This window comes from Macrotis lagotis, chromosome 5 (genome assembly GCF_037893015.1).
Source record: "Macrotis lagotis isolate mMagLag1 chromosome 5, bilby.v1.9.chrom.fasta, whole genome shotgun sequence".
In the NCBI taxonomy this organism is placed as follows: domain Eukaryota; kingdom Metazoa; phylum Chordata; class Mammalia; order Peramelemorphia; family Peramelidae; genus Macrotis; species Macrotis lagotis.
In genome coordinates this window covers 33,215,964-33,288,052 of record NC_133662.1, presented here as the reverse complement: position 1 = coordinate 33,288,052, position 72,089 = coordinate 33,215,964, and positions in this window count along the sequence as shown.

The following is a 72,089-nucleotide window of genomic DNA, read 5'->3' as shown; positions in this document are numbered from 1 at the left end:
AACAACTGCTTATTTTCCCAACAATCTCTCTTGTTCTTTACTTGTATCTTGTGCAAAAGGTTCCTGACTTGGAAATGGACATCAGTTTTTAAATCCTGTCCATGGAATCAATTAGCTCCATGCTCTTAGGCAGAGCCATCTCAATCTCCCATCTTTAAAATGAAGATTATCATATTTATACTACCTGCCTTATAGGGTTATGACAAGGAGAGTGTTAATGTAACTCTTCAAGAGCTATAGAAATGTGAGTTATTATTACTACTTCCTGAAATGTCTAGTTAAACCAAGATTTAATTTGGGTATATGGCATGATATTTGAATAATTTATTAAATTAACAAGTATTTATTTAGTGTCTAATATGGGCAAGGTATTAGATGAAAATAAAAACATAAGTGATAACTCAGTTGAAGAGGTTAACTATGAAGCACTATGTTCATTAATTTTTCATTTTTGTCTGACTCATTGCTACCCCATTTTTTGCTTTTCTTGACAAAGATAATGGATAATGCCATTTCTTCATCTAATGGATCCATTTTCTTAGTCAATTAAAGATTCAGAGATTGGTCAAAAAGGATCAAAAAGTTAGGAACTGAATTCAGATCCTAATTCCAGATTCAGTGCTGCATCCCAAGCCATTAGTTGCTTCCACAAAACACTATACAAAGCCATCAATTATATTAAAATGAGTGCAGACAAAATAGGAGTTCTGGGAAGGAGAAATTATTTCAATCTAAGTTGTCTCCAAGGAAACTTTGAAGATAAAGCTAATATCAGAAAGCAATAACACCAATAAAGACAACAATAATAAATTAATAGGTACCTAGAACCAGAGGATTTGCAAAGACTTTGTATGCCTCATCTTGTTTTATCTTTACACATCTTATAAGTAGGCATCATTATTATACCCATTTTATAGATTCAGATATAAAAATCCTTTACAGGCAGGAAGAATATAAGCAAAATCAGATAGGAGAAAGCACAAGACATCAAAAGGCATCTTATAGATAATCTAGTCCATTCTTCTCCACTCCCATTTTATAGAGGAAGAAACATAATCAGAAAAGAAACAGGCACAGCAAAAAGTCAAACAGTTAGTGGGTAGAAAGATCCAGTTTCCTCACTCTAATTTTAGTATTCTTTCTACATTAGAGAAAAATTATCTATAGTAAAAGATTCTCAAGAGGAAAATAAGAAGATAATGCAACATGTGCATATCATATACATAGGTATGGTTACATATACAATATATATGTGCATGCCTAAAAGTATATCCTCATATATATACATACTTGTGTACACACACACACACACACACACACACACATATATTTACAGGTTGCATTTGTGTTTGTGATGAAGTGGGTAAACATATTGGAGTTGCCATTATTTGGTCAAAAATAAATAAGTACAACTTTATTTCTTGCTATGGAAGAACATGGATTTGTTACCAGGATTGGTTCTTTATGACATTTTGGTCCACTGGACAAAGTCTATCTACCCTTGACCAGAACAAAGTACTTCCCTTGAGAGAAGGGTTTCCTCTTTAACAAAATAAGAAGGATCCCAACCTATTTGCACTGGTTGCTGTAGACTGTAGACTATCTACTTCACAACTTTGCCAAAAAAGATAATTAGACATTATATATCATTTCTGAAATGCTAAGGAAGGACTGTTACTTTCCTTGGTTGTTGAGAAATCCCCATATAGAAAGGCCAAATCCTAAACACAAGCACCTTTTAAGTACAGCTGTTTAAATGAAAGAACTCTTTAATCCAGACTTTTAAATTGATTCAGCCGTTTAAAGAAAAAAAAAGAGAGAACCAAGTACATTTCTATTGCTTATGTGCCAAGCATACTACTTTAAGCCATCATCACTTTGAGAATGCTTAACCAATTTTCTTTAAATTTGGCTTGATTTTCTTCTTTCAGTGGGCAATGTAACCTTGCCAAATGTAAAGTTTATAGGTTCAGTGCAAACAGCATCTAGACGATTCCTGGGAAAGGGGTATTTTTTCAATCTCACCTAACACAAAGCCAGCTGAATCTATTTTATTCCAACTATTTAATCACCAAAAAATAAAATAAAAAGAGTCTTTGAACTTGGGCCAAGGGAGGAAAGTTTCAACCCCCAAACCATTATTTGGGGGAAAGTTATAAGTAACTGAAGGTGGAAGTTAAAATAAAAAAGGAGAAAAAAAAACAACAAAGGTGATTGTATATTAGGCATACTTAAACATACATCCAAGATATTTAATTCCAATGTTTTTCTAGAAGTGTAAAAATTATGAAGAAAAATATATCACCTTTAGTTTTCTCTCCATATGCATGTACATACATTTACATGTATAATATAAATGTGTCTATATATTTATCATGTGATACACAAAATATTCTTCTATGACTGACTAGCAAGTATGCTCCAGTATGTAATCATGCATATATACATAATGTATAAGTAATATATACTCTTTCACATTTATAAATGTCTTTTTTAAAAAAACTCCCTCCTTTCCAGTCTTTATTTGCAACTGAAATCATTCCTTCACTTGGGATTCCTTTCCTTCCATTTTAGAAAGTGAATGAGATGATTTAATTCCCACAATTAAATCAGGGCAAGAATTACAGGTGAGAAGTTAAAAGCACAAAGGTCAGGATGGTCCAAGAAGTGAAGTTTGCAATAAGAAATATTACTCATGAGCAATAAGGGGGTAAAGAGGTATCTGAAAGGGCAGTTTTCAAATGTTAAGCTTTGAAATGTTTGCTCATAATATTATTTTAACATAGATTGTTGCACTGAATAGAAACAGGTCTCTGTCCCAAGTGATATTTGTATGAGCATAAAGTGTCTGCAGGTGTTAGCCTCCAGGTAGGTCACTGAAAGACAATGCAAATGAGGACAATTTCCCCAGTAGCAGCAACCATAGAAATTAACCAGCAGGAACCTTGTAGACACAGCTCTAGTTTAATATAGGAAGATAAGTTGCAGGGCATTTTAAAATTTGCCCTCCATTAACTCCTTGATTCTCTAACTCTCCCTTCCTTCTCTCCCCTCCCCCATCCACTCACAATAGCTACCAGTCATAAGCATGTAGCATATGTAGTCAATTCTCAATTATCTGCATGCAGAAGGTCTGACCTTGTGTTTTAGACACAGAAAATTTCAAATTCCAGACTGGCTTTCCCCAACATCTACCTGAAGAACTTGTAGCTCTACACAATCAGATGACTGATGCTAAGGGAATTAAAATTAATTTTAATTTTAGCCTAAACTGAAAGCAATTATGTTAATCTTGGCCCTTAATAAGATATAATATATACTAAAGAAAAATAAAACTTCAATTGGTTCCTGAATTATCGGTGCCATCTCAGTGACTTTTCCTCTTTTGATGTAGATAATTGAGTATTTATTGGCTTTTTTCTTCTGTGCCATAGGATTCACAAGAGTTTTGCTTAACTGAAAAGTAAGCATTGGTGTTTGTATTTTATCCTACTTCTAGACTTTAAACTCTTAGAGGGTAGGTACCACATCTGATAAAAATGCTGCTTTGACCCTAGAATCTATCCCATTATTCTGTACACAATGTACATTTAAAAAAAATGTTGAGCAAAATAGAATTGAAAGGTCACTTCTGAAGGTAAGTTGCACATGGAATGTCAAAATCACTTTAATAAGACAGTACACTGTGGCACAGTTTCAGACACATTGGCACCCCTCAGATGAAATGAATGCTACAGAAAAAAGACTTTTCCGAATACAATCTGCCTATAAAATGAGGACTGGATCTGCCTAGGGAACATCAAAGTTGTAAAGAGGTTACACTTCTGTTTATGGTCCTAGTCTTCTGGTCATGCTTCCCTAATCATTTCCTCACAAACAAAATCCACTCATGATAATAACATGTGGATTCAAATTTGAAAGACCCTTCAAATATAAAACTCATGCAATGAAATGTCCTATTCTAGGTCTGCATCATAGCCAGATGTCCCGCCATGGAAGGTCTGTGACAGGACAATTAAATACAGTACTTTCCCTGCAGGGCAGTATTGATCAAAGGAACAACACATATACATGTTTCATCATTCAAATGCTAATGAATCTATAAACCTCATTGCTTCTTATCTATCTTTGATTTTCCATAATAGTGTTCAATGATAAACCATGTTTACTCAAGCATGCTCATTATACTGTACTGAAAAGAGGCATGCCACCAGTAGTGAAGGATGACTATGACAGAAATAAAATGTTAGGAGAAACACTAATATTTTCAGATTAGACATAGAGGCTAACTATACTCAAGGGAACTATTGCTTTAAGCTACTGCTCTTTTCCCTTTGCCTCAAGTTCCTCATCTGTCAAACAATGATGATTGTGGTCCAAGGCACCGAAGCATATTGAAAATGTGGACTTTGAGATTCTCAGATGATCAGCACTGTATGAATTTTCAGTGTTGTTATACTGTTTTAGAAACCAGTAAGAGCTGACAGTAAGAAGTAACAACACACACACACACACAGTCATATAGTCACACTCACACACATACATATATACACTAGCAAAACTGCAGTTCAAGTCTCAATATAATATCCAACCATGTGTTAATCATTGCACATTTTCCAAAACTTTCTCTGCAGTAAGATGAAGGATGGCAGTGAAAAACCATAAGCATACCTTGAATAATATGACTCTAATCAATGCCATTTTGAAATAAAGCACAGAATACATTTTAACCAAATTCCATTTATAATAGAACAAAGCCTTTTCCATAGATCCCATGGAACTAACCACCCCTTCACAGAACCAATTAACAATGTTAAGTGTAGCATGTAAAATTTCTTTACTAAGTTGCTAGAATTCAACAAATATATATTCAGAAGTGACTAAGAAGAAATCTTTTAATGTCTCACGAGATATCACATTTATTAAAAAGATCTAATTTTTTCTTAAGGTGCTATGTTAAGAACTTTGCAAATATTATTTCATTTTATCTCACTAAAATTCTTAGAGATAGGCAATATTATTATTTCAATTTCCTTAATGAGGAATTTGAGGCAGATGAAGTTAAATGACTTATTCAAGGTCATGTAGTTATTAGAGGCCTGGGATCAAATTTGAACTCAGTTCTTCCTCTGAATCCAGGATTACATACACTGCACAACATAATGCCCTACAATAATGTATATAATTAGGAAATATATTAGGCAATTATATTTTTAGGAAATTTGGAATATATATATATCAGTTCATTCTATATATATATATATATATATATATATATATATAATTACTCCTTCCACATTGTTGGTTGGAATAAAAAAATTAAAGAATAATTTGGGGGGACTTTTGCGAAGCTAAAGATGATATGTAAAGGCCAGCAGATGAAACAGAAATTTTTATTAAAAAAATACAATATTTTTATTTAACATTGACCCACATATAGCCTGTGACCAAATACTTAACCGAAATTTTACACAAAGGTCCTATAAACACTCCATAAAAGGAAAAAAAATCAGACTTCTTTTCTATTAAGAAGGGAGAGCCAAACAATTCTATACAGATGTCCCAGTTGTGGGGGGGGGATATACCCCTAATATCTCTTCCACAATGTGGAAGGGATACACCCTCTGACACTTCTCCCTACAATGCACTAATGCAGCACAAAATAGGGAAGAAAATGTGACCCTTCTGTTTCACAATCTATGCATCAATAGTACATGATTTCATAGGTATGAAAGCTCCCTCTACTGCAGATCACTATCTAGCTATACATTAGTAGGGAAGTTTTAAGAAAGATTAAATAATTTGTCTGTAGGTAACCACCTAATAAGTGTCAGCAAAATGAAACTAGTAATTAGTAAAGGAAGTTTTTATACTGATAGGATTTAACTATACTGATTAAAATGCTGAGATCATAACTTACAATATGCACTCTTAAAAATATAAAAATTCTGTATCAAATATCCCACATTGACCCTCTACTTCATTTCTTCTTACATTAATTTTCTTATTTTAACCTAATACATCTATCAAATTTCTTGAGCAGGATTAGTAGCTTAACAGCTCAAAAGGTCTTCTTTCCCCCTCACCTCATTAATCATGTAAATTAGCTAAGTTCTCCTGCATAGCAAGAACAATTTATAAAAAATACAAAATAAAGAATTGAAGGTGATTTAGTTGGAGAATATGAGAGAATCCATTCAACTTATTTCTGCCTTCCCATTCATAAAACTGATCTTTTTATTTCTCAAACAAAAAATTAAACTAAACAGGTTAAGAAACATAGTAAGATGCTAAGCTTTGTTTATATCCCAAGATTTATTTATATATTTGTTTCTTTAATTACTTTAAATTATTTTTAACTAAGATATATTTCCAATGATTCAGGATTTGATAACTGGATGGATATGGCAGAATTTTTGGTTCAGACAGTAGTTGAATCCTTTTGTTAATGTGGGGTGTAAAGGAATTTTGCTAAAACCCCAAAACTCTTGCTCATCATTTTTCTCTTTAATTTTTAAGTCTGTGAGTAATTTGAAATTTAATCATCTGTTTCTGATTTCTTTCCACTTAGCTCTCAAAATACTACTTAGGAAGAGCTACTATCCTACATTAGTGTTTGTTTCCTTCCTTTAGAAGAAACTAAGAAAATATACAATGTTCTCCCTTTCTTTTTTGTACTTCTAGTACTATTTTATCCCCTAATACACATTCATAGACAACCCAGCTTTTTTTCTTCTGCCCTGGAGATTTTTCCAGAAGAAAATAACCATGGAATCTAGGTGGAACCTCATTTCTTAACCTGACCTATTTTATTGTCTATCTAGTGATTGTTGTCATAGTGGCAAATTGCATTTGTTAATCCTTTCCATTCCCTTCCCATCTATATGATATTGGAAATTTGGGAAAAGAATCAACTATAAATCTTGCACAGTTTAGGTGCTTCAGCAAAATGTTTGCTGAACTAACTCTTATGTTGTCAATAATCTTGGACTGAAAATCTATTAAGATTTTTTGCATAGAACCTTGCCAAATAATGAGAATTTATGAAATGTTCTTTTCATCAATTGATTGTCACATTGGATAAATCTCTCACTTCCTCTTTCTAGTCCTCAATTTTCTCATGTATAAAGTGAGGACATGGAATTACATAATTTCTAAGGGACCACACAACTTTAAACCTGGAATTTAAAATCATCTTCTATATACTGTATTTTGAAAATCTAGGTACTGAATTTTTTCCTGACCTTTCAGATGAGGGCGTTTTCACAAATTGAATAATTAACATGCAATTTTTAAAATATCATCACTTTCTATACAGGGATAGTAAAGACTAGGACTTCTATAATCTTTAATTATTATAGAAGAAACATGGGGGTTGAGTAAAGTTTTTGAATTTCACACCAGGAAATTGGGACATTTTTGGAGCCATGGAGAAGATGGGGGAAGAAGAAGGTTTATTTGTAAATTGTTCTGTTCTGTTTTTCATATTACATATGAATTTATTTCCATTCCCAAAATTCTGCAATTTTGATATTCTAGAATAATGAGCTTAAAATGGACACAAAAGCCTTCAATACTAAGTGCTGTTCAAAGTCCTTGATTCTGTTTCTAGGTTGTAATGCCTACTAATAAAAATAAAGGTCTTATAAGTGGCACAGTAGATCGGGGAGGGGGGGGTGCTAAAGTCAGGAAGAATTGAGTTTAAATCTAGTTTCAGACACTTACCAAGCAAGTCAAGCAAACCTGTTCACCTCAATTCTTTGTCTGTGGCCCTAGGCAAGTCACTTAACTTTTTTGCACTCTGTTTCCTTAACTATGGAGAAAATAATACCTACCTCCAAGGGTTATGGTGAGGATCAAATAAATGTTTGTTCCCTTCCCTTCTTTAGACTTGGTGAAAATAGTTTATGTGTATAAATTTTAGTATTAACATATTCACAATTGAATTGTACACAATTTGATGATGATGATGATAATGATCATTGTCCTTTGTTATCAAAGAACACCATGACATCAGGGAGGTGATGCCATGAAATGCACATGAACTGGATTTGAGTGAAGGATTGCTATGTTAAGTCACCAATCTTACTTTCTCTTAAAGAGCTATCTGGGGTCCAGTGATGACTGGAGATGGCCCCAGATGTGAGGCAATTAGGGTTAAGTGACTTGCCCAAGGTCACACAGCTAAGTGTTAAGTGTCTGAGGCTAGATTAGAACTCCTGCTTTCTGGGCTCCAAGGCCAGTGTTCTATCCACTGCACCAATCTGTGAGCAAAAGAATCGAGCCTAGGATCTATCTGTACCCCATAACATGCCAAAGAGATTCTCCAGACAGATTAAAATATTATTGGGAAATACAATAAAAGAAAAGAAAAATACAGGGGTGGCTAGGTGGCACAGTGGATAAAGCACTGGCCCTGGAGTCAGTAGTACCTGGGTTCAAATCTGGTCTCAGGCACTTAATAATTACGTAGCTGTGTGGCCTTGGGAAAGCCACTTAACCCCATTTGCCATGCAAAAACCTCAAAAAATACAATATAATGTAGGTAATGTGAATATGTTATTTTCAAAGTCAAAATGTAGTCAGTCCACAGGAATTTGTTGTGGCTTTGGGGCCTCTTTTTCTACTTGAGAGAACATAATAAAGAAAAGTGTGTACATTGCAAAGAAGATTTAGGTTCAAAATAAGGAAAATTTTGCAATCATCTGAAAGCAGAATAGTCTCTGAGTACTTAGAGGGAAGTATATACAATTATTTCTTGGGATATTATAAAGGTAACCCTTAAAGAGGTATAGGATATATTAGATGACCTAAGTAATCTTCTTCCCGTGGGAGTCAGTTGGGTTTTTCCCAGTCTGCTCTTATACAGAAGGAAACTGTAGGTTATTCTAGTTTATATAAATGATAGGGTTCTAATATAGTTAATTGGCCTGTCTGTAAATATCAAAATCAGATTGCTATATTTTCAGTCTGATTAACTGGCATCAAGACAGCCTCGAACACTAGACTGCTTGGATCTAAATGTCCGAGCAATCATGTTCAGAAATAGTCTACAATTTTAGGGAAAACCTCTTGCTAAAAGCTGGCATTTATACTAAAGTTCCTTGCAAATATAAACTCATTTCATCCTCATAACCCTGGGAGGTAGGTGCTATTATTATCATCATCATCATATTAAAGATGAGGAAACTGAGAAGGACAAGCATCAACAGCTAGTAAATGTCTGAGGCTGGATTTGAACTCAGGTCTTCCTGACCCCAGGGTAACTAGGCAGTTCAGTGGAGAGCATGCTAGCAAATATTATTGATATTATTATTAATTGCTTCTTTCTCAATCACTTAGATTATTCTTTTTTTAGTATAATAAGGATGACTCATAGCTATGTAAATCTTAAAGTTTGTAAAGTACTTTCTGTAATTTTTCTGAATTTTTGCACTTGAGAGCTATGAGATTGGTACTAATATTAGCTCTGTTTTATAGGTGATTAAACTGAAGTTCAGAGAGGTTATGCGACTGACCTACTATCTCATGGCTAGTAACTGAAACAATATTTAAGCCCAACTCTTTCTAACCCCCAACTCTACTTTATTCACTCTGCCATGCTGCCCCTTTTATGTGCATGCTTCAGCTCCTTCCCTAAATGATGAATCCCTTAAGGGCAAGACTTATTTCATTTTTTTTCTTTTGGTCTTTAGCATAGTGCCATGCACATTGTAGGAACTCAATAAATGCCTATTAAATGGAACCAAATAATTTTGGCTTCACTCTCCTGATCTAATCTTCCTTTAGGGAGATGAAGTAATAACCATGCAGTAGAACATGAAATTTTATCCTGTCAGTAAACCATACCATGAATATTAGATTTTTAGTCATTTTTAAGCCATGTCTGATTCTTTGTGATCCCGTTTGGAAATTTCTTGATTGAAGTGGTTTGTCATTTCCTTCTCCAGGTCATTTTAGAAATGAGGAAACTGAGGCAAAATAGGCTTAAGTGACTTGCCCAGCATCCCACAGTTAAAAAAGTGTCTGAGGTCAGAGTTGAACTTAGGAAGAGGAGTCTTCCTAATTCTTAGTCTGTCTGTTTATCCACTGCATTACTTAGCTATCCTCTTCACCATAAGTACCCAAGCTATTATTACATCCATTTTACAGTTGTGGAAACTGAGACAGAAAAGTTAAATGATTTCACTAGGGTCGCAGCTGGTAAGTATGTGAGGTCAAATTTGAATTCAAAACTTCTGACTCCAGGCCCAGCATTCTATCCATTCCTACCACATTAATATAGAAAAGCATGATTTACCCATAAACACACTTAATAGTCTGAGCTTCAAGTTTCCCCCCAAAAAGATCATTTGTTGCTTCTTTTTGACAGTTTGCCTCTCTCCTGCCCAAACATATTTCTCTTAACATTTCATCTTAAATTTTTTTCTCACCATCATCCCCAGCCATGACATCTTGTTCTATCCTTATGAGAATTTCAGTGAATTATTTTTCATCATAAATGACCTTCTAAAACTAAAATACAACCACTTATTCCATTGTTAAGTCAAAACTTCAAGTTCAGAAGGTCTGAGGTGTACTAGCAAGTCTTTATTTACTATCATCTTCGGACTAGTCATTGATTTTTATTAGTATTGAAATAACATTTGTTAAAGATTATATTGAATATCTCTCATTTTTAATATGACTGTTTAAAGCTATAATTAAATAACTTTCATTAATTATATTTCTGCCACTGGACATGATTATCACTGTTCTACCAATTAGGGAAGAGTTGGGTTTCAGCAACTTCCTTTTTACTTTTAAAGAATTTAAGGGAAAAGAAGAGAATAAGCATTTACATAGAACATACTATGTACCAGTTACTATAATAAAAGTTTTTATGAATATTATTTCATTGAGAGATGGTTTTCAGCTGAATTCTAGAATAAGGATAACAAGGAAACAAGAGCCAGGGAATGGGCTTTATGTGTGTCTATATGTCTATATATCTATGTAGAAATAGATCTAAATCTTTCTATGATGTATTGCTCTCAAACACAGTCCCACAGTCTTTAATTTTTATGACCAATAAGGATTAAATAAATTAAAAACAAAAAAGCACACTTATTTGATTGATAATAATTTTTTATGTTATTCCACAATTTTACAAGAGTTCTCTACATATTACTTGGTAAGCTACATGTCTTCATTTTGCATTTTATTACCCGTCTCAGCTAAGTCAATAAAATATGTGGTACCCTACTGCAAGTCAGTTTGTTACTGTGCCTCTATTTTCTCAGTTACAGAGTCACAATGAATATTTTTTGGTAAAACTAAATTTAATCACTGAAAATATTAAGACATATATAATATGATTACTTTTTCCTCAAGAATTTGAGACTGATTTAAAAAAGAGTATCACAAGTAATAACACATCACATAGATACACTGTAGCATTACAAAGTATTTCCATCCACATTATCTCATTTGATCTTCTCAACAAACAGCCTGATGAGTCAGCTTGCACAAATATTACTGTTTCCATTTTATAGATAAGGAAACTAATGTTTAGAAAGGTTTAGGCAACTTGCTCACTATCACAGAACAAGGAATCAATCTCATACCTTATTGCCTCCTTTTCTCTCCTTTTTTTTTGCAAAAATCTAATGAGTTTTAAGTACGAAAAAATTGCATTGAAAAATGTTCATACATATTTTTATTGCCTCTTACTAGGAGGTCTCTATAATGATAAAATCACCAGTCTAGTAAAAAAATGCAATAAATTTTAAAAAGCTGAAAAGAACATGATAAATAAAAGACAAAATGAACATGAAAGCTCCAGAGGGGTAAGAAATATTCTGAGATTTTTGTCTTTATTTACTGAGTCCAACATAGTGTCTTGTATGTTAATAGATCCTTTATAAGTGCTTCTTGAATTTGTCCATGCATTCATGAATGAATGAATGAGTTCATTTATTCACTAGTGGCCAGTAAAATAAACTGACAGAAAAATGTTATTTTTCTATTAAACACTGCCACAAAATAAAACATTTTATACCCAGTTTAATACTTTATCTTCCTTTACTCCATTCTAATTACATTTAAAATCTTAAATGACAACTCAAATCAAGAGTCCAACATTTATGTCATTTTCTGCATTGCTTCATTTGATCCTCATGTACCATAGAGATAGAGAGCTAGAGCTAGAGCTAGAGCTAGAGCTAGAGCTAGAGCTAGAGCTAGGGAGAGAGCTAGGGATAGGGATAGGGATATGATATGGATATGGATATGGATATGGATATGGATATGGATATGGATATGGATATAGATATAGATATAGATATAGATTAGATATAGCTTAGATATATAATTATTCCCATTTTGCAGATTAGAGAACCAAGGCTCTGAACTGAATTGACATCCACAGTCACACAGCAAAGTAAAAAAAAAATCAACTCTTCTGACCTGCAATAATTAGCTGAACCAAAACATAAATTTAGGTTCAATACTTCAAGGAATCTAAGGAAAATTGTCATATAAATACCATTACCTGAAAGTTTGACACTGAAAGATTCCAAGTGAGTTAATTAATTACATTATTTGTAGCATTATCCTAGCTATATTCTGCCTGCAGGGCATAGCGATCCACTCAGTCTCTGAATTTGAAAGTGCTTTGTCTTTTTTCATGCTAAAGAAAAACCATCTAATATTACCCAGTCCACCCTTCCCCCAAACCCATCCTCTAACTTCCATCAAAATTTTTGGAGGACCATATCATTCCCTCTTTACATGAATGTGGATGTTTCCAGTGAAAGCAGAAAATAAAAACTACAACACATTAAAAAAGTAACAGAAAGCCTACTAACTAAAAGATGGAAGAACTCAAGAAAACACACTATTTGCAAATGAAATTCATCTATATCCAAAGGGCATCCTAGAGTTAGGAAAAGAATTCAGTAGTGTTATATGGGTATATTGAAGGAAAATCTACTTTGACCACTTAAATAATTCGACTGGCCATTGTAACAGTAAAAACTCAAAAGAGTGGATTTTTCAACTATGTGTATATCTAGTAGTAGTGGAGAAGAATCATTTACTTAAAGCAAGCCTCTTCAACTTTGATAGTAAAATAGTACTATTACTTATTAACATTTATATTGCACTAAATATATACCAGGAACTGTTTTAAGAGCTTTATAATTATTATTTCATCAGATTCTCACACCTCTGGGAGGTAGGCACTATTATTATCTCCATTATACAGTTGAGACAAACAGGAGTTAAGTGAAGACTTAGTGTCTGAGACTAGATTTGAACTCAAGTCTTCCTAACTCCAGGTCTAGTGCTTCAATCACTACAAGCAACAAATAATTTCATACCTTAAGACTTTTTATTTTTTAGGTTTTTGCAAGGCAAATGGGGTTAAGTGGCTTGCCCAAGGCCACACAGCTAGGTAATTATTAAGTGTCTGAGACCGGATTTGAACCCAGGTACTCCTGACTCCAAGGCCGGTGCTTTATCCACTACACCACCTAGCCGCCCTTCCTTAAGACTTTTAAAAACATTAACTTTGTAAACAAGTATGTCTGATTAGAAAAGTGTTGATGACAGACTATATTACATAATTGAAAATTATAGTCACATGGATATGTGTTGATAAATGCTTAATAAGACCAAAAAATAAAAATATTTTTTTAAAGTTTAAGGTATATTATTAATATTTTCATTATCACTTTCTAAAATCTAGATAATCATACACACATACACACACACACACACACACACACACACACACACACACACAAACTAAGCCCTGATTTATAATATTTGTGGTTCGGAGAAGCAATGTTGTTCCATAGTGGCACTATCCTTCACTAATTGAGTATACCCATTAGAGGTTTAATTGTGTAAGCTAGTATGCTCAGCTCACCCACAAATAGGATGGGGCATTCATTATACAAAACCTTATTGGTTACCTAGCTTGTTCTATGATGAGTGAATATTATCATTAGATTTATGTATATGCAAGATAAATGGATGCAAAAAATGTTTCGAGGTAGAAATTTTGTAGGGTAGCATGGGATTCAGCTTGCAAAACTCAATTTTATTCTTAATTCTACCATTGACTCTGTGTGACCCTAAGTAAGTCACCAAAATTCTGTTTTTTTATTCTTTTCTTGTAAATGGATCAACTGAAATATTTATCTGGTTTACAGGGATGCTATACAGAATAAGAGATTCATGATTATATTCAGTGATTGAGAAATGTAAATGTCAGTTTTTTTGACTTTCTGGAAAATCAAATATCCTTTGAAACTCCCAGATGATTCACTCTTATACTGGTAACTTAATAGGATAGCATCATTCTTCATTTGGATAAATTAGTTTCTTTTTAATTTCCTTTTTTACTTAATAAGCAATTATTTTTTCTCCCATACCCCACCTTTCTTATTAAAAAAAAGAAAAATAAATAGCAAAAACAATAGGTATAGTCAAACAAAACAAATTTTCATGTCCAAAAATGCATATTTTGTTCAACATATTTAGTTAATCACCTCTGGATATAGAGTTAAAATTGCATGATATCTTAAATAGAAATGTTAGTTTCAAACAAATAAAGGGAAGATAGGATAAATTTGAATCTTTTGCTTATTTTGGTGAAAATACCAGTTTGAGTGAATTTTTCTTGAATTTATGGGATGTAGTTATGTACTTCCAAAATGTCTTTTCACTGACAGGCTCACTGTCATAAAAACAATGGTTCTCTCTCCACACAGTTCCTAATCATCACTCAGTTCAATGAATTTAATGCATTGAAACTTGAGTCAACTTACTGAAACTGATTTAGTTCTATGTAGACTAAACAGTTGGATGAGGGGCTAACTTTTTTCTCTCAAGAAATAATTGATATCATGTTTTTACATTAGTAATATTTCCCAACATAGTCCTTCTACCAAGTCCTCTCAGAGGACCATACTTTATAGCAAAGTATAAAAAGGAAAAAAAATTCAGTAAAACTAATATATCACTTAAGAACATCATCTCTAGTGTTGCATACTTAAAAGTTTCTTGATAAGAGAGGTAAATGCATTCTCATTTTTCTTCTTTGGGAGGAAACTTGGTCATTATAATTTCAGTTCTATTGTTTTGACATTATTCTTTCTATTTAAATTGTTTTAGACATTGTATACTTATTTTTCTGATTCTACTTATTTTATTTTGTAATAAGTTCATGTCTTCTAAGTTTCTCTACATTAATATTATTCATTATCAATTAATGGAGAGAATAAATCAAAGCATACATTCATCATTCTTTCTCTACCAACAGCTATGCTCTGGTACCAATACAGTAACCAATCCTTGCAATTTTGAGATCCATAAAAGGATTTCCCTCTTTCTGAATAGACTATGCTGACACACTTCACTGCTGCCCATCCCCACCCTGGCATAACAAGAAGCTATTATGTATCTGCCCAGAAATGTGAGGGAGAGGGCTAAGGAGGAATCTGGATGTCTCACCTAACAGAAGAGCTTAGATTAGGGAACATCAAGGCTGTAGAGACTATCTAAACACTCTTTCCATTGAAAAGATAAGAGCTAGAAAAGGTAAAGGGACCAGAATTTAGTGTCTCCAACTGCAACAGACCCAAAAGAACAGAGACTGAGAGCTAGCTTAAATCATTCCTGTTCCCCCAAAAGCATTTTGGTCATGGTCTGAAGATGCTTAAAATCAATCTTCTAATATGGGACAGCTTGACAGTTAGCCCAGAGTTGTATCCACTAACAAAAAAGGAGGAAAGAAGTGTTCAGAAAGATACTGACATAAAAAAAATAAGAATAAAACCTAAAAACTATTCCAAGATTTCAAAAGGAAATTCATTTTTTAAAATCTAGAGAATAAACAAATAAATCAAAAGAGAGGATATTAAAATTAAGAAGGAAAGATAAGAACTAAATTCTCAAAAACATCCACAAAAAATATAAGAAAAAAAATTGAATGTACTAGGGTGAAAATCAAAATCCTGTGTACCCCAAGAAAGAATGGATAACAAAATATTCTAGAATAGTTCAAAAGAAAAATAGAAGTTAGTTTTAGTATTTTCACAGAAGAAATAATCAGACTGAAAAAAACAAGAGAGAAAATACCAAAAAAATAGTCAAAATTGAGAAAAAATGAGAAAAACAAAAAGTGCTAATTTGAAATGAATACATGACACAATGAAAATCCATTAAAAATAGACTGCTGAAAAAACATGACAATCATGTCTCCCAGAATAATATGGCAAAGCAAAACATCAAATAACATAATGAAGAAAAATTCAAGAAAATTTTCCAGAATTTCTGAATTAAAAAAAACAAACAAATTACCAAACAAAAGAATTCTCAGGGGGAAAAATTATGTTTCAAACTCTAAGAAACATAGTAGCTAAATTTAACAATTCCAGTTACATATAAGTTGTTTGAGAAGCCAAGATAACAATCTTTAAATGAAAAAGAAAGTAAACTTTAAAAATGCAAGACTAATCTGCAATCACCAGAAAACGCAGAAGGAAATGAAATGGTATAACATACTAAAAATCAACAAAATTCAAGATGAAACCCAAAATGACATTTTTTACAATGCTACTCAAATCAACAATTTTTTCAAAATTGAGAAAGACACATAAAACATTTCATAAAAAGATATGAAATTCCAAACACTCCACACAACACACACACACACACACACACACACACACATACACACACACACACACACAAACAAACACACATATAATAGAGCAATGGAATCAACAACATCCAAAAAATATCTTTTAGAATCTTCAAGTGATTTTTTCAACATATGACATGGGATAAAGATGAAATAGATTTAAAGACAGACCTAAAGGCAGAGGAACAGAATTGAAGCACCCTGACTTTAACGATCTTCTCTCAGGCTTGAATAAGTCTAAGAGAAAGATAAACAAAAGACAATAAAGAATAATTGGTCAATCTCTTGAAAAACAAAGCTAAAAGATTTTTGATACTTTCTGAAATGAAACACTGTAGATTACACATGTATTTCCTTATTAATTTCAGCATGGAGTTTTTGCAAAAATATATCACATATTAACAAGAGAACTAAGGAATACCAATGAAATATTTAAAGTCTTAGCATAAAGATAACATATAGCACAGAGAAATTGCAAACAAATTTGAAAAAAGCATGTATGCAGAATATCATGCAAAAATAATAATAATAATAATAAATAACAATAAGCATTTGAGGGAAAACAAACAAAAAAGGAAAAGAGCTACAGGAGACAATAGTGAAATCATCAAATAATGAGCATGCCAAAGAACAAATTATAGAATGAACTAAAAACTGTGAAAAATGATAAAAATAAGATGTGACAAAAATATTTGTAGTTCAGAAATTTTATTGGCCATACAGAAAATATTACATTCTTAAAATTACAAAATTTATAAAATAGAAAAAGGGAGGATCAATAAACTTATGACAACCATTTTAAAAAGTCAAATAAACCCACAATCATAAAAAAGAGGAACCTTTGAAAACCAAAGGAGTAACAGGTAATAAGAAACCAAAACAACTATAGAACTGAGAAATAAAATTATAATCTAGTTTATTCTTAAAACTGACAATATTGATAAATCTGAACTAAGCCTGAATAAAAAAAGAAGAAAATAGGAAAGGAACAATCTTCCACTCTTGTTTTTTTGAGACAAATGTAATTTTAGTATCTAAACCAGGAAAAGGTAAAGCAAAGAAAGAGAACTAATGAATACCAATGAAATATTTAAAGTCTTAGCATAAAGATAACAGAAAGTTATCAAAAATAATTCAATATGATAATTAAATTTATTACAGGAGCACAAAAATGATTCAATATTATTTTAACAATGTAATCAATCATATTAAAATCAACAACATTTCAAACTAGATGATTACCTTGATACATGAAAAAACTCTTTGATAAAATATAATGCAAATTTATGCAAAAACTATAACAAAAATGCATTTTTTAAAATTAGAAAAATGTTTGAACCTGAGGCCAAACATTGTAAGCTATGGAGACAATCAGAAGTTTCCTCAAGAACTAAAGCAATAAAGCAACTAATTGAGAAAATTAATAACTTTAGAAAAAATAGAAACCAACATAAACCTATAGAAATCAACATTTCTACCTACTAATAACAAAATCCATGGTTTTATTAAAAGCAAATACAAAATGAATAAAATATTGAGAAGTCAGTTTATCAAAGTACACATAACATCTATATAAATTTAATTATTCTTTTTACAAAAAACTAAATAAGAACTTAAATAACTGGAGGAGTGTTCAGTGTACATGGCAAGGTTGTACCAAATATAACGAAAATGACAAAACTGCCAAAATTAATTTGCATATTTGCTGTAATACTAAGCAATATACCAAAGGCATCTTTTATAAAGATAAACTAAATAATTTTTAAAAATTGAAAAGGCAAAATGTCTAGAATACAAAAGTAAATAATAAAAAGATGTGAAATATGAGGAACAATGTTTTCAGACAACAAAGTATTAAAGCTATAATTATCTAAGATCATTTGAGAATGGCATTAAAATAAAATAAAAAGAAGAATGATGGAATCTACAAGGTGAAAAAGAATCAGAAATAATTAAAATCAATAATTTCAATAATCTTGAAAAATATAAATTACCTGGAAAGAACTGCTGGGAAAACTGGAAAACAATCTGGTAGAAATTTGGCTTAGATCAAGAAATTAAATTGTATTCTACAATAATTGAAAATGGAGTAAGTGACCTATCATAACAAAAAGAAGCATTTCACAATAATGGGCAAGTCATGAATTCTTCAACAAAAAAGGGAAAGAAGAAATTATGACATAAAATGAATCATTTAAATTATACAAAATTGCAAACTTTTTTGCTAAAAGAAAATTAATACACCTAGTGTAAGAATGAACACTTTTGACAGAAAAAGAAATCTTTGAAACAAATATCTCTGATAAGAGGATGATTTCAAAGATATACAGGATGTCCCCAATGTCTTAATAAAGTTTAAACTTATTGCAGCTTAACTACACTGAGACTTTAGAGACACCTTCTATCAATTACAGAAATATGCAAGACTGGAAGTTCTTTCTCAATAGTTATAGAGTCAAAGATATAAGCAAACAATTCTCAAGAATTTTTCAAATCAACAACAATAATAAGAGAAATGTAAATCAATGCAAAAATGAGATTTCAGCTAATACCCACTAAGTTGGCAAAGATGACAGAAAAAGGAAATACTAAATGTTACAGGAGTAGTGGGAAGGTTTGCATGAAACTATTTTTATCAAGTTGGGATTTGGTACAACTACTATGGAAAGAAATTTAGAATTACGCAAATAGTCATATATCCAAGGATGCCAATGACAAATGACAACAAAATATTTATTTCATCAATATTTTTAAATAGCATAGAACTGGTAACAAAATAGAATCCCATAGTTTGAGGAATGATTAATTTCTGGGAAAAAAATTGATGAATACACAGAGAGATGAAGTGAATTGAACTGATACAAAGAGAAGTAAACAGAAGCAGGAAAATAAAATAAATACAAAACCTAGAATACAAATGGAAAGCAACCAAACAAGAACCTATCAAAATGCAATGTTACTAAATTATAAAGATTAAGTTTGACCCCAAAGAAGATATAAGGGGAAAATTTCCTCCTGATTCTTTGCAGAGGTGGGTCCATAAATGTGACCACTGAATATAATGCCTGAATTTTTCAAAGTGCAAATTGATTTTGCTGAGTTTGTGCTTTTTCCCCCCTTCCATATTTTTTTTTATCTTTTTTTAAGGAAAGTATTAGGGGAAAAGATACCAGGAAGAATGTAGGTTATGTAAAAAGCAAAGATTTCAATAAAATCTGTTTAAAAATATTGCACTACATTCATGTATCACATTTTTTTAGCCATTCCCCAATATGGATATTGTTTTCATTTCTTTGCTACTATCAGGAGTATAACTCTAAATAAACTTGCATATGATGCTTTTTCACTTATTTTTGATGTAAGGATAGATGTCTAACAATATAACATCTGTTTCAAAGGGTATGGATATTTTCATTGCTTTTTTAGCATATTTCTAAATTTTGTTCTGTTATAATTAGACCAAGTCACAGCTCTATCCACATTGGAATAGTTTGTCTTCCTACATACTTTCTATCATTGACCATCTCTCATCTTTTCTCATTTTTAAAAATTTACTGAATATGAGGTAGAACATCAGATTTGTTTTATTTTTTGTTTTCCTTATTAATAATTTAGAGTAATATTTAATGTAATTGTGAAAAGTTTCTGATTCTTTTTATTCATGTCTTGACTACTTATCCATTAGAAAATGGCTCTTGATGTTATATATTTTTATTACCACCCTGTGTGACTCTGTATAATAGAGAAGACTGAATTTTTCATTTTCCAACTAGGTGCTCTAGCTTCATATAAAACAATTCAGAGATAAATGAAGCATGATGAGATATGTATTTTAGTTTCCTTTCTCTTACATATTCTGGACATTCAAAATACTCTCAGACTAAGTTTTCTCTTATGACTACATTTTAGAGAATTCTTTAGGTCCTCAGTTTCTTTACCTCTGAAGAGAGAAGCATGTTTAGAAGAGAAATGAGATGCCACTATACCAAATGTTTTAATAGTTTGTTTCCAGTTATTATGTTGCATTTATTGAGTACCCACTGTGTGCTAAGCACTAGACAAACATGAGGTGTCACATTAACAAATTGCAGCCCTCCTGGCTACAATTTTTTGAAAGCCCCTCAGTTCTATTGATATTCTATGCCAGATGGTGGAGAAAGGTCTAAATTCTATTGCTTTTGCTTTTACAGATAATTTATGAAAAAAATGAAATATTAACTAGGAATGTTGTAGAATGGCTTTCTGTTTCACTAGGAAATGACAAATGAAGTAGTGTCGGCATACATTTGAATAAAGAATTATCAATCAACCTCAAACTTGACCCACAGCTGTCGTCCCTATAAATTAATGTTTACTGTTCTTAAGTATGTGCAGGACATCTGGAAACACACAGGCTGTGGCTGGCAAGAAATTTCCAAGAAATACTATATCAAAAGCTAATTATAGCGCCAGCAAGTCCAAGTGTCATTTTGTTATGGTGAATTATAGACAGGAAACTCTGTCGCTGCAAACTGTTATTCATAACTAAATCATAATGCTTTTAAGTTTTAATTAATCTGCTTAGCTTTAGTTGCAAGGGGAAAGCTTACTTAACTATTAAGCCACCGAGGTTCTCTCTGCCTTCTCTTGAACTGCCTTTTTAAGCACCTGAGGGAGCAAGACCATATTATCAGACGACATTGGGGTCTATTAAGGAGAATTTCTTTTAATATGCTTGAGTCTGAAAATTTCTTTCTATTTCATTATCAAAAACCAATTAATTTTCCATAAAAGCACCAAATTAATTACAAAATACTATGGAAATCAGAGATGTCTTTCTTTTCCCCACCATTATGGAAATGCCAAGCCCCTTGGCAGCCAAGTCCTTCTAAGGTAACAGGTTTCCTTATTTAATATTTTATTTGTGGTGTCGGAAGGGCCCTGAAGAGCTGGAGCTTTCGTTTCTCTTCTCAAAATGGGTTATTTTCTACTACTACACATCCTATATCCCTCTGACTCTGAAGTCTGGCATTAACTTGTGTAGGTCTTCCTCCATGAGAGGATAGTATATATGCTTCTTAAACTGAATTGTAGGCTAATTGTTTCATGTTTTCTGTGATATGATAGAAAGTGTTTTTTGAGAAGTGTTAGTAAGAATTGGAGTAAGAAGAATTGGATTCAAATCTCTACTCTGCCACTTACTATACATGTGATTTTGTGGGAGTCAATTAATTTGGGGGGCCTCAGTTTCTCATCCATAAAAATGAGAGGGTTGCATTAAATGGTCTCTGAAGTTCATTCTGTCTCTAAATTGTTACTTTTGCGATTAATAAAAACATTTGTTAGCTGAATAATCAGGTTTAATTTGAGAAAATAGAGTCACAACAAATAGGAAACACTGAAGAATGGTATCAATGATATAAACTTGAAATTTTAAGTTGGATGGGACCTTAGAGATCTAGTCAAATCTTTTCTCATTTTTCAGATGAGTAAAATGAAGTCCAGGAGGGTTACCTGAGAATATACATAGCATATATCTAGAAAGGGACAATCAGGATCAGGTCCTCTAACTTACTTACATCTGACTACTTACAGCAATCTGCTGGCTAAAATATTTCATTAGCTAAGAGATTTTCCTCTAAGGAAAGAATACCTCACAGTCATTGTTTAAGTGAAAGAATAAAATAAAAATGTAATGTTATCTGAACTTCAATTATTTCATCTGTAAAATGAGGCAGTATGATCATTGTTTCCTGCTCCTCATTTTACAGATGTGGTAATTGACATCTAGGAAAGTAAAACAATGTGGCCTAAGGTCTTGAATGCAAAGATATTAAGTTGGGATTTAAATTCAAGTATTCTGATTTTGACTCAGCTTAATATTTATTAAGTGACTATTCTGTGGAAGGCACCATAGTAGATAATAGGGATACAAAGGGGGGAAAAATTCTCAGTAAGAAAAAAAAAATTGTCAATGAGCTTACATTCAAGCAGAGAGATTTAACAGAAGAAAAAAACTAGGGTAGCTGGAAAAGAGAAAGAATCATACAGTGGTTATCAGAAAAGACTTCCCATAGGAAATGGGACCTATACTGATCTTTTAAACATTTTAAAGATTCCAATAGGAAAAAGGTAGAGGAGAATGAAAGCTAAACATTTGGGACAAATTGAATAAATACATTAAGTTTGGAAAATTCTAATTCTAGTACTTAATCTTTCTGTTAAAAATCTATATACAAGGATCATAGTTTTAGAATTGGGAACTCAACTAGCCCAACTATCAAATTTTACAAAGGAGGATATTGAGTCTCAGAGAGGTGAAATAACATATCCAAAATCACAAGACTGGCAAATAGAAGAGTCAGGGATTTAGCCTTTGACATCAAATATAGCATTCTTTCTAAGAACCATACTTTCTTCAGTCTTTTGTACATAGTAACTAGAACAGTTTTGACTAAGGACCAAATATACAGTCTGTTGATTGAACATAGTACTTAAAAAGGATATATATTATATATATATATATATATATATATATATATATATATATATATATATATATACACAAAGGTGAAAGAAGGTCTAAATCCAGACTAATGATTTGTTTGCCCATATTTATATATGCAGAAAATAAAGATATTTGAAATATTTTTCTTATGATGGTTCCATGATATATGTCATCACTTATTATAAAATATAGTCTGTATAAACCTAAGGCCTTTTAAAAATATTTTTATTTATTTAAGGCAATGGGTAAAGTGACTTGCCCAAGGTTACACAACTAGGCAATTATTAAGTGTCTGAGACTGGATTTGAACTCAGGTCCTCCTGACTACAGGGCCGGTACTCAATCCACTGCATCCATTAATTGTCCCAACCCAAGGCCTTTCTTAAGATTGCTGTGAGGTTTTTAAAAAGCCCACAAGCAAATTATGTGCTACCTTTAAAAACAGGGGTTTTTTTTTCCTTAAGAAAAATACCAATAGTAAAGAAATATTTATAGCAACTCTTTTTGCAATGGCAAAGACTTAGAAATTGAGGATATGCCTATCAGTTGGGGAAAGGATAAAGAAGCTATAGTATATAATTATGATGGAATACTATTGTGCTATAAGAAATTATGAGGATGATGATTTCAGAAAAATTTGGAAAGCCATATATGAACGTATGATGCAAAGTGAAGTAAGCTGAACCCAGATTATACTGTATATGTTAACAGTATCACTACAATAATGATCACCTGTAAAAGACCTGGCTTCTCTCATCAAGACAATGATCCATGATAATTCCCAAGAACTCATGATGAAAAATGCTATACATCTCCAGGGGGATAACTGATGAACTTTCAATAAAAAGTATATTATTTTTCATTTTCTTAATTTTTCTTGCTTGTTTTATAACATGGATAAATTTTGTATGACTTCACATGCATATACACACATATTATATATATATTTAAAAGAATAGTTTAGTTTGTAAAAAATAACTTTGGTCCATATGACCATTTTTGAGGAATAACTTGGTTGCATAGTGGATAGAGCATCTGGCTTGGTTTCAGGAAAATTTATCTTACTGAGTTCAAATCTGGCATAAACACTTATTAGCTGTGTTACCCTGGGTGAGTCACTTAAGTCTGTTGGTTAAGCTGGAGAATTAAATGGAAAACCACTCTAGCATCATTACCGAGAAAACCCCAAATAGAATCATGAAGAGTTGGATATGACAAAGGGACTGAACAACGACTCTTTTTCTCTCCATAAAAAATCTTCCATGATCTGTGGTACATTACAAATTGTAGTTTTTCAACATTGTTATTAAACAGAATTTTTTCCTTACATCACTGTCACTTCCTAAAGACTTTCCCTCTAACTCCATCCAGAATACACCACTCGGAGAAATAGTAATATTTAGATAGAGCTGACAAACATCTGATGAAATATGTCATATTTTGCTATTGTAATTTGCCATCTCTCTACCAAGAAGTGGGCAATAAGCTATGCTGTCAGTTCTCTGAAGTCAGGACGGGTCACCTTTCTGATGATTGTTCAGACATCTTTCAACAGTTTTTCTTGCGTTGATGCCATTGTGTAACTTAACCTGCTTTTGCTTCTTTTGCTCTCTATCTATTGATACAAAATCTTTCCATATTTCTCTGAATTTGTCCTATCTGTTATCCCATCTGCTGTTTCTTATGCTGCAATAACATTCCACTTTATTAATATACAGCATTTTGGTCAGTTATTCCCTAAATCAATAAGCACTCATTATCCCCCCCAACCCCACCCAGTTCATTACTTAAGGAGAGTTAATATGAGTCAAAGCTTAACAACTTTTCTAATTCCAAATTGCTTTCCAGAACATTTGTATCTACCAACTCTACCAAATCTACATTAGTGTACCAGTCTTCCCACAGCCTCTCCAATAGTTAACATTTTCTTCTTTTGTCATCTTTGTTAATAATATGGATGTATAGCAACATTTGAGAGTTATTTTAATGTATTTTTAGTTTTAAAATAATGAGACTGAATCTCCTTTAAGCTAATTGAATGTGACCACACCTCTAAAGGCTTACCTCCTGAAAGAAATATAGATTTTAGATTATACAGGATGAATATCAACACATTTAAGCCCTCATCCAAATCCTAGAAGCCAGAAGGTTTATTTTGCTACTATTGGGTAGTTATTTCTCCATGGGAACTTCTTGATGCCTCTAGGCTGCTTTCTAAGACTAAGATGCAGAACAATTGCTGACATGCATAGGTCAAGGGAGTTTCCTTAGTGAGTGTTTCTCAGGTATAATGGTTAGATAATGAAATCATAGGTATGAGCCACCCTCCTCTCCCCAAAATAAAAGCTAATATAGTTATTACTGTGTAAAACTGGTGCTATGTAAGGCTAGTGATACATAAAGTATCTTTGAAGAGTCAATAAATAATAAATTGAAACAAATTTTAGGAATTCTTGATATAATATTTTAAAGTGACATAGCATCCCTTTTTCTAATGAAGAAACTGAGGCACAGAAATATCTCTACCTCTTCTAAAAATGCAAGTTAATAATAACTCTTAGCACCATGTCCAGTATCTTCTAGAATCTCCTTAAATAATAAATTGAAATAGAGTTTTAAATTTCTTGATGTATTACTTTGAAGTGCCATGACAGTCTTTTTTTATCTAACCAAGAAACTGAGGCACAGAGAGGTTAAGTGAACTGCCCACGGTCACATACAGAAAATGTGATAGTGCTGAGATCCAAATTGCTTGACCTACTGAGTTTTTTTTCCTTCCAAAACAGTTTCTGTCCCTAAAGAGTTCATTTCTGCAGGATAATTCTTTTTTTTCTTCTTCTTTTCTGTATCTCTGTTGACAGGGTTGCTTATGACCTTCTGAGTAGCTTCATATTTTGCCTTTCTGCATTAAACTTTAATTTTTTTATCCCTGTCATGGAACAAAAACAAATTAAAAAGAAGTGGCAAAAAATCTTTTGATTTGATTTCTAATACAGGGGAAAAGCTAATGCTGGCATAGTAATTGCTAAAATGCTGTTTAAATCTGCATCTGACTCGGAGCCAACATCAGAAGACAAGTTGAAACAGTGGTAGATAAATAATTAAAACATTTAGAGACATTAGGATCATAGTTTTCTCTTAATAAAAATTACATTTTGGAGCCTATAAGGATAAACCCCTCAAGTTTGCTTCTGCTAGGAGTTCTCTAGGCAGTTACTCCCTTCTTGTTCATATTCATCTATTTCTTTTTTTTTGATCAGCTATGGTCACAGCTAATCAGTTATTTTCTTTGTATAATCCTTCTAAGTTTATGCTATTGGAGGAAGGCTGACTATTCCTTACCTTGGGAAAAGTTAAACCTATCTTATAATATGGGGATTTCCATCTTGGTTGAAAATCATGGTCTATCTACTGTTGTGTTGTGCTACTAACAAAAACTCCAAAGGTCTATCCATGGCCTTCATTGATACTTCTCTTACATCATACTTATTAGTTACTCATAAATTAGAGTAGATTAATAAACCAACTGCAGAATAAAATGGAGAGTTGGATTTATGAGCATATTATAAGAGGAGTAACTTATCCACACAATGTCAAGAAAATACTAAGCTTCATCTGTAATCCTATGTGTTTTAATTTATGCATGCAAAAAATTTTCTGAGAAGGGTTTCTTAGGCCTCATCCTACTATAAAAGGGACCTATGATACAAAAAAGTTAAGAAATTCAGGTTTAGATCTATTCTTTATGCTCACCACAATCTCTAATACCTCTCCCTTCCCCATTCATATTCTCTCAATTTATCACATTTACTTTGATCTCATTTTTCTCCCTTTACAATCTTGACACAACATTTACTAATATTTGGTATCCTCCACTCTTGACTCTTTGGTTCCACTGATGTCCTGACAATAATCCTGAACCCTAGATCACTCTCACCATCATTTTTTCTCAGTAAATGATCCTATGTTGCCTTGTGCTGTTGGGTATTTGCCTTGGTCTGCCCATCTGTAGAATGCATATAATAATAGTTTCTACCTTACATGGTTATTATTATGATGAGTTAAGAATCATATAGTACTTGTTGCCAGGCACTCTACTATAACATGACTTTATTGTGGGTATCATTGGAGATTACAAGTTTTCCATATTTTTCAGTCTCTCTATTTTAAAATTTCCAACCATGGATTGCATAATTCCTCATTTGTAGTATTTTGCAAAATGTTCATGATTACTATGTAGCTCTCCATTGCCATTTAATTGAACCTCAACATCTTTTTGCAAAATAGTTTCTAAATGCTCTCCTTCCCTTTATCAACTATCTCACCCAAAGAGAAATACAATATTAACTATATGTATGAAGTCACACAAAACATATTTCTGCCATTAGCAATTTTCTGAAAATAAAAAATCATAAAATAAAGGAAAAAATATGTTTCAGTCTTCATTCTGAATCAATCAGTTCCTTATCTGGAGATGGATAACTTTTTGAATCACAAGTTCTTTCAGGTTCTGTTGAATCATTGTGCTATATCAGAGTCTTTCACATTATCTTCATAATATTATTATTATTGTGATTGCATTCCTGATTCACCTTTTCCCTTTTTTGCATGAATTCAACTAAGTATTCCCAGATTTTTCTGAAATCATTCCCTCCATTATTTCTTATAGCACAATAGGATTCAACCATATTTATATACCATAACTTTTTCAGTCATCTCCTATTGATGGACATTCCCTCAGTTTCCAGTTCTTTGCATATCAGATAGAACTGCTACAAATATTTGTGTACATATGGTTCTTTTTATTTTTCTTTGATTTCTTTGGGGTGTGAATCTAATAGCAATATTACTGGGTCAAAGGGTATGTACAATTTTATAGCAAATTGGGCATATCTACAAATTGCTTTCCAGAATGGGTGTACTCATTCACAGTTCCACCAGGAATTTCTGTTAGTAGCACAGTTTCCCACATCCTTCCTGTTCAAATAATTTATATGAAAGGAGATCAAGATGGATGTAAAGGAATTCATATCATGGGATATAAACTGACTTGATTGTCCTGAGATGAGGCTTTCAATTTTTTGTGTGTGTTAATTTTTTGGCACTTGGTAGAAGCCCATGGATCTCCAGTAGATTAATGCTTTTAAATGAATAAAATAAAATACACAAGATTACAAAAGAGAAAGAGAGAGAGAGAGAGAGAGAGAGAGAGAGAGAGAGAGAGAGAGAGAGAGAGAGAGAGAGAGAGAGAGAGAGAGAGGATATTTAGCATGTAGAAGGGTTATCTTAAGGGAGGACCAATATACCTAGTTTTATATAATTAAAAGGCCAGTAGACCATTGCGAGGAAGAGAGTTAATAACAATAATGGAAGTTCTAGTGAAATAGACATGAATATTCCACAAAAGGAAGAATTTCCAATTCAATATATCCAACTGATCTTCATATTTTAAAATACTGAATTCCTCACTTCTTAATATATGGTAATTAAAATAGAAAATTAATCTTCAGATATTTAACCAAGGAAAGAGTACTAGTGTAATTATCATGATTGTTGTTCATTACATTGTGCTTATATTGTTATTGTTCAGTTTTTTCAGTCATATCTGATTCTTCATCATTCCACATGGGATTTTCTTGACAAAGATAATAGAGTCATTTGCCATCTCTTTCTCTAGATCATTTTACAGATGAGGAAACTGAGGCAAAAAGGGTGAGTTGCCTAGGGTCACAGAACTAGTAAATGTCTGGGTCTGGATTTGAACTCAGGAAGATGAGACTTCCTGACTCTATTCTCTATGCCAAAAGCACCTTAGGTTTTTTTTTGTTGTTTTGTTTGGTCACATCACACTTTTAACTTATCTTATATTTGCAGTCCATTAAAATCCCTCAGTCTATTTTCACATGATCTGTCTAATCATATTTGTTCCATTTCTATTCTAAGGTGGTCTATTTTTCCAGAGCTGAGCGGCAATTCTGCTATCAGTAATAACAGTAATAAAATAGGGAGATACTGCTAGCCCCATAGATTCCCTAGTTTGAAAAAAAGAATGAAGAGAGAACCCATATTGAATGAAATACATTGTCCAAGACTCTTGAGCTCATTAGTCTTTGGCTTTTGATCTTGCGTTATTCACATCTCTGAACTGGACCTGTTTCTTCTGATGTGATCCAGGATTTAGACTAAATTTAGAGGTCATTTGCTGCTTCCTGACTGAGCTCTGTGCTACACTCAATAGACAACTTTCTCGCTATTACCCCATCAAATATTACTTGATCACCAGTTCCTTGACCTGTGGCTCAGTATATGGACAAGCCTCTGAAGCACCTGCTGCACGTCAGGTAAGCTTGGGAGATACAAAAAAAGGAAGAGAAAGAAATCCAATCCTTGCTTTTGATCTCAAAGAGTTCATAGTTTAATGGGGGGAACAATTTATCAGTAACTATATATAAGCTGGGTATATACACACACATACACACACACACACACACACACACACACACACACACACACACACACATATATATATAAAGAGAGAGATTAGCTATATAGCTATATATATATAGATATCTGTCAGATAAATTGATATATATATATATTAGATATATATGTGTGCTAGATATATATCTACATATATGTTAGAAATAAACTAGATATATACAGGATAATCTCAGAGGTAAGGTACTAAGATAAAAGAGGACTAGGAAAGACTTCATGCAAGGAGGAAATGAACATCTTGTTACATGTAGCAAGGAATGAACAACTTCTTGTTACATGTGAATCTGAAAGGTACGTCATCCATATTTTCATGCAAGTTTATGATACAAATGTGAATAGAACAGAGCTGAGGACAGGGCACTCCAATAAAAAAATCCCTCCAAGTGAACATCAATCCATTGATCAATGTTCTTTTGGATCAGTCTTTCACTAATGACCGAAATCTAAATGAAACAAAGAGCATAGAAGATGCTCTCTAGGTCGCATAATGGTAATGTTTCTGTGATTCTATGATTTTCTGTGATCTTGAAACTATTTCTAAGCATTATGTCCAATGTACTAAACTGAGCTTCTGATTTTCCACTCATATTATAGTCAATCAATCAGTCAACTGGATAAACATTTATTAAATTCTTATATTTTACCAATACTGTGCTTTATAAACACTAGAGAAATAAAGACAAATATATAGTCCTTGCACTCAAGGAGCTCATATTTTAATGAGGGAGACTGTGAAAATGAAAATATATTCAGAATCTATACATTGTAAGTAAAAGTGACCTCATAGGGAAGACATGAGCAGTATGTGTTAGGGAAGGGAAGTTGCAGAGAAAAGAAACAATGACAGATACAAGGTAGGATTTTGTAGTGAATTTTCAAGTTTTTTTTTTAAACTCTCCCTTTATGATGAAACTTCCTCTATAAACTGGAGTTGGGATAACTCTTGTTGAAAGTCATGTTCCCCCAATGTATAGCAGTTACCAGTGTCAAGTTAATGGTCCCAGATTCCCCTATACATACAAAATAAAAACAAAAGGTTCCTAGACAGAGGCCTATGCAGAGAGGCAGGCAGGCAGGCAGACTAGACAGTATCCTCTCAAGCATCCTTAGTAAGTGCATCTGTCAGCAGCTCCTCTGCCCCACTCTTGGCTTCTCCCCTGCAATTAAAGACATCTGGTAACCTTATGATAGGAAAGATGCTACACAGCAATAAACTAATGAAAACTACATAGCCCTTGCCCTTGGCTCATTTTCTAAAGAGAAGAAAACATAGATGCTGACTAATACAAAATAGATGTACTTTTTTTTTAACTATTCAGTGGTTCCCCGGTAATAATAGCTCGCATTTATAGTTCACTTTATAGTGTTTGAGGTGCTTCCCTCATGACAACTATATGAGATGGGAAATGAAATGATTATCCTCCCATTTTGTACATATGCAAACTAAGACTCAGATTAGCTACTGATTGATCATAATTGGTCAGTATGAAAACAGGGACTTACATTTTCCCATTGTTAGAATGGAGTCATGGGATTTGGGAAGGGACTTAAGAAGTTAAAGAGTTCAATTGTCAGACTTTTAAAAATAAAGAAAAATTAAATGGAGGCTCAGAGATAGTAAGTCAATTTCACAATAACAACACATATAATAAGAAACAGAGCAGTATTTGAATCCCAGTCTTAAGAATTCATATTCGGTGCTCTTTCAACACATCTCAATTTCAACAACAATATATCATTTCTCTTAATAGATATCCTGTATGTTCTTTTACAGACAATTTAGTTTTTAAGTATATCCTATTTTCCATTGTTCATTTATTTCCATAATATTGTTATAAATCCCTTGGGAGAGAAGTTGTGTCTTCAGTCTAGCAAGGATGTGCCTAGAATCATGCTAAGTAATGGGAATATTGTGTCAAAAAATAAATACTCAATGCCCTCAAGGAGGGCTGTCAAGGAGTTATCATACACATATATAAACAATATACAAGTTATTTTTGCTATATTCTTTTGTATCACCACATTGCTTTCATATAATATAAAAAGAAACTTGAATGGCCTCATTTCTCATATATCAAAATTCTCAACCTACTTTGATTTCTTCTAATTCATTTTTATAGTAAATACTTTTTCATTTGAATATATTGTTTTAAATTTTCTCCAATTGTATCATATACATTAGTCTTCTTTGAAAAGCTAATCTTTTCTTATATCCCTTCAAGAATTTAGTATTTTGGCCAAAATTTATCATTATATATATATATATATATATATGTATATATATATACATATATATATATCTATATATATCTTGCCTGTTTGTTTCCATCTTTCTCTTTATGTCTCTTCGCTAAACACATTTAGTCAATTCAGTTTTTTTTAATCAAAGTGGCTTTTTTCATACTGGGTAAGCAGAACAATCAATTGATCAAAATTTTGTGTTCTGGTTCCTCCCCACCCCCACCCCTGCTTTTCTTTCTTTCTGTCTCTACATATGTGTGTGTTTGCATATGTATGTATTTCCAATGATCACAGAAATACAAATGCAAATAAAGAAAACTCATTATTTGTTCTATGTCAAAGTTATCTTTTATAACAGGAGTTCTTAATCTTGTGTCATGGAAACCTTTGACAGGTCAGATGAATCCTCAGAAAAATTCTTTTAAATGAATAAAATAAAATATGTAGGCTTATTAAAAACACTATACTGGAATAGTTATCCAAATATGTTTTCCTTAATAACCAACAACAAATTCAGTCTCCCCCAGCTAATAATCCTTGTATTAGATCCTAAGATCATTGAGGACAAAATTGCATTGAATAAAGCACAATAGTGTGCTATAGTCATTAGACAGTCGTTCTTGGAGTTTCAGAGATTTAGATTCCTCTTGCATATGAGAATACTGTGTGATCCATTTGTTTTTTTTAGTGACCCAGTGGAGGGGAGGGAAGGATGGGGCAAGCCCCAAGGGGCTCTTGTTTCTGGTGACAAGTACCCTGCCATGTAATGCAACCTGCACCAGACCACTGTCAGGTGGAGAGTTGGATAAGTGGTACATCAAGGTTAGAATATGGTTTTCATCATGGTTCTGACTACATTATAAATATAAAAGAATGTCTGAGATGAAAGATTGTACTGCCAATTAGTCCATCAAGATTAGGATGCATTGGATTTTTGAATAGGGTTCAAAGATGATCAGATATTGTAGTAAAATTGACCATCAGAGTAATTTGGAATTATACCCAAAGGACAATAAAAATGTGCATACCCCTTGATCCAGAAAAACTACTACTGAGTCTATACCCTGAAGAGATCATGAAAAAAGGGTAAAAACATCCACTTGTACAAAAATATTCATAGCAGCTCTGTTTGTGGTGGCAAATTAGAAATTGAATGAATGTCCATCAATTGGGGAATGGCTGAACAAATTGTGGTATATGTGTGTTATGGAACACTATTGTTCTATTAGATAGGAGGGATGGGAATTCAGGGAAGCCTGGAAGGATTGTCATGAACTGATGCTGAATGAGATGAGCAGAACCACAAGAACATTGTACACCGTAACAGCAGCATGGAGTTGATGATAAATCTTAATGGACTTGCTCATTCCATCAGCGCAACAATATAGCATAATTTGGGGGTAACTGTGATGGGGAATACCATCTGTATCCAGAGAAAGAATTGTAGAATTTGAACAAAGACCAAAGATATTACTTTTAATTATTTTTAAAGAAGTTATCATATTATGTAATTTTGCTATCTCTTATATTTTATTTTTTTCTTAAGGATATGATTTCTCTCTCAACACATTCAATTTAGGTCAATGTATAGCATGGAAACAATGTAAAGACTATCAGACTGTCTTCTGTGGTGAGTGGGGGGGAGGGAAGAAAGATTGGGGGGAAATTGCAAAAATTCAAAAATAAATATAAAAAAATTAAAAATAGAAAGAAAAGAAAGAAGTGACTATCACAACTCAAAGATGATTGGTCTGTGGTCTGTGGTCTTGAAGATGAGCCCATTGAGTGACAGGTTAGGATGTACCAAGATGTTTTATATATTACCACATAGTACAAACTTGTGCTTGCCTGGCATTGTTGTAGTGCTATGGTTACCTCACTGATAAGAGAGGTATCAAAACCATTTAAGACCAAGAGATTCTTGCAGTAGCCAGACCATCTCCAATAGTCCTATTTCCTAAAAATCAGGCCCTGGGATATTTGCTTCTGGTACAGGCAAGTGAGAAGGATGCTTTGCACAACATACCTCTTAGTATAATAAATATAACTGCAACTCACACCTCCAGCCATTTGGTTGGTTGGTGTGATCTTCTTTGTTCTTTAAAGGACTAATAGTTGCAGTACTGTGTAACCCTGGACAAGTAACTTAAATGCTCAATGACCCAAGAAATTCTCTAAGACTTATACCTAGTTGTCATTTTGTTTTTGTGTAGGGAATTTCCTCACCAGGAGTTTCCATCATTGATGAAATTACAGAACTGAAGAGGGAAGGAAAGTAATTTGACTTTATACACATGGTTACTTGAGGATTTTTTCCCCCACCAAAACTCAAGAAGCTGTGGGGTGGGGGGGCAGTAGTAGAACTAGCTTAAAAACTGAATGAAGACTTTTGGGATAACCTGTATTAGTAAATTTCTACTTGAAATTTATTTCAAAGCTCCCAAAGACCCTGGGCATCTTTAGAAAGTTTTTGGCCATGGTCATGATTCAGAAGACTCTAGTTCTGATTGTGTCACTAGTTAGTTGAATGAATTTAATTGGGTAAGTCCTGTCTAGCTCATTTTTCTCATCTATAAAACAATGTCTGAGAACTTGCCATTCTTTCTGACAAATATATGTGAGCTTAAAAATGATAAAATGTTATATAAGTCCAAGACAATGTTATTAACATTCCCCTTATGCATATTGACAATCTGGATCCAAAAATAGTTTTTCACATAGCTGTAAATGCTATTGATTCAGTAGTAAAATTTCTTTCAATTTTAAGGCAATATTAGATAGAAATAGAGAGAACCCCTCCTTCTCTGCTGAAAGGATGAGTTAATACTATTGCTCTAGACAAAGAAAAAATTAAATATACAAGAAGAGGAGGCATGAGATGGCAGACAGAGTAATGGTCTTGGTGTCAGGAAGGATTTGATTCATTCTTTCATTGATAATAGTTAGTTTTGTGATCCTGAATAAGTCACTTAACCTCCCTGGGCTTCTGTATTCTCATTTATAAATTGAGATGGTCGGGTGCAATATCTTCCCAGATTCTTTTCAACTTTAGATTTGCAATACTAGGGACAGCTAGGTAAAGTCATCTGTAGAGTGCTGTTCCTAGAATCAGGAAGACTTGAATGCAAATCTGGACTCAAGACACTATCAGTGTGACCCTGGGCAAGTCACTTAACTTTGTTTACCTCATTTTCCTCATCTATAAAATGTGACAGAAAAGGAAATGACAAATCACTTGCCAAGGAAACCCCAAATTGGAGTCATGAAGATTCAGACACAACTGAAAATGACTAAACAACAAATTTATAATCCTAGACTTCACTGATAATGTATGTTGGAAAGCACGACAGTTCTGAAATAAACTCAATCAACTCTTGCTTCTGATATTTGTCCTCTATGTGACATGGATACAACAATTAACTAGGGTTCATGGTTTTTAGAATACCAATCATTGGGGGCGGCTAGGTGGTGCAGTGGATAAAGCACCTGCCCTGGAGTCAGGAGTACCTGGGGTTCAAATCCGGTCTCAAACACTTAATAATTACCTAGCTGTGTGGCCTTGGGCAAGCCACTTAACCCCATTTGCCTTGCAAAAAAAATCTAAAAAAAAAGAAAAAAATACCAATCATCATTTTAAAGGTTTTAAACCCAGGTCTTCTGATCTCCAAGTCTAGTACTCTACTTTATAATACTGCCCCCACTTATCATTCCTTCCCTTTATCTTTCTGAAATTGAAGGTCTACAGAGTCATTGTTCTAACGTCATTGCTATATGCCTGTAAAACCTGAACAGTCTACCAGCACCATGTCAGAAAACTGAATTGCTTCCATTTAAATTGTCTTAGGAAGATTCTGAAGATCACCTGGCAGGAGAGGACGCCAGACACTGATGTCCTTTCTCAAGCTAAACTGCCCAGCATTCCAACATTACTACAGAGAGTGCAATCATGATGAGCTGGTAGTGTTGTTAGAATGCCAGAAGTACACTTGTCAAAAAGACTATTCTGTGGAAAACTCATACAGAGAAAATGCTCAAAGTTGGTCAGAAGAAGTGGTATCAGGACACCCTGAAGGTCTCTTAAGAATTCTGTAATTGATTGTGCAGTATGGGAGATATTGGCACAGGACCATTAGCATGGCATGCCCTCAGCAGTGAGAAGGGCAGAATTGAAGCTACTCAAAGGAAACATGACATATATAACCTTAGAACAACCACCCCAGGTATTCACATGGACTATTTGTGCCTGACTTGTGGTAGAGCATTCCAAGTTCATATTGGACTGATCAACTCCACTGTAATTTGCCAATATAATGATGTCATTTTGGTCTTCTTTGATAATGAAGAACAAGAATCAACTGCCAATTTCCATCATTGGTTTCCATAAGAGAATCATGAAGTGAAAACAATGTTTCTTCCTTTGCTTCCCTTATCCCATTCATTGAGAATGTAGCAGAGGAAGGTGAGGGTTAGCTAATAATCTTATAGTTTTACTATTCCTTTTTCCTTAACTTTTCTCACTTCTAGAATAGAGTTCCTTTCCAAATCAATGGGAACTCTTAGAGTGGAAGGTGTAAGGGAGAGACATGTGTTGTGTGTAACAGGACAAGTTGCTAGTGCTGGTGATGAGCATGGGGAGAAGTTAGCCTTAAAATCAAATAAAATTTCAATTGAATGACCTGAACCAGCAGTTTTAAGAAGCAAATGATGAGGTTTGGCATGGAGGTTAGAGAAATACAATCATTATTGAATGATTAAAATTAACATTGCACTGATTCCTCTTCCTCCTGCTCCTCCTTCCAATCCCTTAACCCCCCCCTTCTTCTCCACTTCAATAAATACACAAATCTACACAGGCACACACCATTTCAAAGGGTAATTATCCAAACTGTCTAGAACAAACAAAACAAGTGCAAATGTTATGTCCATGTTTAATGAAGACTTTGGAGTGAATCAGTGAAGTGAGACCCATTCAGCTCCACTCATGCTTTCATATCCTCTGACTTGAAACACATGCACAACCAATATGGGATCTCATTTTAAAGTCAGAAACTCAGAGTCTGGGATTGAAAAACCTGTCACTTTTACTTTACATTGGTTTCAGTCAAATGATTTAACTATTTAAAATACCTCATCTGGTATATTAAAAATATCCAAGGACTATTTTCTTTATTTTCACAATAATCAATCAAAATGTTGATTATCATATACCTTAAAGCTAGAAAGAGATAATTCCAAAGAAATCATTAGAATGATTTATTTAACATCATGATTTTCCAGCTTCATCTGAACTAGTTAAATTTCAATTTCACTTAGTAATCTACTTTTTGTGCACTTGATAAAATGCATCTAAATCATATGGTTTACAAAGCATGAATAAGTGTACTTATGAAAGAACTTCATGTATTTTATGAATTATCATAGTTTCCATAGAAAATCCCTTTCTATCTATTCAAATGAAACAGTTTAAGACAGTAATATAATACTGCAGAGTAACAGAAATCAAACACTAAGATGGACAGTAGCGATGGATTTTTGGTGACTTTGTCTCTGACTCAGTATAAAAATTAATTTATTTAAACCCCCCAAAATAGTTATTCCAAATACTTAATGCTTTTTTGCAAACTTTCAAAGTAGCAAAGGGAAAAGTGTTTCATTTGTAGTTACATGTCTTATATCACTTTGTATAATGTCCTTGATTTAAATGGACAGACTTGAAGCACTATGTACATACAGAGAACTTTGTCAGGTCTCTTGCACATATTAAGTCCCTAATAAATGTTTGTGAAACTAACTTTCAAAGGTACCCTAAAAGGATGGAATTATGATTCCCTTCCCTAAAGCACTGGAACAAAGAGGAGAGGAGAGGAAAGGAGAGGGGAGGGGAGGGGAGGGGAGGGGAGGGGAGGGGAGAGGGCAAGGGAGAGAGTAAAAGAAATGCCAGGTATGTACAACTTTCTTGTATCTTAGATTCAGAAATGGAAAGTGATCCTCTAACCTGTTCCAGATGTCTCTCCACTACTACATAGCCTCCACATAGAGTCTTGTGAGTTGGATGATGATTTTTTTAGGTCTAATGACATAAACATATTATGGTCAATTTTAAGCTGTGCTCCTTAACTGTTCTCTAGCCCTAAAGTGATTCAAGTAATTGTAAATTACTCCTGTTTTGATAACCTGCTTATTTTCCTGGCTATTGTACATATCTGAAACTTCAGCTGTGCCTCTCTGGTCACTTTGACTTGGAATAAAAAAAATAAAATAAAATAAAATTCTATATCCTTGTCTTGTCAAATAATGTTGATTCTGTGAGACAGTCAAATCAGTTCTTTCAGGGGACTCAGATTTTGTAGGTCCAAGCTTTCTGGTCATGGCTAAGAGGAAAGCAGAATGTAGATGGGTGAAAGTGTTGGAAATGATGAAGTCTGTTATATGATAGTCCCACAATTTAGACTCTCTTATAAATAAATCATTCTTTTCCAGAAACATAAAAGATAAGAAATGTAACAACCAAAAATCCTTACAGGAAGCTTCCAAGCTTTGGTTCTCCAAAGACTTGCCAACTAGGCAATATTGAGCACACTCATGTGTCTTCTTCCTAAATTAACTTAACCTGTTAATGGTTTTGGTCAAATGCTTGTCAGTCAATTTTATGGAAAGTTTAATGAGGTCTGGTTAACCTTTTGGTTAAAACTTTAATCTGGGTATTTCCTGAATGTTTATGTAGCTTAGCTTCCACACAATCAGGGCCTCACAATTGCATCTCCTCCTAATCAAAAGAAGAAAGAACTTTCTGAAACCACAGAGTGCAACCTAATCCAAAAAGCTTATCTCTTGTCCTTGGTGGGAGCGAAGCAGTCTTCTTTTGTGGAGACTGCATTTTAAAATATTGACAAAGCAAGTCATGTGAGACTTTGAAGACTGAGGGTACAGTGGAAAGAAGCTAGTTTTAGAGTTAGTTTCTGGTTACACATCTTATCTCCAGGACTAACTACCAGAGATGGTGTGACCTTGAGAAATTCACTTAACTTCGGTTGTTCTTAGTTTCCTCATCTGTAAAATGAGTAGGGAAACCTGGTGATACAAACCTGGTAGCCCCGATTTGGGGGATCCTGAAGCTGGTGGAACATTTGAGCTTTGGAGTTCTGAATGCAGCAAGTTAAACTGATTGAGTATCTTCACTAAATACTACAATCCCTGAGGGCCAGTGAACACAGACTGCCTAAGGTGGGTGTGAAGCAGTCCAAGTTGGAAATGGCGTTGTACTCAAATCCAAAAACTCATGGAAGAATTTTTAAAAAGATTTTAAAAGTCTAAGAAGAGAGGAAGAACAATAGAAAAAAAGAAATGAGAGCCATGCACAGAAATTATGAAAAATTGACTAAAGAAATCAACTCCTTTAAAAGTACAAATGGCCAACTGGGGAAAAGAATGCAATTGATCAAAAAAAAAAATTGACCAACAAGAAAAGGAAAAGTATTCATTTAAAAGTAAAATTAACCAAATGGAAAAGGAAACACAATAACTAACTGAAAAAAATAAACCCCCCAAAATTAGAATAGAACAAATAGAAACTAATGACTCAACTAATGACTCTATGAGGCCCAAGATTTCATCAAACAAAATCAAAAGTCTGGAAAAAAAGATAAAGTACCTTTTAGTAAAACAAAGTACATGAAAAATGGATCCAAGAAGCTATTTATGAATTATTGATCTATCTGAAAACCTAGCTCAAAAAGAAGAGCATGGAAAATATCTTTTAGGAAATTATCATAGAAAACTGCTCTAATATTCTAGATCAAGAAGAAAAAAGTCCTTGAAAGAATATACAGAACATTTCCAGAAAGAGAACTCAGAATAAAATCTCTAAGAAATATCATATCCAAATTTGAGAATTTGCAACTAAAGAAGATGCTGCGAGCTCTGCAAAAAGAAGTAACTTCATGCAAAGAAAAGCCAATCAGAAATACATAGGACTTATCAACTTCAATGTGAAAGGATTGGAGTGTCTAGAACATGATATTTTGGAGGTCAAAAGACTTTTGATTACAGCCAAGAATTAATTACCCTGCAAAATTCTGCATTTTCTAGGGCAGCTAGGTGGTGCAATGGATAGAGCACCGGCCCTGGATTCAGGAGTACCTGAGTTCAAATCTAGCCTCAGACACTTAATAATTACCTAGCTGTGTGGCCTTGGCAAGCCACTTAACCTCATTGCCTTGCAAAAACCTAAAAATTCAGCATATTCTGTCTGGGGAAAAGAAAAGTTTTCTATAAAATAGAGGATTTTAAAATTTTCTGATAAAAAGACCATAACTGAGCAGAAATTTCAGCATACAAATACAAGACTCAAGGGATGCTTTAAAAGGTAAATGAAAAGGAGAGAAAAATGCTAGTGAATAATATTAAATTGTATAAATCCCTACAAAGGAAGATAACTCTTGAGAATTATATTTCTCTTATGATAATTAAAGGGCTGAATAAAGTTGAAGGGATTGTACTTAGTGGACATGAAGAGATATGCTGTGATGTTGACTACAAGGGTGATTTTTCCTGCTGAGACAGTGGGAGGTAAAGCTCTTAGAGGGTATATCCATAATTAAATCATGAAGTGACCTTACTTTAATAGATGCTTTAGTTAGGGAGGTTTGTAGTACAAAAGGGACAGAGGGTGGCAGTGTACTTAGAAGGGCTGAACATGAATAGATCAGTTATTCCCAATGAAGGCCTGTCTGTTACCAGTATACACATGGTTTGGACTGTGTCTGGGGTTGGGACTGTCCCTGATGGACTGTCCCTGCTGTCTAGTTGCTGGGACCTGAACATGAGTAGATTAGGAAGGAATGCCTTATTTGTTAGTAAAGGTTATACTATAGGGACAGAGGGAGAGAGTGTGCCCAATACTATGGTTGGAGAACATTAGCAGGATTATGGTTGAAATACTAAAAAAGATGAAGGCTGAGCATGTACTTAGAGGATCTGGACATGAAAAGATCATGAAACAATTTTGCTTTGAGTAATAAGGGATTGTACTGGGTGTGGGGGAGGGGTGGCAGTGTTTAGAAATAGTCCATGACATGATTTGGCTTTGCATGATGTTTTGGCCCATAAGAATTGTGGGTTTATTGAAAGTACCTGAAAAAGGGGGAAGTATTTATCAATTACAATTTGATGTGATTTGTGACTCTTGCAAAGTATATTTCTAATGGGACAGAAAAGGTGAATGTACTTTATGATTATAAGGCAATGGTACTTATCAATCAATCAATCAAACTTTGAGATTGTTCTTCTACCAGGACAGATACAAAGAGTATATATTGACAGAGGGGTCACAGGTATAACACAGGATTAAAACAATAATGACATAAAAGAAGGATTATACTAGGAGAAAGCTAAACATTAGAGGATAAATAACACCAGGTGGAGAGGCACAAAGACCTGTTATAATGGAGGGAAAGAAGGGAAGGTATGAACACTGGGTAAATCCTATTCTCAACAGATTTAGCCCCAAAACGGAATAACATACATCCCCAACTGGGTTTAAAAATCTTTTCTATCCTATAAGGAAGTAGGAGGAAGAAAAGGAAGAAAGGGGAAGAATGGAATGATGAAAGGGAAGGTGAAAGTAAAATTAAAAGTGAAGCTAAAGTTATAATTTATAAGAAATATTAAAGGGGAAAGGGAGCAAAATATTTATAAGGAGGGATAAAGGGAAAGAAAAGAGAAAACATGAATTCAGAAAAGATAGCATGGAGAGGAAATAGAAAGTTAACTGTAAATGTGAATGGGATGAACTTTGCCATAAAATGGAAACAGATAGCAAAATGGATTAAAACCAGAATCCTACAATATGCTGTTTACAAAAAAAAACACTTCTGAAGCAGAGAAATATCTACAGGGTAAAGATAAAAGAATAGAGCAAAATAAATTATTCTTAAGCAAAAGTAAAAAAAATTAGGGTTAGCAATCCTCATCTCAGACAAAGTAAAAGCAAAAATAGATATCAGATATACAGAAGAAAACACATCTTAAGAAGCACCATAGGCAATGAAATAATATCAGTTTTAAACATACATACATCAAGTGATATATCATTCAAATTCTTAGAGGACAAGCTAAATAAATTATGGGGAGACACGGATAACAAAGCAATAATAATGAGAGACCTCAATCTCCCCTCTTACAATTAGATAAATCTAACCAAAAAAATAGACAAGAAAGAAGTTAAGGTGAATAAAATCTTAGAAAACATAGATATGATAGAATTCTGGAGAAAACTAAATGGGGATAGAAAAGAGTGTACTTTTTTCCTCTATAGTACATGTCATCCATACCAAAATTGAATATGTTCTAGGGTATAAAAATCAAATTCAGAAAGGCAGAAATAATAAACGCATGCTTTTCAGATCATTATGCAATAAAAATAATCAAGGGCCATAGAATGATAAACCAAAAATTGGAAATTAAATAAGTTCATTTTAAAGAATGAGTGAATCAAACTACCAAATCATAGATATAATCAACAATTTCACCCAAGGAAATGACAGAAATGAGATGTCATAAATTTATGGGATGCACGCAAAACAGGATTTTAGGGAAAATTTTATGTTTCTAAATATTGATACGAATAAAATGAGCAAGAGGAGATCAATTAATTGAACATGCAATTAAAAACATAGAAAAAACAAATTTAAAAACCCAATTAAATACTAAATTAGAAATTATGAAGAGCAAAGGAAAAATTAATAAAATTGAATGCAAGAAAACCATCGACAAAAAAAACTGAGTTGATTTTATGGGAAAGAATCAATAAAATGGATAAAACTTTAATTCAGTATCAAAAATGAAAAGGGTAAACTCACCACCAATGAAGATGAAATTAATGAGGTAATTAGAAGCTGTTTTGCCCAACTATGTCAAAAAATTTGAAACTTGAATGAAATGAATGAATATTTTCAAAAAGATAAACTACCCAGATTAACAGGCATGGCAATGAAATGCTTAAATATTCCCATTTCAGAAGAAAAAAAGAAATCAAAGAAACCATCAATAAACTCAAGAAAAAACTCTCTAGACCCAGATGGATTTACAAGTGAATTCTGCTAAACATTTAAGGAACAATTAATCCAGTTCTACATGAATTATTTTATTATTATAGGAGTTCTGCCAAATTCCTTTTATGATACTAATATGGTACTGATAGCTAATACAGGAAGAGTAAAAACAAAGAAAATTATAGACCAATCTCCCTAATGAACATTGATGCAAAAACCTTAAATGAAATTTTAGCAAAGACATTACAAGTTTTTGCTAGGATAATTCATCATGATCAGGTAGGATTTATACCAGGTAGGTAGGGATGGTTCGATATTAGGAAAATATTCAACTGAACATATCAATAGCAAAATCAACAGAATGATGATTATCTCAATATTTGTTGAAGAAGCTTTTGATAAAACAATAACCATTCCTATTAAAAGCAAGACATATAGGAATAAAGGCAGTTTCCCTTAAAATAATAAGCAGTGTCTCTCTAAAACATCACCAAACATCACATGTAATTGGGATTGACTAGGAGTATTTCCAGAAAAATGAGAGGGGAAACAAGGATGCTAATAATCAACACTATTACTCAATATAGAAATGCTATCTTTAACAATGAGAAGAAAAAGAATTTGAAGGAATTAGAATTGGCAATTAGGAACCAAAACTTTCACTCTTTGCAGATGATAGGATGTTATATTAAGAAAATCCTAGATAATCAACTAAAAAGCTACTTGAAACAATTAACAATTTCAACAGGGTAGCAAGATATAAAATAAGTCCACATAAATCATCAACATTTTTATTAATGAACAACAAAATACAAGGACAAGAGATAGAAAGAGAAATTCTTTTAAGGAAATTGCAGAAAACATAGAGTACTTGTGAATCTACTTCCCAAGACAAACCCCAAAACTGTATGAATACAATTATAAAATAATTTTCACACAAAAAAGTCAAATCTAAACAACTGGAAAAATGTTTAGACAGAGCTAATACAATAAAAGTAACATTTCTACCCTAATTAAATTACTTTTTCAGTGCTATACCAATCAAACTACTACAAAACTATTTACAGAGTTGGGGGGAAAAAAGTAACACAATTTTTCTGGAGCAACAAAAGGTCAAGGATATCAAGGGAATTGATGAAAAAAATTCCAAAGGAAGGTGACCTAAATGTATCAAATCTACAACTATATTATAAAAGGCAGTCATCAAATCTTCTGTACTGGTTAAGAAATAGAGTAATGGAACAGTGGATTAGAATAAGTACAAAAGAAACAGTAATAAATGATTAGAGTAATCTACTGTTTGTTTGACAAACCCAAAGACATTAACTTCCTGGACTCACTATTCAACAAAAATGGTTGGAAAAACTGGAAAATAGTATGGCAAAAACTAGACATAGACCCACATGTCATACCCTATACCAAAATAAGGTCAAAATGAGTACATAAAGGGTGATTCCATAGACTAGTTAAGAGATCAAGAAATACTCTATTTGTTGGAGCTATGAAACAGGGAGAAGTTTATGACCAAACAAGAAATAGAGTACATTACAAATTTCAAAATGACTTACTATATTAAAATTTATTTCAATTGATATTTTATTTTTCAAATTACATGTTATGAAACTTTTTCAACATTCATCCACATACATATACATATTTTTAAGTTACATAATTTCCTTCTCTTCCCACCCTCCCTCCTCCATGGCAAACTGACTATATTAAATTAAAAAGTTTTATAATAAAAAACCAATGAAGTCAAAATTAGAGAGGAAACAAAGAGTTGGGAATTTTTTTTCCTGCTAAGAGTTCTGATTAAAGGTCTCATTTCTAAAATATATAATAAATTGAATCAAATTTATAAAGTTATAAGTCATTCCCCATTTGATAAATGATCAAAGGATATGAACAGGCAGCTTTTAAATAATGAAACTAAAATTATATATAATCATATGAAAAATGACCCAAATAATTATTGATTAGAGAAATATAAATTGAAACAGTTATGAGGTACTACCTCACAGCTATCAAATTGATTAGGATGACGAAAAGGGGAAATGAGCAATGCTAGAGAAGCTGTGGCAAGATTAGAACATTAATGCATTGTTGATGGAGTTGTGTTCTCATCCAATCATTTTGGAGAGCAATTTGGAACTATGTACAAAAAGCAATAAAACTGATCACACCCTTTGACCTAACAATATGATACTAGACCAATATTCAAAAGAAATCATATTAAATGGGAAAAGTTGAACATACTTTAAAATAGTTATGACAGTTGTTTTTGAGGTGGCAAAGAATTGGAAATTGAGGGAATGCCCATCAATTGGGGAATCACTGAACAAGTTATGTTATGTGAATATATGGAGTGCTATTAATCTATAAGAAAGTATGAATAGTTGGGCTTTAGAGAAGCATAGAAAGAATTGCATGATCTGATGCTGAGTGAAGGGAGCAGAACCAAGAAAACATTGTACACATTAATAACAACATTGTAAGTTGAACAACTATGATGGATGCAGTTCCTCTAAGCAGTTCACAGATTTTAGACTACCCTGGGACAAGTGTCATGAACAATGCCATACACATCCAGAAGAAAAACAGAAACAACAACAACAATGAAACACCCACGGAATCTGAATGGATACTATGTTCACTTTTTTAAAAACTCCTCATGTTTTTCCTTCCCTCATGGTTTCTTTCTTTTCCCTAAGTCCTAATTTCTGATACACAAAATGACCTCTATGTGAATATGTTAAACACAAAAGCACATGTGAAACTTTTACCAGACTGTTCACCATTAAGGAGAGATGGGTGGGGAGGGAGGGTGTTAGAAATAGTGTGTAATTTATAAATATGCAAATGGATGAATGCTGAAAAACTTCCATAATGTGTAATTGGTCCATAACATGTAATCTAATTGATCAATTAAAACATTAAATTTTCTTCTTCCAACCTCAAATAGGATTTTCTCTTTTACTCTTTAATTATATTCAATTGTGTGCTACAATAGTAATCTGATATTACATATTTAGATAGGTGACACTATAGATATAGTGCTAGGCTTGGAATCACTAAGATTCATCCTTCTGAGGTCAAATGTGAGCTCAGACACTTCCTAACTATGTGAACCTGGGCAAGTCACTTAATTCTGTTTGCCTCAGCTTCCTCTTCTGTAAAATGAGCTGGAGGAAAAAATGGAAAAGGACTCATCATTATCTTTGCCAAGAAAACCCTAAATGGGGTCCAGTGAAGAGTCAGACATACTGAAAAATCCACTGAAATTGCATACTTACATATAAGAGATGGGAAATAGCCTGGGAGTTTCATTGAGATGGGGACCACCTTCAATTGCAAGTCAGCATATTCTCTTAGTGAGAAGTTAAGTGATTTGGCTATAGAATCACAAAACTACTATATGTCAGAGGCAAGACTTGAATCAATTATACAATGAATTTTGTAACTTTATAGTTACAAATTTTAATTTGCAATAAAATCTCCTCTTCCTATAATTTCTTTTAAGACATTAGTATGAAGTTCATAATATTTTAAAAACATATTCTTAAACTCTTTATCATGAAATATCATTTTTATCATATTGGTTATTAAATGTATTTTTGACAAAGAGTACATTTTTTTCAAGTCTAGCCTTGATAGGTTTACAAAGGGGTTAAAATCAGATGTGTTTACAGGCCCGTTGAAATATATTTATCTTCACCTCTTGGATAAATGTCTGAACCTTTCATGATGTGTGGCATGATGCAAGAGAGTTGCAATGTGTTATAATATTTCTTACTTAATTTAGAAATTTCTAAAATTAGGGACCCATTCTGCTTTTCTCAACATAGAAATATATTTATCAGAATTCATTATTCCACAAAAGGGGACAAGACTTACAAGTACACCTTCAGCTTTACCTGGGATTGTACTAAAAACTTGAGTACACGTTTGAATGAAAAAGTCAGTTCCAATAGTAAAAATTTTTCTCCAATCGTCAGTATTCCAATCTTTTTATTATATTATTCATGAAAAGAATTTTATTTTTTCTTTATTACAATGGTTAGTAGCTATTTGTTTTATCTATATTCTCACTGTCTTCCAGTTTTAAGAAACATTTTGCATTGTAAAGAAAATAATAGCAATCACTTTAGATACTAGATTCTCTGAGGGTCTTTACTGATTTTAGTTTTTAGCTCTTGGTTTCTGACACTTTGTTCTGTGGTACAATTGATATTACTTCATTGTGGATTTGAATAATCCATGTAACTCTTGATTCCTCCTAAGAGCTGCTATAATAGCTTTAATTGACCCTGAAGAATAATCTTTATATAATCTTTAAATCACTGTAAGGGGCAATTGGGTAGCTTGGAGTATCTGAGTTCAAACCCAATCTCAGACACTTTCTGGCTGTGTGATCCTGGGCAGCTCACTTGACTCTGCCTCAAAAACACAAAAAAGTAGTTACAATTATGACACATTTCCTTGGATTGATTTTAGTTTTCCAACACCAAAAAATTAAACACAAAAAATAGCAATGAAATATGTGTGTATGACACAAAACTCATCTCTCAACCCAGAGAATTAGGAAAAAGTACCTTAATGCAATTTTATATGTATAAAGTCAGACTCTGCATCAGTCTGGTATTGGAGAAGGACATAATTATGGACCATTACTATCACAAAATGAAACTATCAAATTTATAGGTTGTCCAAAATTATGCCCATACTGCTATGCTTACACAATAAATACAATCCTATCTCTCCCTTCTAAATTGTATGCTCTATGAGAATAGTTTTCATATTTCATTTAAAATTATTCCTTCTTCAGTGATTAAAAAGTACTTTGTGAATAAAAAGTGCCTAATAAATAGCACAATTCAACAAATTTAATTATTTACATTTCATTGTAGCAGACCTGAGAAAATTATGCTTAGCAATAAGTATCAAGTAAATTGATGAATTAATCCATGAATTCTGTTTCTTTTTCTTCTTATTTTGATATTATATTTTATTTGTTTTATGTAATTTTATTTTTTCCAAATATATCAAATATAGTTTTTAACACTCTTATTTTTGTAAGCTTTTTTGAATTCCATAGTTTTATACCTCCTTCCCTTCTCTCCCTCCTGACCATGGCAGTGAGTAATCTGATATAGGTTGCATATTTGCAATCATGTTTAACATGTCCATATTAGTCAAGCTGTGAAAGAAGAATTAGGAAAGAAAACATGAGAAAGAAAGAAAAAATATAAAAGAAGTTTTTCTGTGAACCTAGTATGTTTTGCTCTATATTCAGGCTCCTTATTTTCCCCCCCTCCCCACTCTGGATGTGGATGACATTTCCCATCACTAGACTTTTAGGATTGTCTTTGATGTGATCATGTTGATATAAAGGATAATAGCAACAACAGATACTGACTGGTCAACATGACCTTCATTATAATAATCATGATTGTGCAACTCACACCACCAATCACATGGTTGGTTGGTATTGTCCTCTTCAATACTGAAGGACTAGAAGGCAAATAATTGAACCATAGAAGTCCTGACCCTCAAAAATGAGGTACTATAGTCTCATTAGGAACTCTGAGTTCCTGAGCATATTCAACAAAGATGACAAGACTCAGGAAATTAGAAGTTCTGTATGCGACTTCACTTTCTGGGGACTCAGACTGAGAATTTAGTATGAGGTTGCTTTTCATAGAATTATTTTGGGAACATTTTATCTTTTCTTTTCTTTTCTTTCTTTTTTTTTTGTAAAGCAAGTGGGGTTAAGTGGCTTTCCCAAGGCCACACAGCTAGGTAATTATTAAGTGTCTGAGACCGGATTTGAACCCAGGTACTCCTGACTCCAGGGCCGGTGCTTTATTCACTGCGCCACCTAGCCACCCCCACTGCACCACCTAGCCGCCCCTATCTTTTATTTTCAATCCATAAACCCATTCCTCTTAAGATAAAGTTATGTTGATATACAATATAAAATTTTCATCTGGCCCAAAGAACCAGAAGGCAAAAATTCATTACAAATTTTGTAATGCAAAATTAAATATCATGTTTCATCATGAGTTCCTTCAAGTTAGGATTCATTATTGTATAGATCAGAGTTCTTAAGTTGCTTTTCTTTGCTATATTGCTTTTATTGAATAAGTTCACTATGTATTAATTCATATGACTCTTTATATATTTTTAAAATAATTTTTTATCATTTCTTACATAACTAGTACTCTATCACATTCATTTACCATCGATTAGTCAGCTATTCCCCGAATGATTGACATCCCATGAGTTTCCAATTCTTTTCTAATACAAAAACAAAATAAAACAAAAATCAAACTAACTAAAAATCAAAAACCAGACTACTTGAAATAATCTTTTACACATCAATACTTTTTCTCTTTCTTTCGGTTGTAGATCTAATAGAGGAATCTCTGGATCAAACAGTATGTACAATTTAATTGATTTTGGGACCTAGCTACAAATTGTTTCCAAGAATGATTGAACTAGTTCATAGATTTACCAAGAAGAATATTCATGTACCTGTTTTCCTACATCCTCTCCAGCATTTGACATTTCCTTTTTTTTTAAAATCAGAAATCTTAGTCAATCTGATAAAAGTTAGGTGGTACTAAAGAATTGTTTCAATTTGCATTTCTTCATTCATTTTTAAAGCATTTTTTTCATATGACTAATTGATAGTTTAGATTTCTTTAACTAAAAATTGTCTATTCATGTATATCATTGGGAAATGGCTCTTATTGTAAATTTGACTTATTCTTATAAATCTTATAATTTGGATCTTTATCAGAGAAAATTGCTTTAAACATTTCTGTCCTGTTTTTCTAATCTTAATTCCAATTAGCTACATTTTATTTTTGCAAGCTAATTTAATTTTATATAATCAAAATTGTTCATTATACAGTCTATTAATCTCTATCCTTTCTTTGGTCCTAATCTCTTCCATTCATTGATCTCATTGGTAATTTTTTCCAAGTTCCAGCCTATTTACTTATGATGACAGGCTTTGGCATATGATCTAAGCCTCGGTCTGGGTCTAAACCTAGTTTCTTCAATCTTATTAACCAGTTCCCAATGATTTTTAAAAATTAAATAATGAGTCCTTATCCTAATAGCTAAGGTCTTTGGTTTTTATCAAATAATGGGTCATTGTGCTCATTTGCTTTTGTATTTTTATATACACAACCTATTCCACTACTCAACTTCTCCATTTCTTGATTTTCAATTGCAGCTTTGTTAAATAGTTTGGGATCTGATACTCCTATGCTTTTTATTTTTTTAAATGATTCTTTTATTATTCTTGAATTTTAGTACCCCCCAGATAAAATTTTAGGATATTTTTAGTTCTATAAAGTAATTCTTTGGGAGTTTGATTGGTAGGGCCCTAAATAAAAAATGTAACATATGTTGTATTGTCATTTTTACTATATTTTTTCAAACTACCCAATTAATATATCTCCAAGTATATAAAACTGTCTCTTAATAGTGTGAAGGGGAAGTTTTTCTTTATTTCAATTATATTCCTTTATTTCAATTATATTTCCTTTTCCTTAACATTCATTTTTAAAACTGTTCTGAATTCTCTCCTTTCTTCCCACAATACTCCCCCTCAATGAGAACAAATTATTTGTTATAAGTTAAAAATGTGGAGTCAGCCAAAATATTACTATAATAGTCATGTTGGGAAAGTAAACAACCTCCCCCCACAAAAAAGAGAAATCTCAAGAAAAATAAAGTTTAAAATAAATATGCTTCAATCTATATTTAGACAAAATCACATATATCTTTCACGATGCATTCTGTCTCATAAATCCTTCAGAGTTGCCTTGGTTACAGCATTGCTCAGAAAAGGTAAGTCATTCATAGCTGATCATACTACAATATTGCTGTTACATTTCCAATTGCACCTACTCATTTTAAGTCTTTCCAGGTCTTACTGAGAACACTCTATTTATCATTTCTTATACCAGAATAGCATTCCATCACAATAATATACCACAGTTTGTTCAGCTATTCACCAAAAGATCACCAATCCCATCAATTTTCAGTACCTTGTCATCAGAAAAAAAAATTGCTATAAAAATCTGCATGTGCTTGTGTGTGTGTGGGGGGGGTTCTCTCCAGTTTTTCATCTGTTTGGGAATAAAGATCTGATATTTTTAGTTCAAAGAATAGTCATGGTTTTATGGTTCTTTGGGTATAGTTCCAAAAAATTGTTGAACCATTCATCAACAGAATTATTGAATAATTTCACAACTCCTGCAACAATACATTAATGTCTTTCTTGCTACTCGGAATGTTTTCTTCTTGATCTGGCAGTTTTCATTTGGGGAACTTTTTCAGGGAGTGATCAGTAGATTTTTTTTCAAATTCTATTTTAGCTTCTGTTTCTAGAATATCAGGCCAATTTTACTTGATAATTTCTTAAAAGGTAAAGTCTAGACTTTTTTTGATCATGATTTTCAAATAGTTCAATAATTTTTAAATTATCTCTTCTGGATCTATTTTTCAGGACAGTTGTTTTTCTACTAGCTATTTCACATTTTCTTCTAATTTTTCATTCTTTTGACTTTATTTTGTTTCTTGATTTCTCACAAAATCATTAGCTTCCATTTTTTGCTCAGTTCTATATTTTAAAGAATTATTTTCTTCAATGAGCTTTTGTATCTTCTTTTCCATTGGCCAAATCTGCCTTTTAAGGTATTTTTCTCTTTGTTGACTTCTTGACCTCATTTTTCATTTATGCCAGTCTGGTTTTTAACATATTGTTTTCTTCAGTATTTTTTCTGTATCTCCTTCACTAAAGCTGTTGACTTGGTTTTCATGATTTTCCCATATCAATCTCATTTCTTTCCCCAATTTTTCCTGTATCTCCTTTACTTAATTTTCAACATCTCTTCCATGGCCTGCAACCAATTCATCTTTTTTCTTAGAGATTTTGAATATAGAAGTTGTGGCAATGTTTTCTTTTTTCTGAGTGTATATTTTGATCTTCCTTATCTCCATAGTAACTGTCAGTGGCCAGATATTTTTTCCTTCTGTTTGTTTATTTCCTCAACCTATGACTTGATTTTAGTACATTGGGATTTTTAGTTGTTGTTATTGTTGTTTTGATTTTTGCAAGGCAGTGGGGTTATGTGATTTACCCAAGGTCACACAGATAGTTAATTATTCAGTGTCTGAATCTAGATTTGAACTCAGGTCCTCCTGGCTCCAGAGTCAGTGCTTTATCCACTGTGCCACCTATCTGTCCCTTTTCTTTCTTTCTTTTTTTTTTTTGTTTTGATTTTAATATTTTGTTAAGAAGGTGGAATCCATACTGTTCCAAAGGTTTAGGGGTTTTTGTTGTTGATTTTAGTGATACTTCTGGGACTTGCAAGTTTTCAATTCTTCCAAGGTTTAAAGGGAGATTTTTACTACTCTCTAGACCTGTGCTCTGGTCTGTGGGAAACCACAAGCACTCCTTTCTGCCCTATAACTGTTAGGAGGATCCCTGTTCCCTTGTTGTGCTACTGTTCCTCTTCTTCCTGAGATTATGACCCAGATCTGAGTATTGGCCAAACAACAGAGTGCTGCCTCAGTGATTGCAGAGACCCCTTCTTATTCCCTTACTTATCTCCTTCTGACCCCCTAACCATCTGTGGAATAAGAGCTCCAGAAGCAGCTGCCTCTGTTGATTCAGTACTTCCTGAGTTCTTCTTCTGGGATCTGGTCTGGTCTGTGATACTGCGATCTTTGTGCTCCACCCTTTTCCTTACTGACCTTCCTTGGCCAACTCTGGACTGAGAGGTCAGGAAACTGCCAGTGCCTGCACTGGTCCCTTTGCCTACTGTCTGTTTTTGCATAGCTGGGACTAGTTTGCTCCAGTGTGACCCATACTGCATTCTCTCATTCTGGTAAAACAGACCCTTCCCACTGATCTTCCAAGTTGTCTTGGTCTGGAAAAATTGCTTCATTCAAAGGTTTTAATGAAGTATTACTAAGAATTTTTTTATTGAAGTAATCGGATCAAGTGACTTGCCCAAAGTCACACAGCTAAGTAGGTATTAAGTGTGTGAGGCAGAATTTGAACTCAGGTCTTCCTGATTGCAGAGTTGAAGCTCTATCCACTGTACTTCCATAAATTCCAATTGAATCATTCTTTTCTTTTTTTTGCAAGGGGGGGGTTGTTGTTGCAAGGCAATGGGCTTGAGTGACTTACCAAGGTCACATAGCTAGGTAATTATTAAGTGTCTGAGGTTGGATTTCAAGTCAGGTCCTCCTGACTCCAGGGCTGGTGTTCTATCCACTGTGCCCCCTAGCTGCCCCATTCTCTAATGTTTTGTAGAATCCACTTTTAAATCTATGTGATCATATTTTTTTCTCTTTAAGAGTACTTTTATAGTTTTTTCAAGACTTTTTTTTTTAACATGGGGTTATTTAAGTATTTTGTTTTCTGTTATGTTATTCTGGACAAATTAAATTTTTTGAAAATATATAATCTTTTCATTAGTCTGGCACTTTTATTGGCACATAGTTGGGCAAAATAGTTCATAATAATTGCTTTTATTTCTTCATTAGTTATAAAATCATATTTTTCATTTTATATCAGAAATTTGGTTTTCTTTTTTAAAATAAATTAGTTGGCTTATCTATTTTAATTTTTACAACTTTTTAAAATTATTAAATACTTTATTTTTATTTTGAATTTTGCTAATCTCATCTTGGATTGTCAGAATTTCTATTTTGCTATTCAACTGGAAGGCTAATGTCTTCCTAATTTTTTTAGTTGTATGTCCAATTTATTGATCTGCTCATTCTTTTTATGAGGTAAGTATTCAAAAATAGTAATTTTCCTCCAAGTACTACTTTTACTTCATCCCACATATTTTGATATGTTATCTCATTGCTGTCATTATATTTAAATTAGCTGTTTATTGTTTCTATTTATTCTTTGATCCTTCCTTTCTTTAGGATTAAGTTATTTAATTTCCCATCTTAAAAAGTTATTCTGAAGAGCACTGGAGATAAAAAAGTTCTATGTCATCTCTCCATATAAGAATGTAAAAAACTGAACTTATTTCATCCCTGTAATTTTGTGCTTCTCTTCATTCCTTTATTTGAATGTGAAATTTTCTATTTACTCTGATTTTTTTTCAATCCCTTTATCATTGAAAATACTCTATCTCATTTAAAGGTCAATTTTTTTTGCCCTGTAGGAATATATTCAGTTTTGCTGGGTATGTTATTCTTGGTTCTAATGCTAAAACAAAGCTTTGCCTATTGGACTATCATATTTCAAGTTCTATTCTCCTTTATAGTGGTGACTCCTAAATCTTCTGTAATCCTAAATATGATTGCATGTCAAAAAATTCTTCCTTTCACTCTGCCATTTTGAGTCTATATCTCTGTTTTACTTGTCAGTTTGACATATACAGTACCTCAGTTTCCCAATAAAATAAAGTGCTTCACTGTGATTCCCTTATAAACATAAAGATAATATCAATGGAGATAAAGAAAAAAATCATAAACAGGAAAGCTTATATCAGCTCTACCTCCAAACACCACACACACACACACACACACACACACACACACACACACACACACACAAACACAAACACAAACACACACACACACTCCTGCCGTGAAGATTATAAAATACTTTCTTCCTTAAGGGAACAGAGGAAGTCATAGAGAACACAAGTGTCAATCAGAAAATAATGCCACAGAATTCCTATTTTCTGTTTAAATCCTAACACTATAATATTATTTTTGCTAAAGTTTAATGTTCTTTCATTTATATTTTATTTCGATTTAACATTGGTATATTATGTTGAAATATTTAACAAAACTGGAGTCAAAATGAAGCAAAAAAGACAAAAGAATCTTGTAAGATGCTTTCTATTAAAGCAAGCAATATTAAAGACAAGTAGAATTAATAAACTCAAGGATTAAAATCTCCTTTGTGACATGTATTTTCTTTTGCAAATGTTTCTTAGGTGAATTTAAGTAGTCTATATTTATTGAATGATTGTAAAATAAAATTTCAGCATTAGGCTTGTCCATGAACCTTGCCTACACCAGAAAAGTTTCCATATCACTTTGTATGCATATGTGCATATGTATGAGTGTATATATATATATATAATATATATATATATGTATATATATATATATATATGGAAATGTGTTCTGAATGTAGTTCTTTCCAATTATGGTGAAGTATACATAAGAAACTAATATAATAGAGAAAATATAGAGTCAAACCTTAAAATCTTAACTGGAATATTTTCAGTCTTCTTTGGTGACTCATCAAATTCAGTATATCTCACAAACAGTCACAAACACAAATACACACACACATTCTTTTATTAAAATTTCCCAATTACATTAAAAAATTTAGCATTCATTTAAAAAAATCTTTGAACTCAAAATTCTCTTTCTCCCTCTCATCCCTCCCTCACAACTTGAGAAGGCATTTTTTCAGGTATCTATTAACAACTTTGGTTATCTTCTTTTGAAGACTCCTCACTCTTCCTCACCCTAAACATCTAATCAGTTGAAAAGTCTTGTCATTTCTACTTCCACAATACCTCTCAAATCTGATACACTCTCTCCTCTCATACAGCTACCACCTTTATTCAGGCCTTCATCACTTCTCTCCTAGATTATTAGATTATCCCTTCTCACTCCAGATTATTTTGCATATTCTGCTGGAGTTTTTCTTTTTTCTTCTTTGATTGTTTTCTTCCTCCACCCCCTCCTGCATTCTGTTATTTATTCAGTCAAATGGACCTTTTTTTCTGTTTAATTCCTAGGCCAGTTCATACTCCATCTTGATACACTGGGACAAAAATTTCCCTCTTCCTTTAAGACGCAGCTTAGGCATTATCTCTTCTGCCTAGACTTTCCTCATTCTATCAAAAACCATTCCTCTAAAGGTATATTCCTTATAATTAGTTTGTATATTTGGGTATTTATTGACCTTATATTTATACTGTATTTATTTTTATGTTCTTTTTCTATTTCTGTCATTAGAATGAAACTTTATTGTGATTAGAAATGGTTTCTTTTTTTTTATATACATGTGAACTCAGGACCAAGCATAATGAGTACATTCTAGGTCCTAAGTAAGTAAAATGGTTAGTTGATTGTTGTCCTTCATTCTTGAAGAGAAGCAAAACCACATCACTATGTTAGAGTTTTAAAATGTGTCTGACTGTGGTTGATCAGAATAATACAAGCCTGGAATATCTATCCCAGGACAGATCAGATAGTATAATTATTAATAGATTGATTTTGTTTTCTATGGGTATTATTCTAGTTAATTTAATTTTCCTGTGTTTTTGAGGTTTAAATATCTTTCTACAAAACGTGTTATTGTACTCCCCTGCCTTAGAAAATAGAGTATAGTGGAAACAAATCAACCTTCATTCATTCATTCATTCATTCATTCATTCATTCATCTATCTTTCTGATTATCTATTTATTTAGTAAATATCACTGGGTACTAGGAGCTCATCATTTTGGTTATCAGTTCAAATTTCACAAGACTAAAAATGTAGATGATTTAATAGATTGGTCTGTCCATATATTCTATACTCTGTACTGTACCTGTCTCAAGAAAACTTTTCATCTAAGTTCCTGAAATGACAAGAGGCAAGTATGAGAGGCAGTCATTACACTGAGATTTGTTAAAGTGAATAAATAGAAAACTCTTTGCTACTCTTTCTAGTATAATATGGGGGAAAAGCAACAAAAATTCACATTTCCATTCTTTTCTAACATTAGTGATGTATCAAGTATACATACTCCATAGTTGGTTAGTCATCAATGAGCTAAAGTTGTTCCAGGCTCCCTAATTCACACTTTTATAATTCTCCCCTGTTTACATCTTTCAGATCTGGGTAACCCATACTGATACAAATCATGAAGTATCTATGAATAGAGCAGTCTACAAAGGGGCTCTGCTTCTGTTCCTTTGTACTTAGAGAGTTTACTTCTGAGGTGCAGCAAAGGTTATGCTAGTCAAACTTTACACTGAATTTTTCAAAATTTTATTCATTGTCTATCCTTTGTTTTCAAAAAGCACCAAAGAATCATGGATGATGTCTTGACTCATGCATAAATTGTATTTAAGTGATTCAGAATTACACAAAGTCTCTCTTCTAGAGAGGGGGCAAGGAATAGTCCAATGACTGGCAATGGCCTGGGCTGTAATAGATGACTTGGAATTTGACCAAGTTGTAAGTGCTCCACAACACTTGCTTCAGTGGTTGTTGGAGTAAACTGTTCTCATTTGCTTATTCCACATGCCTATTCACATGCTAGATACTCCCTATCTCAACAGTAAGTTCGAGGTCCATTGCTTATCCTCCACACAGCTTGACTCATCTGTCAAGATTTCCTGGGGTGTGGCCACTGTGCCTGCTACAACTTCTTGGAATAATAGGTGAGAGTTGTGTGCCAGGTATACACTAAAGGGGGATGGGCACGACCAAAAGGAAAGGACCCAATTTTAGTATGTGAAGAAAATCATAGTTTTTGGTTTTGTTTCTATATCTTCATATTGAATGTCTTAGAAACCTTAACTGATCAAAAGGGATCAAAAGAGTGTGGTCAAGCTTGGGATTAGTCAAGAAAATTTCAAAATCAGTAAATAAAATGCAGGAGGATGGAGGAAGACACCATTTTGCATGACCTTGCCACTATCTAATGCAAATAGATAAAATCTCACTATCTCATATAGTAACAAAAATAGATACATCATATTGATGAATAAGAGAGAGACAAAAAGAGACAAAGAATAAAGACAGAAAGAGAGAGAGAGAGAGAGAGAGAGAGAGAGAGAGAGAGAGAGAGACAGAGAGAGAGGGAGAGAGAGATTTATTAGGTGATATTTAATAAATTTGAAAGCAAAAGTACCTCAAAATTATATATGCTGCTAAAATATAGTACTGACCTATAACCTAAAAATGCTTTTAGCTCTGTTTTCTGGATTAGAAAGGGTCAGATAAACTATAATGTACATAAGACACTGTATAACCATAGACATTAGTTAATTACTCTGAGTGCATTTCCTCATCTAAAACATAAGTAAAATAACCTGTATTATCTACATCTTAGGAAAATATTCTTATATGACTTGTATTCTGGGATAATTAAGTTGCCTATAAATGTAACTTGCAAGATGGAGAGACAGCATCTTTTTCACGAGCTTATCAATTACATTATTACTTCCCAACTACACCACTACAATTAAACATAAATAATAACAACCTCATTGGCAGAATATCACCTCTGTCTTTAAAATTTATTTATAATTACCATTACCATGAATACCAATATCAAACTTTTCACCTTCACAATTTGCATTTTGGATGGGCTACTGATTTTTTTAACCTCATTTTACTTAAAAGTCTTCTATACTTTGAAAACTTAGGAATCTAAAGAAAAATCAGTATATTCAGGATTGAAATTTGATGGACCTGATGATACTATGAAAAGATTACTAAATTTGACATCAGAGAAACTGGCTTCCACTTAGAATGCGTGTGAACCTGGGTAAATCATTTAAGCTCTAAGTTTTTGTCCCCATTGGTTAATAGAATGAAGAAACTGGAATTAGATGCCCTCAAAAGTTTCCTCCAGAACAAACTCTATGATCTTATGACTACACCTAGGGTGAATCAGTCTCCTATGTCAAAGGTCAGAAAAATCCAAATAAATCAATATATATATATATATATATATATATATATATATATAGAGAGAGAGAGAGAGAGAGAGAGAGAGAGAGAGAGACATTTAATAAGATCTACTTCAATATATACTAACTACAAAACCTTTGATGAATTGAATAAATAACTCTAATAAAGTCATCTTGATTCCTAGAATCAAAGCACACAAAAAAAATTCTATGATTATATGACATAAACTCTGGTCAGTTTGATCAACCTGGAAAAGTTCTGAGTAGAGAACCCAGGAGAGATTAAATCTGTCTACTGGAGATTAGCCTAAGTATGAAGAATTTTCTCAAGATAAAGTTAGCCAACAGGTAGGTAATATTTTTTTTCACAGTAATTCATGAAACCATCTACAAAAAAAATATAAAGGGGTTTGTGATCTGCATCACTGGAAGAAGAATCTACACAAATGAAATCACTAAACTTTGAAATATTAAAGGAGAGTAAACAAATCAGTAACATATAAGTTCAATTTACCTAGAAATAGATCCAAGTTTAATATTAAAAAAAATTTGAAAACACATCTGGTGTTTCAATAAACCAAAAGAATTGGCAGGATATTTTGAACTGTTCTGTAAACAGAAAACATTTTTAGATTTCATCATACTTCACAGGTGTATGATTTGTAAGGAAGAGGGAAAAACTGCCAAGGTAATGCAATACTGAGTTTTTAATAAAACCAAGTTTCTTGGTAAAAGATAGGAAGGAAGGGAACAAAGAAAAAAGGAAAAAAACAGGGAAGGAAGGAGAAAAGAAGTAAAAAGGGAAGAGAAGTTAAAGAAGTTAAGACTAGAGAAGGCAAGGGTAAAGAAAGGAAGGGAAGAAAGTAAAGGAAGAGAAATCAGTAGACTATACCTATAGTGACATCTCAGGTTTTGTTAATTATTTGTTTTATTTAACCAATGAATTCTATCTTTATTAAGAATTGGTAAGATAACAAAGACATTTGCTGAACTAGCAAAGAGAAAATCTCTGCAAGTAAAACATTTATCCTTTATTATTCGTTTTCCCCTAAAAACACTTTTTGATCTGCTGAGTCACTAATTGTTGAAATTAATAAAATTTTAGTTCATAACAACAAAAATATCTGACAAAATTTGATGGTTAGTAATCACTATATATGCACATTATTCTTTTCTAGATGACAGGATCATAGATTTAGAGATGAAAAGAGTATTAGAAAACTGGGAACTGAAAAAAAGCACTTCAATTCAATTAAACAATCCAAAAACATTTTATCAAAGACCACCCATGGGCAAGGCCCTGTGCTTTAGTCTTGGAAGATAATGCATATATAAAAGCTACTAGTTGGTAAAAACAATCTACTATTTCCCAAGGGTATCCAAGTCATTGATAAGCGAACATGAATTTGATCACCTACTGAATCCAGAGAATGGAAACACATTTGTTCTGGTGGGGACCTCAGACAATCTGGAATTTCTTAAAATTTTCAGGTAGGAGGTACATCCCCAGGTTTCTTCATACAATAGTAGGAAATAACCTTGAGCACACCTGGGAAGCAGACATCTGTCTTGTGCCTATAAGTGAAACAAGAAAAAAATATAGGAAAGTTTGCTTTTTCCCTCAAAACTGTCAAACTGAAGTAGAAAAAAAATAATGTGGTGTAGTTGGAAGGGAGCTGCATTTTTAATTCAGATGATTTGGATTCAAATCCTTGCTCTTTCACTTACTATGTGACTTTAGGCAAGTCATTTAACGTTTTTGAGTCTAAGTTTTGGGGTTTTTTTTTTCCTTATGGAAAATGAGGAGGTTGGACTAGATGACTTCAAAGTTTCTTTTTTATTTAATCAATTTATTTATTAGTTCAGTGATAAGGATTTTAAAACTGAGAAAATACTCAGCAGTGGTTTTAATCTCCCCCTAGCAGTAGGTAGAAAGTTAGAGCACAAATGTTTAAATTTCATAAAAGGATTCAGCACTGGATTCATTTCCTCCAGGGATGGAGTCAAGTAGATCTTGACCACACCTTTGATGATGGTAGTTTTGAAAAATAAATTAGAATAGAGAATATTTCACACATGATTTATAAGCATCTTATTAAAAATTATGTTCTTTTGATCCTTTTTGCTTCATTTTTAACTCATAATCATTTCCTGTATTTCAGTAACTTAGCTTTGAGCTATATAGGTGGCACAGTAGAAAGAGGACTAAGGTTCAGACCAGCCTCTGACACCTAGTGACAGTGTTACCATGGACAAGTAGCTTAGCTTCTGTTTGCCTCAGTTTCTTCATGTGTACAAATAGGATAGTAATGGAATCTGCTTCCCAGGGTTGTTGCAAGGATCAAATGTGTTAATAATTGTAAATTATTAGCACAGTACCTGGACCAAACAAGGCTTTCTACATATCTTAGCTATTATTATTTATTTCTAGAGATTATCCTTTTACCCTTCCCCCTTCCAGTTAAAATTTCCATTATAACGAAAGCAATGAAAGAGAAACAGTCAAATTCAATGCAGCATTCTAACTTAGTCCCTCACTCCTCTGCCAAAAGGAAGAAAGAATGTTTCATTATGAGAAAACTCTTCTGCCTCACAGTAACAGATTTTCACTATGATAGCAATCCTGAAATGGTTTCTTCTATGGAGATCAGGCTCTAACGGAAAACTCAACAAAGACTAGACAGTGAATTTTGGTGTTCCACCGATTAACTATCTACTTTACTACCATTTGGCATTTACTGTGGGAGAGAATAAAAGATATCACACCCTTTCTGGGTGCCAACAATGAGTTCAATTATTAAAAAAGGATGATAGGTTGGCAAGTACCTCCAAAGGCTTATCCCCCAGCCTCCGGGAAGGGCCACACCTAAACCATCTGAGAAAGATTAATATCTCTCTTATATTTGAACTATCTCCATAAAAGAGATTCCATAACCCACTTCAATAATCCATACCCATATTTCCCAAGTTCTTTATATATACTTTTATTTTCTATTAAAATGTATTCCAAGTCATATCATGCAAGGTCTATTGAAAGAACTAGAAATGTTCAGTTTGAGGAAGAGGAAGACTAAATGGGATATGAAGACAGTATTCAAATATTTGCAGTATTGCATGTAGATGATGAATTATATTTTTTCTCCTTGGTCCCATAAGGCAGAATTAAGATGAATGAGAGTTAGAGAAAATCATTATAATGAACAATTTCCTATCAAGTAAAGCTATCTGAAAGTAGGAGATATCTCAGGAAGCAGGGAATTTCCTATTACTAGAGTCTACAAGCAGAGGCTAGATCATCACTTGTCAGTGGTACTGAAAGATGGGTGATTCTTACAGTGGAAAGAAAGCTGAGAAACTTCTGGTTTTCCTTATGAGATTTTATGATTTTGTGGGAAAACCTGGATCTATTTAAGACAGGGGTTATTATTTTTTTGTGTGTGTAATCAATCCTTTTGTCAAGTTTGTGAAGTCTGCAGTCCCTTCTCAGAATAATATTTTAAGTATTTAAAAATATTCATAAGGTTACAAAGGAATCCAATATTATCTATGTAATAATTTAAGTAGAACAATCAAATTCCATGTGCCAAGTTAAGAATCCCTGGTTTAGAGTCAGAATGTGTTTCTAATTAAAACATTGCATTAATTCATTGATTCTCAGTATAAGTGCTATACTCATCATTCTTACTTTATTCCTCACATCTTATTCTTTTTGATTCTCTAGCACATCGCCACCTACGATGGTGGTAGGGGGGTTCTCAGTTCCATTTTTACAAATGTTTTTGAATGCCAGTTATGTTTATCTGGATAGTTTTCATTTTGTTTTTTTAGATTTCAGTTTGGGGAGTCAGGCATTTGGGGCACATTTTGCAAATCAATGATTATACAAAACTATGGGGACAATACTAACCTTGTATGCCCTTATAAAGTTATGATTGGCAAAAGCTCCAGATCTTTTCAAAGCACATAAACTGACAAGTTGTCAGGAACTACCTTTTATAACTCAAATATACTTCCTTCCTCACCCTGGCCAGGTGCTCATGAATTGAGGAACCCTTGAGTGCAAACTGTAGCATTTTTTGTCTCATTTTTTTTCTCTTAAACATGGCTAATATGGAAATGTATTGAAATGTTTTGTATTACTTCACATGAATAACGAGTATCATGTTGCTTGCCTCCTTAATGGGTGGGAGAGGAGCAGAGGAAAGAAAAGAATTTTTAACTTAAAAAAATGTAAAAAATTCTAATCCAAATAAATTATTTATGCTCCTTTTTCAGGCAATCCAGGTGGAGCAAAACCAAATTACAGGGTCTTATTGATGGAAAGATCTTATCTTTGATATTCCAGGAGGATCTATACAAAATACAGAATCTCATTGGTTGACTTCTGGCCAAGGTGGCGGAGAGAAGACAGGCATAGTTCTAAAGTCTCTTGATCTTTCCCCATCTATCATAAGAAACAAACCTTTTAAAAGAAATCTGACCCACAAAACCCAGAAAGAAAAGCCAGGAGAAAGAACATCTACCTCCGGTCTCCCCCAACAGCACTGGATAAATTTGGGTGGGTGAGTCTGGGCTCAGAGTGGGGATCAGCCCCGATCAACCAGATTAACAGCTGAATTGGAACCTGGAGTCTGAGGGCCCGAGAGCTGGACCTGCTGGATTAGCAGTGGGGCTAGATGGCAGGAGCTTGAGTCAACTAGGGAGTAGAGGCACTGGTGTTGGTACTGTCCCCCAGGGGGTTGTGGACAGGGCTGGGGGGAAGAGTTCTGGTGCAGGAGAGCTGCATACACCATCCCTGGGCTCCTCTGGTCTGAGTAACTATGAGTCCACACCTCCATTACAGCTCAGACCTCTTCTGGGAACAAACAATTGCAAACTAATTCTGCCTCCAGCCCAAGTATGTGAGCAAAAGAATCAGCACAGCTGGTAATGGAAAGTGATTGACCTCAGGCTAGAGTAAAGCCCACTACTGAGTGAAGGCAAAAGAATTTAATAGCTCCAACTGCTCCCTTCAAGCAAAGGGAGAAGGCCTCAATCAAGGTCACTGTAGACACTCCAGAGAAAGCGACCAACACCTCCTACTGGCCAGACAGAGAAATTGCACTCAGAGAGTAAAGCCTTCAGCTATCCCAAGCCCCTGTGAACCAGCCCCTCCCCAACTCAAGGTCTTAGAAAAATGAAGAAGGGTCAGCAGAAAGGTGGATCCATAGAAAAATTTTTGGAAGGGAAAGACCCTAACTCAGAAAGACCTAGAACCTCTGAGGAGAATACAAACTGGTCTTCAGCACAGAAAGACTTCCTTGAAGAAATAAGAAAGGACCTTAAAAATCTGGGAGAGATAATTAATACTTTGGAACAAGAAAACAAATCCTTAGAAATTACAATTGGACAAATACAAAAGGAGAATAAATCTCTCAGATACGCAACTGGACAGATACACAATGAGAATAAATCTCTCAGATCATCAATTGGACAATTACAAAATGAGAATAAATCTCTCACATCATCAATTGGACAAATACAAAATGAGAATAATTCTCTCAGATCCTCAACTGGGCAAATGCAAAAAGAAAATAATTCTCTCAAAACCTCAATTGGTCAAATGGAAAGCTCTTTCAAAAGTAGAATTGACAATTTGGAAAAGGAGCTGCAAAAGGTTAATGAAGGAAATTCCTCCCCCCCAAAAAAGAATGGACTCTACAGAAACTAATGACTCCATGAGACAGCAAGAGTCAGTTAAACAAAATAAAAAAATAGAAAAAATAATAGAAAATGTAAAATACTTCATCAACAAAACCAGTGACCTCGAGAATAGATCGAGGAGGGGCAACCTGAAAATTATAGGACTTCCTGAAAACACGGAAGAGAAAAAAAAGCCTGGACTTAATATTACAGGATCTAGTGATAGAAAACTGCCCTGATATAATGGAATCAGAGGGCAAAGTAGTTATTCAAAGAATACATCAATACCCTCCAGAAAAAGATCCTAAAACGAAAACACCAAGGAATGTTGTGGCCAAATTCCAGAACTATCAGATAAAAGAGAAAATCCCACAGGCAGCCAGAAAGAAACAATTTAAATATCAAGCAGTCACAGTAAGGATCACAAAGGACCTGGCTGCATCAACATTAAGGGATCGAAGGGCCTGGAATGAGATATTTCGAAAAGCAAGGGAGCTTGGAATGCAGCCAAGAATCTACTTTCCTGCAAAGCTGAGCTTTCTCTTCCAGGGAAAGAGATGGACATTTAATGAAATGGAAGAATTCCAAAAATTCCTGATGAAAAGACCAGAGCTAAATAGAAAATTTGGACATCAAACAGGAGGTTCAAAAGATACATGAAAAGGTAAATAAAAGGCGGGTGGGGGGGTAAAAGGAAAAAAAAACCTGTTATCCAGTAAGTTGAAACTGGCTATATCCCAGCATGGGGAAAAAAATTCTCATAAATTTTGAGAATTGTAACTCTAACAGAGAGAATATACCTAGCCAGAAATGATGGACATTCATGATCTATCCATGAGACTGCTATCTATAGAGATGTAACAGGCTTTAACCCCATTTGGGAGAAAGACTAATAACTCTATTCGATAGAATATACTGAACTAGGAGTGACAAACACTCAGAATTTTCTATGACTTAGATAGAATGATCTAAAAAACCACTACCTCCTTAAAAAGGGGAACAGGAAAGAGACGGGAGGAAGGAGGGGATTGAATGGGGTAAATCTCATTACACTAAGAGGTACAAAAAACTTGTGGTAATAGAGGGAAAGAAGGGAGCAGAGGAGAAACACCTGAATCTTCTTCTCATCAGACTTGGCTTAAAGTCAACCTACACATACTCAGTTAATTTATAAAACATCTAACCTTTCAAGTATTAAAAAGGGGAAAGGGGGAGGGGGGATGGAGGAAGGGAAGGGGAGTGGTGGAAAAAGGGGGAAACAATAAAAGGAAGGGAAGGGAAAAGGAAAAAAGGGAAAGGGGAAAGAAAGGGGAGGGGGTGATATAGGAGGGCAAACACACTGAAGGAGGTGGTATTCAGAAACAAAATACTGGGGAATATGGATAAAAGGGGGAAGGGGGAATATACAAACAGAGGGAAGATAGCACAGAAGGCAATAAAGGATTCAAAATCATAGCTTTGAATCTGAATAGGATGAATTCTCCCTTAAAAAGTAAGCAAATAGCAGAGTGGATTGAAAACCAGAATCCTACAATATGCTGCTTACAAGAAACTCATTTGAAGCATAGAGATACATATAGAGTAAAGGTAAAAGGTTGGAGCAAAATATATTTTGCTTCAGCTGAAGTACAAGAAGCAGGGGTAGCAATCCTTATCACAGACAAAGCAGCAGCAAAAATAGATAGCATTAAAAGAGATAAGGAAGGAAACTTTATCCTCCTAAAAGGTACCATAGACAATAAAGTTATTTCAATACTGATTATATATGCACCCAGTGGGACAGCACCCAAATTCTTAGAGGAGAAGCTGAAAGAACTACAGGAACACATAGACAGCAAAACTCTACTAGTGGGAGACCTTAACCTCCTGCTCTGAGATCTAGATAAATCGAATCATAAAATAAACAAGAAAGAAGTTAAGGAGGTAAATAGATTGTTAGAAAAATCAGATATGGTAGACTTATGGAGGAAACTGAATGGAGATAGAAAGGAATATACCTTTTTTCTCTGCAGTACATGGCACTTATACAAAAACCTAATGCTCAGCTGCAGAAAGGCAGAAATAGTGCATACATCTTTCTCAGACCACAATGCAATAAAAGTCATATGCAATATTGGGCCAAGGAGATATAAATCCAGAAAACATTGGAAACTGAATAACCTCATTTTAAAAAATGAGTGGACCAAAAAACAAATTATAGAAAAAATTAACCATTTTGTCCTAGATAATGATAATAATGAAGCAACATACCAAAACCTATGGGATTCATTCAAAGCAACTCTCAGGGGACATATTATAGCTCTAAATGTTTACATGAATAAATTGGAGAAAGAGGAAATCAATGAACTAAACATGCAACTAAAAACATTAGAGGAAGAATAAATCAAAAATCCCCAATTAAATACCAAATCAGAGATTCTAAAAATTAAAGCAGAAATTAATAAAATCAAAAGCAAAAAAAAAAACTATTGATTTAATAAATAAAACCAAAAGTTGGTATTATGAAAAAAAACAATAAAATTGATAAACCTCTAGTCAATTTGATTTAAAAAAAGAAAGAAGAAAACCAAATTGCTAGTATCATAAATGAAAAAGGTGAACTCACCACCAATGAGGAGGAAATTAAAGTAATAATATGATACTGTTTTGCCCAACTCTATGCCAATAAATTTGATAATCTAAGTGAAATAGATGAATATTTACAAAAATATAAGTTTCCCAGGTTAAATGAAGAAGAGATTAAAGACCTAAACAACCCTATCTCAGAAAAAGAAATTCAACAAGCCATCATTGAACTCCCTAAGAAAAAATCTCCAGGGCCTGATGGATTCACAAGTGAATTCTACCAAACTTTTAAGGAACAATTGGTTCCAATTCTATATAAACTCTTTGGGAAAATAGGGAAAGATGGAACTCTGACTAACTCTTTCTATGAAACCAATATGGTGCTGTTACCAAACCAGGAAGAGTTAAAACAGAGAAAGAAAATTATAGACCAATTTCCTTGATGAATATAGAGGCAACAATCTTAAATAAAAATCTTAGCAAAACGATTACAACAAGTTATCACTAGGATAATACATTATGATCAAGTAGGATCTATTCCAGGAATGCAAAGTTGGTTCAATATTAGGAAAACTGTTAGTATACTCAATTATATCAACAACAAACCTATCAGAAATCATATGATCATATCAATAGATGCTGAAAAAGCTCTTGAAAAAATACAGCATCCATTCCTCCTAAAAACACTAAAGAGTGTAGGAATAAATGGACTGTTCATTAAAATAATTAGCAGTATTTATCTGAAATCATCAACAAGCATAATATTCAATGGGGAGAGGCTAGAAGCATTCCCAATAAGATCGGGGTGAAACAAGGGTGTCCATTATCACCACTACTATTTAATATTGTATTAGAAATGTTAGCTTCAGCAATTAGAGAAGAAAAAGAAATTGAAGGAATTAGAGTTGGGAAGGAAGAGACAAAATTCACACTCTTTGCAGATGATATGATGGTCTACATAGAGAATCCCAAGAAATCATCCAAAAAACTACTAGAAACAATTAGCAATTGTAGCAAAGTTGCAGGTTATAAAATAAACCCTCATAAATCCTCAACTTTTCTATATATGTCTAGCAAGAAACAGCAGGAAGAGCTAGAAAGAGAAATCCCATTCAAAGTAACCTCAGACAATAAAAAATACTCGGGAGTCTATTTGCCAAGACAGACTCAGAACCTTTTTGAAAACAACTATAAAACACTTCTCACACAAATTAAATCAGATTTAAATAACTGGGCAAATATCAACTGCTCATGGATAGGTAGAGCTAATATAATAAAAATGACAATTCTACCAAAACTAAACTATCTGTTTAGTGCCCTACCAATCAAAATTCCAAAAAATTACTTTAATGAGTTAGAAAAAATTGTAAGTAAATTCATATGGAGAAATAAAAAGTCAAGAATTGCCAGGAGCTTAATGAAAAAAAAAGTGCAAGAGGAGGTGGCTTAGCCCTACCTGATCTAAAATTATATTATAAAACATCAGTCATCAAAACTGTTGGGTATTGGCTGAGAAATAGAATGGTGGACTAGTGGAATAGACTAGGTGTAAAAGCAGGAGATGATTATAGTAATCTGCTGTTTGATAAACCCAAAGAGTCCAGCCATTGAGATAAAAACTCCCTCTTTGATAAAAAAAAAACTGCTGGCATAATTGGAAGTTAGTATGGGAGAAACTTAGATTAGACCAACACCTAACACCCTTTACCACGATAAGATCCAAATGCCTACAGGACTTAGACATAAAAAACACTATAAGCAAATTAGAAGATCAAGAACTAGTTTACCTGTAGGATCTATGGAAAAGGGAGCAGTTTATGACTAAGGAAGAGTTGGAGAACATATCCAAAAACCAATTAGATGATTTCAATTACATTAAATTAAAAAGCTTTTGAACAGATAAAACCACTGTAACCAAGATCAAAAGAAATGTAGTAAATTGGGAAGCAATCTTTACAACTAATGATTCTGACAAAGGACTCATTTCTAAAATATACAGAGAACTGAGTCATATTTTTAAAACAAAAAGCCATTCCTCAATTGACAAATGGTAAAGGATATGCAAAGGCAATTTACAGATGAGGAGATCAAAGCAATCCATAGCCATATGAAAAAATGCTCTAAGTCCTTAAGTATTAGAGAAATGCAAATTAAAGCTTCTCTGAGGTACCACCTCACACCTCTCAGATTGGCCAATATGACCAGAAAGGGTAATGATCATTGTTGGAAGGGTTGTGGGAAATCTGTGACACTATTACATTGTTTGTGGAGCTGTGAACTCATCCAACCCTTCTGGAGAGCTATTTGGAAGTATGCCCAAAGGGCAACAAAAGTGTGTGTACCCTTTGACCCAGCAATACCACTACTGGGTCTATATCCCGAAGAGATGATGAAAAAGGTTAAAACATTACTTGTACAAAAATTATTATAGCAGCCCTGTTTGTGACGGCAAAGAATTGGAAATCAAGTAATCAAGTAAATGTCCTTCAATTGGTGAATGGCTTAGCAAACTGTGATATATATATATATAACTTATGGAACACTATTGTTCTATTAGAAACCACGAGGGACAGGATTTCAGGGAAGCCTGGAGGGATTTTCATGAACTGATCCTGAGTGAAATGAGCAGAACCAGAAAAACACTTTATACCCTAACAGCAACATGGGAGTGATGATCAACCTTGAAGGACTCACTCATTCCATCAGTGCAACAATCGGGAACAATTTTGGGCTGTCTCCAAAGGAGAGTGCCATCTGTATCCAGATAAGGAACTGTGGAGTTTGAACAAAGTTCAAGCACTATTCCCTTTAATTTAGAAAAAAAATAGATATCTTATTATCTGATCTTGTTATCTCTTAGACTTCTTGTCTCTTCTTTAAGGATATTATTTCTCTCTCATCACACCCAATTTGGATCAAGGCACAACATGGAAACAAAGTAAAGACTGACAGATTGCTTTCTGTGGGGAGGGGGAGGGAAGTAAGATTGGGGGGAAATTGTAAAACTCAAATAATATCTTTAATAAAAATAAATTTAAAAAAAGAATCCCATTGGTTGACAAACAAGAGAATAAAGAGACCTTGATAGACATTTGACCTTCAAGAGGTCCAACCTAGGTAATGAGCACACCCAAACTAGCTATGTAGAAGGTCAGGATGCAGGCCAGCAACCAGGGTTACTTAATGGTCAAGCACTCATGGTCATCTCCCCATGTTGGATAATAGAGGGATGAGAAAGGTTGCAAACAACAAGAATATCTGGAAGACTTTTCATGCAATTGAGTCACCTCCACCATATGGGATTTGGTCACCATAACAAAGAAAAAAAATGTAGAGGTCCTCTAATTAGCTTACCCTGATTAAGCAAGTTAAGTTACCTTCAGCAGTTCACAACTCTGGGATTTAATATTAGAAGTCACAAGCAGCCCTATGGAATCATATCAACCTGATTAATACTTATTGGAATAAAATAGGGGTTCAATTAGTCATCTATCACATCAAACCCTAACTATAAGAAGTAGACCTTAGAGTGAATTACTTCCTCCCCAAAGTCTGGTTCCATTGTTTTATGACACTAATCATGAACTTTCAAAGCTAATGGTAACAGGACTTAGACTCTGACAAGTTCTACCATGTTGGATAGGCTTTGTGAACAGTACTAGCAACAGACAATGTCTTTCCAAGGACCAGTATAATTAAGTATGAAGAGTCTATTCTTCAGTAAAAAGGCCATGATGACAAGTTTGTTGACCATAATCACTGAGGGAAACATGAAATGGTCCTAAGTTCTATGTGAACCCCTTTCTGCTTCTACAGAGACAGTAGCAATATGATAGAAAGAAATAGAGGGAAGGAAACATTTATTAAGTGGGTTCTATGTGCTAGGAACTGTACTAAGGGTTTTTAAAAATATTATCTCTTTTAAAAAAAATCATTGTCCTCACAACAAACCTGGGAGATATGTGCTATTATTATCTCCATTTTATAATTAAGAAAATTGAGACAGACAGAAGTTAAGTGATTTGATCCTCATCACACAGACAGAAAGTGTCTGAAGGAAATTTTTGAATTCATGTTTTCTGACTCCAAGCCCTTCACCCCATATACTGGCCTAAAAGGGAACTGAATTTGCTATGATTCACAATTTCCTGTCCATTTATTCAAATTTATTTAGCTTCTGATAATCTGAATGTGGGAAGTTAGGTATGAAATGTGATAGGTTGAGAGTCAAGAAGATGTAACAGATTTACCCATGTATAAGATGTACCCTTTTTCAAAAAATTTGGGGTCTAAAAACTGGGACCATTTTATACAGTGGTTGTAGATTTTTTTACTTGCATTTTCTGCTTTTTCTTGCTTGTTGTCTTTACACACATTGTTTCACATTTGTTACTAGTATATATTTAGACACGTACTGTCCAAAAATGGCTCAGAAAAGATTTTCATACAGTATTGAATTCAAGTTCAAAGTGATCCAGTTTGCAAAAATGAATCAAAATGGTGCTGCTAAACATCAATTTGGTCTTCTGACAACTGAGAGAACAATCGAGGACTGGACTGGCTATGGGAAGAAGAAACTCTACTGAAAACAGCATGGCAGAAGAAGGTCATGAGAAGAAAGTCAGTAAAATGACCTGATTTAGAGAAGGAATTGCAGAGATGGATTGAAGAGCAAAGGGCAGTTGGAATTCTTGTGTTCACAGAGATGGTTCAACATGAGGCAAGAAGAATTGCTGATTAAGTTCTGATTTCAAAGGAGGATACAATTGGTGCTTCATGTTCATGAAACAGAATGGACAATGCATGCATCCATACACCAGACTTGCCCAGGGAGAGCTTGTGGTCAACCACAGACCAGAGCACAGGCAGGAGAACAGTCAGAGCCTCTCCTAAGATAGGGATTCATCATCAACACAGATGAGGACAAGCTAATGCATGGGAGTTTTAACAGTGATAAGGAGTTGTAAGAATTTTATGATGAATAAAACTTGAGTTCAGTAACTTTATGTAATAGATATTTTTTTCAAATTTCATACCCTAAAATTAAGGTGTGCCTTATACATGGGGAAATTGGTATCTTGTTGAGTTCAGATCTGGCTTCAGACATTTAACTAGTTGTGTGACCCTGAACTAGCTGGTATGCCTCAGTTTCCCTATTTGTAAACTGAG